This window comes from Schistocerca piceifrons, chromosome X (assembly GCF_021461385.2).
Source record: "Schistocerca piceifrons isolate TAMUIC-IGC-003096 chromosome X, iqSchPice1.1, whole genome shotgun sequence".
Taxonomy (NCBI): Eukaryota; Metazoa; Arthropoda; class Insecta; order Orthoptera; family Acrididae; genus Schistocerca; species Schistocerca piceifrons.
This window is the reverse complement of record NC_060149.1, coordinates 518,380,330-518,452,418: the sequence shown is the minus strand read 5'-3', so window position 1 is coordinate 518,452,418 and position 72,089 is coordinate 518,380,330. Positions and strand designations below refer to the sequence as shown.

Below are 72,089 nucleotides of genomic sequence, written 5' to 3'. Positions count from 1 at the left end.
ACGTATAGTTGTGACGACCACGGCGGACAGAGCCATCACACCGACGTCATCTCTGACGCCGCCGCAATCTGTTCCACCGCGCGACCGTGGCGCGGGGCGCGGACGGCGGAGGGAGCACGCCGCGGGCGGAGGGTATTTAAATCGGCCGCCGCCGCGACCGAACCCATTCCGAGCTGCGATGTCTCTTGCGACTGTTGTGTGTTCTGAAGCTCAGGGTGTGGCGGATCGCCGCCTGGCGGAGCTAGCTTCGTCAGCGGCCCCATCCGGCCTCCCACCACCGACAACCCGGCCTCCTCACCCGGACTCTGAGATGGCTCGTTCTTTGGACTCAGCACCTTCACCTGAGAGTGCTGCCTCATCCGCTGGCGGCTTGCCGCCGACGCCGACCTCTTCTGCTGATTCTTCTGGGCGATGTGGCATCGATTCAGGAATCGATGCCGCCGCCCTTAGGCGGTTAGATAGGGCACATGGCGCGTCAGGGCCCCCTTCACGTGGGACCAGCCCGCGCGCGCCGAGGCAAAGGCAGGCTTCCACTTCCCTTCGTCCCTCGTCCGCCCTCGACATGCCGGACATTTCCGACGCTGTCAATGTGTCCGAGCATTCGGACTGCGACTCGCACTGCGGCGACATGGACGACAGCGACATCGCGGAGGGCCTGGAGGAACACCTCATCGCTCTCCGTGACGCTGCCGAGGAGGGCGAGTTCCCGTTTGACCCCGCTTTGGGTGCTCGGCGGTTTCTCTACCCTCACGCCGCTGCCGCCGACAATGCCGACGACGTCATGCAGGTCGAGCAGGAGCCTCGCAAGAGGAAGCCTGCTGCGGCCTCCTCCGACTCTGAAGCCACCCCCACCGCCGCTGCCCGGGGAAAGAAGCAGAAGGCAGCATCTGACGCGGAGGGATTCACCATCCCCCGCAAGACGGCGCCTCGCCGCCACCTTACCGTGGCGCCGACAGTCCCGGTGCACAACCAGTTCGCGCCGATTTCTGACGGCACGGCAAACACTCCTCCCCCCCCTCCCAGCCCCCCCCACGCCAAACCTCCGCCGCCCCCTCCCATTCTGGTGGAATATCCAAAACCTTACATAACTCTCCGCCAACTCCTGGACCACGTCACTACCTCTGACTACCGTGTGAAGCAGACAGGCGAAGACCTCTACCGCCTCTACCTCCAATCCCCCGACGACCTCAAGAAGGTCATTCATACTCTTGGAGAACAGAACATCGGCTGCTCCATCTCCCCACAGAGGTCGAGACGGCTCCGGGTTGTTGTCCGCGGCCTCCCTTTTAAATATGAGGCCGACGACCTCCGAGAGGCGCTGCTTGCCCTCAACATTACCCCTGCTGTCATCTCCCGTGTCGTCTCTCCCCGCACCAAACTCCCCACCCCCCTTTACTTTGTCTCTGCCGACGACACACCAGAAAATAGAGTCCTCCTGACTCTCCCTGCCATCGACCGATGTTCGGTCACCATCGAGAAGCCCCGTTCTCGGCGCCTCATTCTCATTTGCTACCGGTGCCAGGGCCTGGCGCACTATGCGAGTGATTGCACTCGTGCAGTGCGGTGTGTCAAGTGCGCCGGTGGACACGAATCCACCTCCTCCTCTAAACCTCGGGAAGTCCCCCCCACCTGTGCTCGCTGTGGTGGCGCCCACACAGGTAACTACCAGGGCTGTCCAAAAATTAAGTCGTTTCGCGCCCAGCAGCGACGCTCTGCGGCCCCTGCTTCCCTCGTGGAGCGCCGCGGGGTTGGCTCTGCAGGTCCCACTGCATGGTCATGTCCACCTGGCCCATCTTCCCTCCCGCCCTCCCGCACCCGACCGTCTCCCGCACCCTTCCCGTCCTTCCCCACCCCCCCCCTCGCCATCCCCATTCCCCCACCTGGCCTGCCCCCCCACTCCCCCTGCCCCCATCCAGCCCCATTCACCCCAGCTCCCGCCCAGCCCCCTCCCCTCCTTCCCCATGCCAATCCTGGTCCTTCCCCCCACCCTCTCCCCTCCTCCCCTGTCCCCCCGGTCTTTGGAGACCTTATCTCCAGTGTCGTGGACGCTTTGACGTCTGCGATCACTGGAGCCCTTGACGCCCTCCTACATTCCATTCCCCAACAAATTGCTGCCGCCCTTTCCCACTCCCTCTCCCCCATCACCGCCACCCTCCCCACCCCCCGTCATGGCTGTTAGACTCCATGGCCTCACCATCCTCGTCTGGAATGCCAATGGCATCCACCGCCAGCAAGGGGAATTCCGGCAGTTTCTGCTTGACGAAGGGGTCGATATCTGCCTCCTCACTGAGTCCCATCTTAAGCCGGGGGTCAGTGTCCGGGTCCCCAATTTCTGCTGCTACCGGACCGATCGACTAACCGCCTTTGGCGGAACTGCAGTGTATGTCCGCGCATCCCTCCGCCACCACCCGATTACTCTCCCCGCCCTTGCCACCCTTGAGGCCACCGGCGTCCTCGTGCACACTCTGCGAGGCCCTATAACATTTGTGGCCCTTTACCATCGGCCTCGTGGCCTCCTCCATGCCCCTGACTTCGCCACAGTCCTATTTTTAGGCGGCGATCTCTTCGTTGGGGGCGACTGCAACGCCAAGCATACTGCCTGGCACAGTCGCCTCACCAACACCCATGGCCGTCGCCTCCTTCGTGTGGTCGAGGCCCATGGTGCCCGCGTCGTCAGCCCATTCGACCCCACCATCTTCCCCCATCGTGGCCCTCCGGATGTCCTCGACATCGCCCTCGTCAAAGGTCTCCCCCTCCCTATCGACGCCACCACTCGAGCCGCCCTAGCCTCTGACCACGTCCCTGTCATCTACTCCATCGACCTTGTCGGATCTCTGGAGCCACCCCGTGCCTCCTTGGACTTGCGGGGCATAGACTGGGACTCCTATCGGCGGCGCGTCGAGGCGGCTCTGCCCACTATCCCCGACGTCGCTAGGGTGGGGGCTGACCTCACCCTCGCGCACTTCACGGATGCTGCCGTAGCTGCTGCTGTTGCTGCCACCCCTCCCCATCCCCCTCATCCTCCCTCCCACTTGCGTCCTCTACCCCCCGCCATCTGTGCCCTCATCACGACTAAGAACCGGGCCATCCGCGACTGGCAACGCACCCGCAACCCTGCCACCAAGCGGCATGTGAACCGAATGCAGCGCGAGATACGGGCCGCTATTCGAGCCCATCGCAATGCTGCTTGGGAAGCAAAGCTCTCTGCTCTCAATCTCCAAGACGCATCTGCCTGGCGCTTGGTCTCTCGGTTCCTCCGGACGCGTCCCCGTCTTCCCCCCCTCCGGGTCAGTGCTGAGGCTGTGTGCGATCCTGACGCTAAGGCCAACGCCTTGGCTGACGTTTTCGCGCGCAGCTTCACACCGGTCGATGATCCCATCGACCCCGCCCACGTCCGCCTGGTCACGGCTCATGTCCCCCGGTTCCTCGGCACCCATGACCCTGACGACTTCATCACCCCCGTCACCGATGAAGAGGTCGCCCGGGAGCTTCGGTACCTCCATCCTCGGAAAGCTGGTGGCCCTGACACCTTGACCAACCAGCTTCTCAAACGGCTTCCCCCGCCCTCCGTCCCCATCCTTACCTCCACCTTCAATTCCATCCTTTCCACCGGGCAATTCCCTTCCGCTTGGAAACATGCGGAAGTGATTGCCATCCCTAAACCTGGTAAAGACCCTCGCTCCCCTTCCAGCTATCGTCCCATCAGCCTCCTTCCCGCCCTCTCCAAGCTGTTTGAGCGGCTGTACCTCAAGCGAGTCCTAATACATGTCGCCCGGGAGCGCGTGCTCCCCGACGTTCAATTTGGCTTCCGCCGTGGCCATGCCACCACGCACCAGCTCCTCCGCCTCGTTGAGGAGGCACTGGACGCCATCGAGCGTCGGGAGTACTTCAGGGCCATCTTCCTCGACGTCTCCCGGGCCTTCGACTCAGTCTGGCATGAGGGACTGCTGTACAAGCTCTTTCAGCATGGCTTCTCCACCTCCCATGTCCGTCTCATCGCCACATACCTAGAAGGCCGTACTTTCCATGTTCGAATCCCGGGTGGTACCTCCACCAGGCGGCGCATCAGGGCAGGCGTTCCGCAGGGGAGTGTGCTTGGCCCTGTCCTGTACAGCCTTTTCACGGCCGACACGCCCGCCACTCCGCAGGTTCATCTCGCCCTGTATGCTGACGATACGGCTGTTTATGCTCGCTCCCGGAGCAAGGCCCTCCTCCGACAGCATCTTCAATCAGCAATCGACTCTCTCATGGAGTATGCCAAAAAATGGCGCCTGGCGTTTAACCCTGCTAAAACGCAGGCTCTCATCATGTGTCGGCGCCGTTGGCCCATCAACTATCCCCCCGTCACTGTCCTTGGCACCCCTGCCCCATGGGCTAGGACCGCCAAATATCTGGGGGTCACCCTGGACAGGGCCGTCACATGGCGTCCCCACATCGGGGACATACAGCGCAAGGATTTGGGGCGTCTCGGTCAGCTCTATCCCTTCATTAACCCGTCCTCCTCCCTTCCCCAGCATCTTGGCGTCCTCCTCTACACATCCCTGATCCGCCCCATCCTTGAGTATGCTTCCGTTGTGTGGGGCAATGCCGCCCCTACACATCTCCAAACGGTACAGAACCGTGCTCTCCGCCTTGCCCTCCGCCTCCCCTACCGTTTCCCCACCCGTGAACTTCATTTTCTTGCTGGAATCCCCCTCCTTCGCGAACGCGTCTGCTCCTCTGCCATTTCCTTCTGTCACCACTCCCGCCAGTCTGCCAATCCTCTTATCGTTTCTCTCGGCACTCGCCTCCACCGTCTGGCCACTACCCGATGGCCTGACCTTGCCGCCTGATCACTGGTCGCCCCCCCTTTTTTCCCTCCCCTCCTCACTCCCTGTGTCCCCTTCCTTTCTTCCTCCCCCTTCCCTGCCAACTGCTCCTTGCCTGCGACCCCTCCATCTACGAGTGTCTGCCTCACCGTCAGAGTCACCAACCGGCTCTGCTGGTCTTCATTTTTACAATCTTCATCTCTCATTCTCACTTCTGCTTCTTCTCTTCCATCTCATCAACGACCGGCTTGTCAACTGAGCCTTTCGTCTTCCTGCTTCTCTTACTGTCCCTTCTACTATCCTTTTCACTTCACAAACAAAAAAAAAAAAAAAAAAACCACACCAGGCCAGCCATATGAGGCCTTTCGATTTCCACCACTTCTACTGTCTCTCTCTCTCTCTCTCTCCTGTCTTCTTTGGGTTAAAAAAAAGCAACATGCACACCACCAAGCCATTCTCTACCACCACGACTCCACCCACCACACCGCCATGAGGAAGGCGAAGCGCCCCGGCGCTAGAACTTCCGTCTCAAGCCGAGGGTCAACCCTCACCAGTGCAGCGTCAGCGTCAGCGCGACCGAACCCAGTTCCCTCTGAGCAGCCATAGCGTACGGATCTCCGTGCCGGCACGTTCACAGGAGCTCAGTCCGTCAGTTCACCTGATGATGGCGACATGTTTGATCGCCGAAATATTGTGCCCGTTGGACACTATAGACCGGCAGCACACCCGTGGATATTTTGATAATATTCACATTATCTCCTTCTCTAAGCTGGTGGTTTTACTGCCCTTACTCGATCAGGTGCTACTAATGAATTCATTGACTTCCTTACCCCTCCTATTTGCTTTCCGAATTTGATGATACAGTATAAGTCCAACATCTCATATTTTTATTGATAGCCAGCATCATCCAAATTATGTATACATTCCATACACTTACGTCGATTACGTTGAAGAGAACCACCAGTGGTCAGTGCCTTGTTTTTTTCTTCACACTGTAGAATATCGTCTTCTGGTCCATGGTGTCAAATCCGCCCTCTGTGGCATTGTATCTCATTATAATTTCTGGCTTCTTTACTTGTGATGATGACACCATTGGATGTTCGTGAAGAGAGCTAATGACGCTAACAACATTGTTTTTCCTAGGAACATAAGAGACTATCATCACATTTTGTTGAAAAGCCAATAATGTAGAGTATACTTCACGTCCTTCAGGTGTAATAAAGTCGGCAGGCAGTTCACCTTTGTTTTTTCTGGTAGTCTCTACTAATGTCAGATCTTTTGAGAGCAAATAATGAGCTAAATCGAGAGTTGTAAAATAATTATCACAGGTGATAATACGTCCAAACTTTTAAAGACCAGACATCGGTGTTTTCACAACATTCCCACCAAGTCGAACAGCTCTGGTCTTTTCTTCCTTCCCCAATACACTTTCATCGTCCAGCAGTATTCTTCTTTATCACAGTTCCTTATCGAATATCTTGTCGGTCCCTGATCCTCTTCCAGTACATCCTTTTTGCTCCGCCTACCAGAAATTCCAGCTTGAGGAGCTGTAGCCCATTTTTCATTCCCAAGACGAGAAATCAACAAATCACACTCAACAGACTTTGTACTAAATTGTTCTTCTCCATCTTCATAAAGGGATCCTTCAGAATCATCATCTTCATGTAGTTCTGAGTTTTCAGCGACATCTACATCATAAGCATCATCACTTGAATATTCATATTCACTAGGTGTGTTTTCAGAATCAGAAGACTGCTCGAACAATTTCTACATCTACATCTACATGACTACTCTGCAATTCACATTTAAGTGCTTGGCAGAGGGTTCATCGAACCACAATCACACTATCTCTCTACCATTTCACTCCCGAACACCGCGCAGGAAAAACGAACACCTGAACCTTTCTGTTCGAGCTCTGATTTCTCTTATTTTATTTTGATGATCATTCCTACCTATGTAGGTTGGGATCAACAAAATATATTCGCGTTCGGAAGAGAAAGTTGATGACTGAAATTTCGTAAACAGATCTTGCCGCGACGAAAAACGTCTTTGCTTTAATGACTTCCATCCCAACTCGCGTATCATATCTGCCACACTCTCTCCCATATCACGTGATAATACAAAACGAGCTGCCCTTTTTTGCACCCTTTCGATGTCCTCCGTCAATCCCACCTGGTAGGGATCCCACACCGCGCAGCAATATTCTAACAGCGGACGAACGAGTGTAGTGTAAGCTGTCTCTTTAGTGCACTTGTTGCATCTTCTAAGTGTCCTGCCAATGAAACGCATCTTTTGGCTCCCCTTCCCCACAATATTATCTATGTGGTCTTTCCAACTGAAGTTGTTCGTAATTTTTACACCCAGGTACTTAGTTGAACTGACAGCCTTGAGAATTGTACTATTTATCGAGTAATCCAATTCGAACGGATTTCTTTTGGAACTCATGTGGATCACCTCACACTTTTCGTTATTTAGCGTCAACTGCCACCTTCCACACCATACAGCAATATTTTTTAAATCGCTTTGCAACTGACACTGGTCTTCGGATGACCTTACTAGACGATAAATTACAGCATCATCTGCGAACAACCTAAGAGAACAGCTCAGATTGTCACCCAGGTCATTTATATAGATCAGGAACAGCAGAGGTCCCAGGTCGCTTCCCTGGGGAACACATGATATCACTTCAGTTTTACTCGATGATTTGCCGTCTATTACTACGAACTGCGACCTTCCTGACAGGAAATCACGAATCCAGTCGCACAACTGAGACGATACCCCATAGGCCTGCAGCTTGATTAGAAGTCGCTTGTGAGGAACGGTGTCAAAAGCTTTCCGGAAATCTAGAAATACGGAATCAACTTGATATCCCCTGTCGAAGCGGCCATTACTTCGTGCGAACAAAGAGCTAGCTGCGTTGCACAAGAACTATGTTTTCTGAAACCATGCTGATTACGTATCAATAGATCGTTCCCTTCGAGGTGATTCATAATGTTTGAATTCAGTATGTGCTCCAAAACCCTACTGCAAACCGACGTCAATGATATAGGTCTATAGTTCGATGGATTACTCCAACTACCCTTCTTAAACACTGGTGAGGCGTGCGCAATTTTCCAGTCTGTAGGTACAGATCTATCGGTGAGCGAGCGGTTGTATATGATTGCTAAGTAGGGAGCTATTGTATCAGCGTAATCTGAAAGGAACCTAATCGGTATACAATCTGGACCTGAAGACTTGCCCGTATCAAGCGATTTGAGTTGCTTCGCAACCCCTAAGGTATCTACTTCTAAGAAACTCATGCTAGCAGCTGTTCGTGTTTCAAATTCTGGAATATTCCATTCGTCTTCCCTGGTGAAGGAATTTCGGAAAACTGTGTTCAATAACTCCGCTTTAGCGACACAGTAGCCGGTAACAGTACCATCGGCACTGCGCAGCGAGGGTATTGGCTGCGTCTTGCCGCTTGTGTACTTTACATACGACCACAATTTCTTCGGATTTTCTAGCAAATTTCGAGACAATGTTTCATTGTGGAACCTATTAAAGGCATCTCGCATTGAAGTCCGTGCCAAATTTCGCGTGTCTGTAAATTTTAGCCAATCTCCGGGATTTAGCGTTCTTCTGAACTTCATATGCTTTTTCCGTTGCCTCTGCAACAGCGTTTGGACCTGTTTTGTGTACCATAGGGGATCAGTTCCATCTCTTACCACTTTATGAGGTATGAATCTCTCAATTGCTGTTGCTACTGTATCTTTGAATTTGAGCCACATCTCGTCTACATTTGCATAGCCAGTTCGAAAGGAATGGAGATTGTCTCTTAGGAAGGCTTCTAGTGACACTTCATCCGCTTTTTTAAATAAAATTATTTTGCGTTTGTTTCTGGTGCATTTGGAAGAAACGGTATTGAGCCTAGCTACAACGATCTTGTGATCACTAATCCCAGTATTAGTCATGATGCTCTCTATTAGCTCTGGATTGTTTGTGGCTAAGAGGTCAAGTGTATTTTCGCAAGCATTTACAATTCGCGTGGGTTCGTGGACTAACTGCTCGAAATAATTTTCGGAGAAAGCATTTAGGACAATCTCGGAAGATGTTTTCTGCCTACCACCGGTTTTGAACGAGTATTTTTGCCAACATATCGAGGAAAGGTTGAAGTCCCCACAAACTATATTGGTATGAGTGGGGTATTTATTTGTTACGAGACTCAAATTTTCTCTGAACTGTTCACCAACTATATCATCGGAGTCTGGGGGTCGGTAGAAGGAGCCAATCATTAACTTAGTTCGGCTGTTAAGTATATCTTCCACCCATACCAATTCGCACGGAGTATCTACTTCGACTTCACTACAAGATAAACCACTACTGACAGACACAAACACTCCACCACCAATTCTGCCCAATCTATCTTTCCTGAACACCGTCTGAGACTTCGGAAAAATTTCTGCAGAACTTATTTCAGGCTTTAGCCAGCTTTCTGCACCTATAACGATTTCAGCTTCTGTGCTTTCTATTAGCGACTGAAGCTCAGGGACTGTCCCAGCACAACTACAATTTACAACTACAATTCCGACTGTTCCTTGATCCAAGCAACTCCTGTATTTGTCATGCACCCTTTGAGATTGCAGCCCACCCCGTTCTTTCCCGAGGCCTTCTAACCTAAAAAACCGCCCAGTCCACGCCACACAGCCTCCGCTACCCGTGTAGCCGCCAGCTGAGTGTAGTGAACTCCTGACCTATTCAGCGGAACCCGCAACCCCACCACCCTATGGCGAAGTCAAGGAATCTGCAGCCATCACGGTCGCAAAACCGTCTGAGCCTCTGATTCAGACCCTCCACCCGGCTCTGCACCAGAGGTCCGCAGTCGGTTCTATCAACGATGCTGCAGATGGTGAGCTCTGCCTTCATCTCGTAAGCAAGATCGGCAGCCTTCACCAAATCAGGTAGCCGCTGGAATCCAGAGAGAATTTCCTCACATCCATAGCGACACACGTCATTAGTGCGGACATGTGCCACCACCTGCAGCTGGCTGCACCCTGTGCTCTTCATGGCATCCGGAAGGACCCTTTCCACATCAGGAATGATTCCACCCTGAATGTACACGGAGTGCAGACTGGATTTCTTCCCCTCCTTAGCCGCCATATCCCTAAGGGGAGCTCCCAACTACCAATAAGCCCACCCTCTGCGATTGCCCGGACCTTGAAGGCTGAGAATCATCCTCTGAAACAGGGCAGGCAGCTGCATCTGGCTCAGCCAGAGACAGTACCTGAAACCTGTTTGTCAGACGCACCGGGGAGGCTTTCTGATCAGCCTGCGGGGACGTTATCTCCTCGTCTGATAGTCCTCTTCTCCGGAACATTTTCAGTTTGTATAACAGGCAACTGTTATGAAATAATGCACCAGAATAAACATGTGCTTATAACAAGGAGGACAGTTTAACACTGAAAGCTTAACAGCGTGAGTCAACAATGGCAAATGTAGCAGACACTGCGCGGAGGCATCCGGTTGTTGAAAAATTGTTTCCAATCGCACGGCCTGCGAGGTCCGTACGGTAGGAATCATGCACCAACACTTCAGCACGAAGCCATAGATAAAGTTTTATAATTTTTTCCAAAATTGCGACTAAATCGGCAAATTAGGAAAAGTCATACAATTTCATTGAAATGAAATTTATAGTTATAACAGAGAAGATACTAAACCTCAGGAATGGACCACTGATACCCGATGGTAAGTGAAGAGCTAATACCCGAAACTTTTCTTAATCTGTTGACACACAGACATAACTACAATTTTTTGCAATGGAAAGATGTAGTTCTGTTAACAGTATTTTATATCTCGTCAGAAATAGTATTGTGGGATCGCACCCTTTGATATTCACAATATTCTGTGTGGGATACTTCGCTTTAATCGAAACTTGTTTGATGTTATGTCCCACGATGTAACCGGTAAGTAACTTAATGTTTTAATTATTTCAGTTTCCAGCGAGAACTTTTATTTATTTACAGCCTTTAGAATGCATTATATCAGCTTGACAACTAGTATCTCCAGTGGAACTTTTGCAACGGTTTTTATTTGTGGGTGTCTTATACTCTACTACAATTTCTTTTAACCTGTGATGTCAAGTACCAGGTGTAATGGTTTGTCACCATCTTCATGGATTCTTCACTGTAGAACCACAATGTCGTGTTATTTTCTCAGTCAAAACGAAGATGAAAACGGCAACAGAAATAAAATCATAGCAGCAAACGCACAAGAAATGAAACGAAATGATCGTACGGCATTGATGGCTGGGAGTTCCGGCCTGAGAAACCAGGCCACTGAGGTGCTAGTGCTTCCAGTTGACGCCATATGGGGCGATTTGCTTGGAAATGATGGTAAAATAATGGTGAGAACGACACAACTCCCAGTCCTCGAGTGGAGGAAATCTTCTACTCGGTCCAGAATCGAACCCAGGCCCACTGCATGGCAGTCAGACGCGCTGGCCACTCAACTAAGGGGGCGGACAGATATAAAGCTGCTGAGCACGCAGGATGGAAATCCGGCTACCTGGCCGCTAAGTTCCTCGTGCGATAACGCGTCCGGATCGCACAGAGACCCGAGAGGCTGGCCGTGTTAACACATCAAGAGCACCAAGGCACGGAAAGGTGGCGCACCTACACACGTCTAGACCACTTGACAGAAGGACAGTAACAGGGACGCCTGTAAACATGTCTAGTGCAGTCAAAGGACTGAATTTAAACATGTGCAATAAAATTATTCTGCTGCACAACAATGTATAGGCTACTGAATAGTCCGTAGCAGCTCCTCTGCTTCACCAGCAGATGGCAAAACGGAGATGTTACAGTATTCCGTTTATGATTTCTATCTGGCAGAAAAATAAGATGGTGATGATTCTCTGTACGCTCTAAAACAATAATAAATAAATAACTATTGAGACTACTGGTAGAAATTTCATTAACACTTACGTTTTTAAGTGAAAAATGGATACATCCAAAATCTCTTGATGAAATATGTATAGAGAACAATAAAAACATCAATAACTTGCTACGATTAGCAGTTTCACTTTTAATATCAGTCTTTCTGCTTAATCAGCAAATGGTGATGTCCGCACATGCACATGGTTTTAGTCTCCAAGCATATTGTATTCCATCTAGTCGAAATAAATGCGTGTGTACTTTTTCACAGAAGTCAGGGTTTGTTTCAACAAACAGAAGTTATTATTCAGCAAGATGCGACTTGTCGTAACAAATCCTGACTTGTCGATGTCTACACATGTGCGTACAAATAATCTTCCTATATCAGTGAACCGACTCAAATGCACATGCCAGAAATATTTGTCTCCTCAGCCCTAACCTGGATAATAAATACATCCGTCAACTGCTGCTTGGCATGTGAAGGCAAGACGAAACTGATGACACACGGGCCGCGCAGGGTAGCCGCACGGTCTTGGGCGTCTTGTCGCAGTCCCCGCGGCTGCCCCCGTCGGCGATTCGAGTTCTGCCTCGGGAATAGGTGTGTGTGTGTCGTCCTTAGCGTAAGTTAGTTTAAGTTAGATTAAGTAGTGTATAAGCTTAGGGACCGTTGACCTCAGCAATTTGGTCCCATAAGACCTTACCACAAATTGATGACACACGAGCCGCCTTTCAGTTATCAAACAAAGACCTATGTAATCCATTGTCTGCTGCCCTTGAAGCTGGTACACTGCGTGGGGAGTACGTACTGCTGTTCATATACTAGAAAGGCAAACACGGATCGTTCTGTATATGCCAATATACGTTTCGGGCAATAAAATCATGTCAGTTCTCGAATTTTCTTTCTTCCATTTCCATAATACAAGTACGTTGATTACTCCTAAATATTCACGGTCTCCTACACATCCCTATAATTCTCTGAGGTTCACCATTCAACTTACCTTGTTTGTTCGTCCCATTTCTAACTTTATGTATGGATATTTCACTGACATGACTGTGTCCCCACTACTACTGTATTGATTGTTTTCACACTCTTAACTACAATTTGTTACATAATTTCATAGATATTAACTGGTATTTGAAGCAGTTCAGTCTGTGTTTACCAACTGTATATGAGATATATCAGTAACATAAGGTGCATTGTGAATCCGCTATATAAATCAAAGCAAGCAACTTGACATGTCTTTTGTTCCTATTATGCATACAGTCTTCTTACGTTTTGCATTTCCATGCAGTAATATTGTGTGTACGTACCACTAAAACATGATAATGTATTCTGTAATGTGTAATTTCTCTGAGGAAAATGTCAAACAGTTATCAGATTTTTTATATGATGCCCACTGCTTAGTGTTTACCAACTGTATATGAGATATATCAGTAAGATTAGGTGCATTGTGAATGCGCTATATAAATTATAGCAAGCAACTTGAGATGTCTTTTGTTCCTATTATGCATACAGTCTTCTTACATTTTGCATTTACATGCGGCAATATTGTGTGTACGTACCAGTAAAACATGGTAATGTATTCTGTAATGTGTAATTTCTCTGAGAAAAGTTGTCAAACAGTTATCAGATTTTTATCTGATGCCCACTGCTTCTACTTTTTAGTATGACAATAGGTTACTGATTTTTGCTGTGGAAATGATAGTAATTTCAAATGAAAAAGTTAAAATACAACCATATGTGACTCCTGCAAGGCCAACATACGTATCTAAATGTGCTGATGTTGACAATGTGTATCTCAGCCATTTGCAGAGTACGTAAATTGACATTTAACGGGCATTCATCTGCAATTTAAAGTTGTCTACAGAAATTTCAGTAGAAAATGACAGTATTTATGACTTTGCAGCTATATTTCCATGACGAAGGGTCAGTTCTGATAAGGCAGCTGTGTTTGGGGAAAATAAAACCGGTTTGAATATAAAATTGGGTCAATTTTTTTTATGCATATCTGTAACCGAATGTAAAGTGGCTACAAATGCAGCTGCTAGTTACAATTTTATTGGGGCTATATTTTAATAAATAATAAAAACCTTTTTGTTTCTTTAGGTCAGGTTCTCGCACATACGCTGTATGGAGTTTGAGACTTGAATACCTGTTTGTGTCTGTCAACTTTCACTGCCTTACCTACTTAGTATATTATTTTGTTTCAGTTTTCCAGATGTAAGTGGATACGGGAAAGAAAAGAACTGTGTAACAAATATGTTGTAGCGGAATTCCAATTGGTTTATAGCAATTTTTTGTTTCATCAAGCAACGGAAATTTACATGACCTACATCCACAGCGAAGTAGTATAATTTTACAATGTTGTTGGCTGTGATGAATAATGCATCATTTTAAAACACTGAGCACCACCTATTGTATATCTCCAACAAATGCTTTCCACTTGAATATGTTTATCAAAATTATTTAATCTCTTGGCCCAACGTAAGTAAAAGTGAAAGATTTTATCACTGAAACTCACAACTGCACAATGTGACACTAAGCCCGTGAATCAATGTATAATTGAACACTTATACCAAATTTGGTGTTTCTAGCATTAATCGTGTAATGGATGCCAATTTTACTGAAACCACAATAAAATGCCAATAACTCCCAAACTAATCGCTGAAAAAGAAAAAAACATAGGCCCTTTGGGTGTTATGCATCCTAAACACAAATCCGTAATCAAAGTGATAGCGTATTGTAGAATTCACTTTCAACGCTAAGCTCATTGGCTTCTCTGTCGACAACAGCCCCTGTGTCTGTTATCTCGCACTGCAGCATGTCTACATCTACATCTGCATTTACATGGATACTCTAGAAATCACATTTAAGTGCCTGGCAGAGGGTACATGAAACCACTTTTACAATACTTCTCTATTATTCCAACCTCGTAGAACGCGCAGAAAAAACACACACCTATATCTTTACGTGCGAGCTCTGATTTCCCTTATATTACTACGATGATCGTTCCGCCCTATGTTGGTCGGCGTCAACAAAATATTTTCACGTTTATTGAAATTTCCTGAGACTATTTTGCCACAACGTAAAACGCCTTTGGTTTTATGACGTCCATCCCAAATCCTGTAACATTTCAGTGACACTCTCTCCCCTATTTCGCGATAATACAAAACATGCCACCCTTCTTTAAACTTTCTCGATTTACACTGTCAATCCTACCTTGTAAGGATCCCACACCGCGCAGCAGTATTCTAAAAGAGGACGGACAAGCGTAGTGTGGGGAGTCTCTTCAGTAGATCTGTTACATTCTCTAAGTGCCCTGCCAATAAAACGTAGTCTTTGGTTAGACTTCACCACAACATTTTCTATGTGAACCTTCCAGTTTAAGTCGTTCGCAATTGTAATTCCTAAGTATTTAGTTATATTTACGACCTTTAGATTTGACTGATTTATCGTGTAACCGAAGTTTAACAGAGCAACAGATTCCTTTTAGCACTCATGTGGATGACTTCACACTTTTAGTTATTTACTGTCAATTTTTACACCATATAGATATCTTTTCCAAATAGTTTGGTTTGATCTTCTGATGACTTTACTAGTCGATAAACGACAGCATCATCTGCAAACAACCTAAATCGGCTGCTCACATTGTCTCCTAAATCGTTTATATAGGTATGGAACAGCAAAGGGCCTATAACACTATCTTGGAGAATGCCATAAATCATTTCTGTTTTACTAGATAACTTAATATCAATTACTACAAACTGTGGCCTCTCTGACAGGAAATCACAAATCCAGTAACAGACCTGAAACGATATTCCGTAAGCGCACAATTTCATTACAAGCCGCTTGTGTGGTACAGTGTGAAAAGCCTTCTGGAAATCTAGAAACAAGGAATCAATTTGAATTCCCTTATCAATAGCATTCAACACTTCATGTGAGTAAACAGCTAGTTGTGTTTCAGAAGAACGATGTTTTCTAAATCCGTGTTGACTGTGTTTAAACAGACCGCTCTCTTCGAGGTAATTCATTATGTTCGAACACAACATATGTTCCAACATTCGTGCAGCTCTGGCTGTTTTGATGTTATGTGGCCGTTTTTACCAAACTGTCCCATAACTTGTGAAAATCCTGGAAGGGTGAGTTAAACTAAATGGAATAGATTAGCCCGCACCAGATAATGAAATGTCCATGAGCACTAGTAACTACCAACAATTAACATTTCGGAAAGAACAGACACCATTCTGACCCAGCAGCCACTATGAATTAAGACACAAAGGAATTTCAGACGTTGGCTGTGTGTGGACATTGATTTGGATCTGATGGGAGGCGTGCTAGAGTAGTTCGTGCTGTTGTAATGAACACTGTGCCCAGATGGCTCAATGATCAGAGCGTCTGCCTAGTAAGCAGGACAACTTGGTACGAACAGCAGTCCAGCACAGATTTTCAATTTCTCCCAGATTTAAATCAATGCGCACAAGCAGCCAATGTCTGTTATTTCTTTGTGTCTCAACACGTAATTACTTAGATATTGACGTCCTATAGCCACTGTGGAACGAGGATTAACACCGAAAAAGACTAGAGACACGCTTTAAGGTCATGAAACCCCAGGCGGCTCACCCTAGTGCTATTCGCAGAATAGTCACTCGCCTCCCCATATGATGAGAAAAGCGAGGCAGTTATAAATCAGCCCTAGCTGTGTTTTTTTTTTTTTTTATTGGAGTGACAGTATGAAAACAAAGCCACATTGGCACTGAACGTCTGAAGTCAGACAAAGCAGATTGCGTCGCCATGATGAGCCGGAAACACTGTTTGGTTTTCACGAGAAGTATCATCACTGTCAGAATACCAGAAGAACTGCTATTGTGGAGGGAAACAGTGCAGTGGGGAGCAAACTTCGCTGAAGAACATCTGCCCAGGTAACATCAAACCAAACAATTAAAGAAACGTAATAACAGCGAATGTTGTTTCACTAAATGATTTATGAGTGGCAGTAGGGAGTGTGATTGTGCTTACAGAGGTTCTACCACACAAGGCAACACACGACAGAAGGCAAAGAGGAGTAAATTGGACACATTTTGAAGTACCACGACCAACAAATTTTTTAACTGGTTAATCAACTGAACTGCAAGAAAGAAAGAGAGGACAGCATCTTGTAAGACAGCATCTTACTGTTCAGCATTCACAAGAATTAGTATTCAGCTTATTACATTTACTCAACGCTAAAAAACTCAGGTCTTATAGTTTTCCTCGGTGGATGTGCTCTGCAGATAGTTACTTCCGTTAAAGATATCTTCACGTCCAGACTCTCTGACCAGATGTCTCCACTGTCAGATTGTAACTTCTGTGCTGGCGGTATGAGAGGTTCTCAACTGGCTGAGCTGAACGTAGATGCAGACAAAAATGGTTCAAATGGCTCTGTGCGCTATGAGACTTAACATCTGTGGTCATCAGTTCCCTACAACTTAGAACTACTTAAACCTAACTAACCTAAGGACATCATACACATCTATGCCCGAGGCAGGATTCGAACCTGCGACCGTAGCGGTCGCGCGGCTCCAGACTGTAGCGCCTAGATGCAGACAGAGATGAGCTGTAGGTATTGGGCCAATGATAGAGTTTGTTGCCACGTCTGCCGCCACTTGCAGATTTTGAATATGGTGAGATCCAGCGGCAACAGTGATGCGAACTGTAGGGGAAACTGTAGTTTTCGTAACGATGTTTGATGATTTTTATCTTTGTTGAAAAGGCTTATTTGCACTTAGAAGTTCAACGTGAGTTCAACTCTGGTAATAGATGCACCCGTATATGGTTCTGAAGCATTTTGTACGAGGGTTGGAACTTTAAAGAGTGCCAACTGTTTATTTACAGCTCGTACAAAATAGATACGTGTTTCAAAGTTTTACTGACCTTCAAAGTAGTCACCACCATTGTGCATAACCCGTTGCCAGCGATGTGGAATTCGTAATATACTCTTAGCAGTACCAGTTGTGTTGACAGTTCGAGCGGCACGGTCTGTCACCCGATGAATTTGTAGCAGTTCTGAAGCGAATGCCGTGAAGTGTTTCCTTCAGTTTAGAAATCGAGCTGAACTCACGAGGGCTTAAGTCAGGGGAGTGCAGTAGGTGGTATAGCACTTAGCAGCCCCAACAGTCAGAAAAATCAGTAACAGCTTGCACTGTACGTGCTTGAGCATTGTCCTGCAAAATGGTGGTCAGGTCCTGCAGAAAGTGTCATCACTTCCGTCTCTATGTTGCTAATTTTTGTAACACAACCTACGACCATAATCATGCTTTTCTGCATGTGGTAGTGCTGGCTTTCCTCTTTCTCATTGTGGGGCGATGGTTGTATCCAGATGTCATAGGCTAGTGTTTTAATATACTGATACTTTATTTTGAAGATCCATTCTTGTAACACAACGAGAGATCGTATAAAATAATTTCACACTAAACAATAGAAAATTTTGTGATATCTTATTTGTTAAGAGAGCTCTCTCCTTGAATGGTCATGCAAAATGTTATTCACAACTATTCGTTACACCTGGCTGATAGGTAACACATCATACGTTAGTGTATTGCTGGTACCATAAGTGTTAGAGTTGGGTGTGAGCCACCGGTAGTACACGCCGCCCAATGGGAAGGTCTAGCATGACCCACCGGTAGTATATGCTGACATGAAAATGTTAAATGTATTGTTATTTGTTTTCTTATCATCATTTACTCATTGGGCCAACTTAGATCACATTAAGCCTTTTTGAATTAGGCATTCCGGGTACAAAATTCCTTCATTCATTTTAAGTGGGATTTTTGCCGTCTTTTCTCCTGTGGTTGTTAATTTTGATCCATCCAGTTGGTTAGTCTCTTCTTTGATCTTTGCTGAACGCGACGTCAGTTTTAATTTCTGACTTTTGGAGGTGCTGTTTGCTGTAGGCATTGCAGTTTTGGGTTTTGTGTTGAAAAATCAAAACATCATTTTAGTCCACATATTTCTATCCATTTGTGTCCATAGAATCATGCCTGATTTTGGCGAGTCACGTGATTTACTACATTACTGCAAACCCGTTTGTTGGATTATTTTTATGAATGCCATTCTTGTAGTTGGGTCTCAGTATTCTCCTAACGATTTAGCATCAATTCTTCTTAAGTACCTCAAAGAGTTCTTTATCGTCACTAAATAGCGGATTGCCGACTGCTTACAAAACTACTCGTTTCAGAGCTATTGTACAGTGACATACACTGATCTCGGGAAAACTTTTTTGTTATAAAATGTTCGTGATGGTCGAAGGCTATTTCAAGTTGACATAAGTACATTTTTACTCAAAATGTTTCTCGTGGTGATCTCGATTATGTACTTACATTTTTATGTTTTATTCATGTCTCCGTACTTTATCTGTAGTTTTCTTGGGGCATTTTTAATTAGTTACGTTTTCTTTAAAGGATATCTGTAAATCAGTTTATTCATCGAGTTCCTTCAGCAGTTTGATTTGTATCCTTATGGTTCTATATATACTACTGACCATTAAAATTGCAACAGCATGAAGAGGGCATGCAAGAAACGTCCAATTAGCTTGAAATATACTACATGGTTGGATACACAAAGTATTGCATTTCAGCGCAGCCACGCAAAGCACATAAGTGCAATACCATCTACCTTCAGTATGGAAGGAAAGATTACACACTGGGTTTCGAATCAAGAAATCGCATTTCAATGTTGGTTGTTTGTAAGAACATTATGTTATGCCTCTTGTACGGAGACACCTCTCCCACAACGTATCGGTATTGATCAGCGGCAGATTCGTAGCCTATTGATATTGCAGCGTATCGTTCGGACTACGGCCGCTCACATTGATCAGGATCCCATGAGTGTAATGCCAACGTGGAATTGAGTTCAGGAGAGCCATATTCAACGTCATGTAGGATGTCGATGGTCCCACGAAACTAACACCCGAGAGGGAAGACATATTGTTTGCAGAGCCATGCATAATCAGAGAATCACGTCACGTACATTGACCTAATAAATCGGATTGTTAGCAGCAGGACAAATATTCATATTGACAGTGCAGTGACATCTGGAACACCACGAACTGTCATCATGGCAACCACTGTTTCATCTTCAATTGACGCGGCAGGAAAGAGAGGCGCACCGAATTTGGTACACGCAGAGACAGCACTGGACACAGGAGAGACACCAAATCGTGTTTTCAGACCAGTCTCATTTCTGAATTCAGAATTACGATGGATGTATCCACGTGTGAAAGATGCGGTTAGAATGAACTTATCATATTGCAATCGTCATGATTATATGACGGTACAGGGTGCCATTAGGATCATCTCTCGTTCATATGACAGGCAATTTGGACAACAGGCGTTACAATTCTCATGTGTGAAGGCTGACAACTGTGTCCTACCTTCGAAGTGTCCGTGTTTCTATCTTCCAATAGGCTAACGAAAGACCGAATGTTCTCCGTTCTGTGCTAACCTATGTTGATACAGCAGGTAATCGCCTGTTGCCTTGTCAGCAAATTCTCCACACCTTTCACCAACTGAAAACATGCTGTCATAGGTTGCCGGGAGACTGGAACGCCAACACTCGCAATCCACTTGAGAGAGTTGATGTAGCACGGTTTACGTCTGTCATCCAATCTCAGTTCTATTCGATGCACACCTGTGTGAGAGCTTTTGTTGCTGCCAGAGGTCGCAGCTCTGTGCACTAAATTTCACACCCTGTACGCTTCCTATTATACTTTACTATCACAATAATTAAAATTTAACTACTCGTATTTTCTATCCCTTCTGGTGTTATAATTTTAGAGGCCAGCCCCATAGTTTAAAATGATGCCGATATCACCGGCTAACCTCAAATATTCTTGGCATTAAATATCATTTATTTCCTTTTCTCTTACATTTTTTGTTACGTTATTGGTCTGTTGGGCAATTGCCTATCGTAGTTACGAAACAAAACTGAAAATCCTTTGAAGCTTACACACAGACGTTGAACGTAATTGTGACTAGTACCAGCAGTGCAGACGTAGCAGCAGCCCAAGTTCATTGACACTTAGTAGTACAAGTTATGTGTTCGTGAACCGTAAAATTTTATATTTACTAAGCTGTAGGTTTTCACGTAGAAACTCGATTATAGGTACATCTAAGCCTCCTACGTTCATCGCTACTATACTTGTAAGAGTTAGTAGTAGGTTAACAACTGTTATTATTGCCATTGCAACAGCAAATGGCGTCGTAAGATACAACTTGCCATGATCGAAATTTTCTGAACTATGTAATTCGGGGAAACTACAGTACTGGCCATTAAAATTGCTATACCAAGAAGAAATGCAGATGATAAACGGGTATTCATTGGACAAATATATTATACTAGAACTGACATGTCATTACATTTTCACGCAATTTGGGTGAATAGATCCTGGGAAATCAGTACCCAGAACACCCACCTCTGGCCGTAATAACGGCCTTCATACGCCTGGGCATTGAGTCAAAGGGAGCCTGGATGGCGTGTACAGGTACAGCTGCCCACGCAGCTTCAACACGATACCACAGTTCATCAAGAGTAGTGACTGGCGTATTGTGACCATCCAGTTGCTGGCCACCATTGACCAGACGTTTTCAATTGGTGAGACACCTGGAGAATGTGCGGGCCATGGGCAGCACTCGAACATTTTCTGTATCCAGAAAGGCCCATTCAGGACCTGCGACATGCGGTCGTGAATTATCCTTCTGAAATGTAGGGTTTCGCAGGGATCGAATGAGGGGTGGAGCCAAGGGGCGTAACACATCTGAAATGTAACGTCCACTGTTCAACGTGCCGTCAATGCGAACAACAGGTGACCGAGATGTGTAACCAATGGCACCCCATACCATCACGCCGGGTGATACGCCAGTACGGCGATGACGAATACACGCTTCCAATGTGCGTTCACCACGATGTCGCCAAACACGGATGCGACCATGACGTTCTGCCATTCGTGCGCCCAGGTTCGTCGTTGAGTACACCATCGCAGGCGCTCCTGTCTGTGATGCAGCGTCAAGGGTAACCTCAGCCATGGTGTCCGAGCTGTCAGTCCATGCTGCTGCAAACGTCGTCGAACTGTTCGTGTAGATGGTTGTTTGTTTTGCAAACGTCCCCATCTGTTGACTCAGGGATCAAGACGTGGCTGCACGATCCGTTACAGCCATGCGGATAAGATGCCTGTCATCTCGACTTATAGTGATACGTAGCCGTTGGGATCCAGCACGGCGTTCCGTATTACCCGACTGAACCCACCGATTCCATATTCTGCTAACATTCATTGGATCTCGACCAACGCGAGCAGCAATGTCGCGATACGATAAACCGCAATCGCGATAGGCTTCAATCCGACCTTTATCAAAGTCAGAAACGTCTCCTCCTTACACGAGGCATCACAACAACGTTTCACCAGGCAACGCCGGTCAACTGCTGTTTGTGTATGAGAAATCGGTTGGAAAGTTTCCTCATGTCAGCACGTTGTAGGTGTCGCCACCGGCGCCAACCTTGTGTGAATGCTCTGAAAAGTAATCATTTGCATATCACAGAATCTTCTTCCTCTCGCTTAAATTTCACTTCTGTATCACGTCATCTTCGTGGTGTAGCAATTTTAATGGCCAGTAGTGTAAAACCATAATTATTCCTACGAAACATCAGAAATATATATTTTGATCTTTTCTAATTTTTCTTCAGAATGATGTCATCAATTGACAACAACGTAGGAGGTCTAAAATAATTCTTTTGAATTTAGGGCAGAAACCGACATTTTTCCTAAACAGTCCATGCTTCAGTTTTATTTATGCTTCAAGCAACCGAACGAAGGAAGGATTTACTTCATTAATGACCGATAATTTCAAAAAGCTTATCTCACATAATGCACAGACCGGCACAAATATTTTGAAGAGTGTTTAATCGGCTAATTGATAAACACAAGCTAAAACGAGGATTAAGCTCTTGTATACCAATATTTCAATTTTATTTGAGCAGCTGTATTTAATTTAACTGTATGGTGAATTGAGTGAGTGTCGTGAGCAGTGCTTACGGAGTAAATAAATATATCAGTGGCGAAATACCATTTTCAAAATCGGATTAAGTGTGACGGCGAACGCCGCGCAGCCTATATCCTCCTGGCACGCTCGTCTGTTCTGGAATTTCTTTTTCTGTTTCTCTCACACTTTGTGCTGTAGCCGCCGATTATGTGGTGTTTCCTGTAAGCTGTGCTTCAAGGAAACGATCGTCGAAACTGATGTGAGGCGAAACAGAGATAATAACGCTTCTACCTGTATTTAAATACATTCGGTGCAAATTTTAACGACGTAGTGCTGTTAGCCTGTTATTTAGTATTATTAACAAGGCAGTTTTTCTGTCAATAATTACGCACTAACCAGCCACCGTCCTGCTTTGCACGGGTATCACAAGATATCTACTACCGGACGACGTGTCTGGGGTTAAGGTAACAAATTATATAGACAAATTTTCCTCTTAAGTCACTATATCTATTAGTGAAAACCGTATCAAAATCGCTGTAGTAGTTCCTGAGATTAGCGTTCACACAAAGAGATAATTTGGACTAGATACTTTTTATTTGTACACAGAAACCTTCCTCGTGAATCAGCCTATCTATTACTGAAAACCGTATCAAAATCCCCTGGGTTAAGTCCGGAAATTAGCCTTCAAATGCAGACAGAAAAACGCGGCAGGCAACTTCAATTAATAATACACACACACAGAAAATTTTTGCATGCCCCTTTATTTCTAAGTTCATGGGGCAGAAAACTAAGATTGGCTCTGAAGCATGCGTATACATTCATTTTCAATTTGTCCACATCACCAAATAAAAAAATAAAAAAATAAAAAAAAAATTGTCTAAAAACAAAAACTTCAGTTTCCCATGTGGTAAGTCACGCCTGAGCAACGTTAATACGTTGTGGAGCGTCCCCTTACTCGGTTTCAGGCTTGAATCCATCGTGGCAAACCATCGATTAGATCATCAAGACGGCTCTGGTAAAAATTTCCCCACTCCTCAGTCTTGGTTCTGTGTAAGTCGCGCAGGGTCCGTGGTCCTTGTTGGCATCCTAAAACAGCTTGTTTCAATCGTTCTCACACATTTTCGTTTGGGTTAATGTCCGCAGAAGGCGTAGGCTACTCTATTCTGGTGACCCTAGCATACTGCAGGAACGCTTTCACGAGAACTGCACGAATGTGCACATGAATTTCATTCATCAAGATGAAACTGTCACCAAAATCTCGGGAATACGGTCCCATTATTCGTTGTAGAATCTCGTCCTTGTACCGCATATCAGTGAGATTGCGCTCAACTGTCACAAGAGCTGTACGGTGGTCTCCCCTGAAAATCGCTCCACCACGATCATGTTGCACATGTGGCACATACTGCTTGAGGCGTTCGATATTACAGGGTTGTCTCCGTACCCATTGTCTGCTATTATCTGGGAACGAACAGCTCCAAGTTTCATCCGTAAATAACACCTAAAGCCAATTTTGGGGCGTTCATCCTTCATTATTTTATGTACATCTGTAACGGAGTTTGTGGCGCTGTGGTGTACGGCGCGGGGCGTGCCATGGTCTTGGGAATGGAGATGGCATTATATACTCGTCTGCTAACAGTTATGCGATGAACGATGTCCTGTAGCCTCTTCGAACGGCGAATTCAGTTCTGGAGCACTCCGTCCCCGTTTCATTTGACTGGTATGCAGAATATATCGCTCAATCCTTGCACCTGTCGAACATGGACGGCCTGTGCTGTGTAAGTCAGTAATGTTACCTTGTAACCGATTCCATTTCCGCACCACATAAATTTGAGTGCGGTGCACGGGTCGAGCAATTGGCCTGGTTGACAAGCCTTCCGCACTTATCGTGATGATGCGGATCGGATCATTGGCTGTGACTGTCCTTCGTGGCATGGTGGATGTACATTCACTTTTCCAGAGACATCTCTAATGTGTTTCTACTGGTGCTCTACTTTCAACTGAAATGCTACAATACATTCGAGTGCGTCATTCTACCCTTATGTAGCGCTGATGGTGGCTGTGTATATGTTTACAAACAACGTTAGGAATGAATTTCGGATCGATACAGGAGCAGTCAAAAGAGCGACACACCTGCACGACATATCGGGTTGAAGCAAAACTTTTGTTAGTGTGTATATGTAGAGATGAAATAAAACATAATGACCACCGCATACTGCGGTAGTGAATGCGACTATGTGGCTTAGCAGGCGCATAACGTCGTAGGAAAAATACGTAAGCGGAGCAGAGGAGAGTGAGTAATCATTCTATCAACGACACTGAATGCATATGGTGAAATCCAGTGACATAAACGACTTTAAGAAAGGGAAAATTTTTATGACTCGGCGCCTAGGAACGAGCATCTAGGCATTTTCACGAGGCTGACGTGTCGTTGTCGCAAGCATCTACGGAAAGTAGATGAAGGACGGTTAACGCATGAGTAGGCGACAGGTTGTTGGACGTCTACGCCTCGTCGCAGACCGAGGATGGTTGGTTGACTTGGAGAGGGGGGGAGGGGAGGGAGGGGATGAAACAGCGAGGTCATTGTTCCCGAACGAGGATATCGGAGGCTTGAAACTTCCTGGCAGATTAAAACTGTGTGCCGGACCGAGACTCGAACTCGGGACCTTTGCCTTTCGCGGGCAAGTGCTCTACCAACTGAGCTACCCAAGCACGACTCACATCCCGTCCTCACAGCTTTACTTCTGCCAGTACCTCGTCTCCTACCTTCCAAACTTTACAGAAGCTCTTTTGCGAACCTAGCAGAACTAGCACTTCTGAAAGAAAGGACATTGCGGAGACATGGCTTGGTCACAGCCTGGGGGATGTTTCCAGAATGAGATTTTCACTCTGCAGCGGAGTGTGCGGTGATATGAAACTTCCTGGCAGATTAAAACTGTGTGCCGGACCGAGACTCGAACTCGGGACCTTTGCCTTACGCGGGCAAGTGCTCTACCAACTGAGCTACCCAAGCACGACTCACACTTGCCCGCGAAAGGCAAAGGTCCCGAGTTCGAGTCTCGGTCCGACACACAGTTTTAATCTGCCAGGAAGTTTCATATCAGCGTACACTCCGCTGCAGAGTGAAAATCTCATTCTTGAAATATCGGAGGCTTGTCCGCTTCGTAAAGCAGGATAGGCTTCAGTCTGGGCACATCTAATAACAAAGTGCTGCAAGCACAAGTGTTTTCGAGCACACCGGTCAGTGCAAGTTTTGGAGCATGGAGCTCTGTAGCACTCAAAGCTTACGTGTTCCCACGCTGCCCCAGTGAAAGCAACAGTTATAATTGCAGTCGGAACATGAATATCGTTATTCCACCGTGGTTCAGTGGAAATGTGTCGTCTCATTGGATGAATTAGTTTCTTCCTGCACGAGGGCGATGGTCTTGTCCGGATTCGTCATCATCCTGGTGAACAGTGGCTCGAAACCTACAGTGCGCCACCGACGCAGGTGGCTATCGGCAATATAATGTCTTCAGCGGGACTCGTCGTAACCGAAGGCATCATGACAAGCTGTAAACTTCGTGAACGTTATTTCGCACCACTTGCCTCCCTACATGCCTGAAGGCTTCGCCGGCGGGGTTGTCACCCTCCAGCGCGATAAGTGCACGCGTTACAAGTCCAGAAACGTATTAAAGTGATTTGAGGAGCATGGTAATGGACTCAAGTTGACGTCCTCGCCAGGAAGTCCGCCTGACATGCCTGGATGCAACACATCTGGGACGTTACCGGGAGCCAGCACCACGCTCACAAGCCACTGTCTCGTAATTTGCGTGAAGCACGTGATGTATGCTACATATCTGCGGAAATCTGCGAAGTACATGTTGAATGTATGCGTTCCAGAGGTAGACCAACACGGTATTACGCTTTCCATTCCCTCGTAATGAAGCTTCCGCGGCACTGTTAGTAAAAGAGCTGTCATAAAGTTTGACTCAGTAGTATACGTGGCGTACGGACAGTGGCCTGTCAGAAAATGGGTTCCGTGCTGTAGTTGGTGCTTTTACTGCAAGAGGTTCAGGGTACACTTTTATTTTTCAGCGTCATCCCAGAGTTATTGCCAAAGGGAAATGATCAGTTTTCTCATCTATTTTCGGCCAGTTGACTGCGACCCTTTGGCATTTTGAGCTTGGTAACAGTAATTCCTCTTAGATCAGTACATAGCTACTTTCTTCAAGCGAATATTTTCCATCAGTACTAAAGTGACTTTACAGGACAGTGCTGAAAAGCCATGACAATCTGAAGGGTACTCCTCGTTATGGTCTGCTTCTAACTTCTGCCTCGGTTACCAGAAGCAGTCTGTAAGCCCAGACAAATCGCAGTAACACTTGAAACAACCTCATGATATAATCTTATTGTTATTGTTGGCAGCTTACAATGGTGTATGGCCAAGATTATTATTTTTTGTATTACTTAAGCAACTGTCAAAAGGTGTGACAGTATACAAACTAGTGAGTAGTTAAAATCTAAAGATAATCACATCACGAAGACTCATAAGTAATAACATATGGAAAACTGCATTCATAACTAGGCAAGAGATTAGTAGCTGAAGTTACTACCGTATATATGTATTACCACATTTCAGATATGCAGCAGCAAGGGAAAAAGGCGTGTATGGAGATCTCAACACAAAATTCGATACTACAGATGACTTCATTTAATCCACAATGAACGTAACTCTCCAGTGCCATTCATAATTAATGAGAAATATTACGTAAAGCTGACAGCGCAAAACTTATACTGGATGGCATAAAGATTTATATATGGTTCTCAAAATTATGTAAGATACACTGCAATCGGTGCATTCCATTCCCTTGCAATGACGCTTCCGCGGCACTGTTAGTACACGAGCTATAGAAAATACTGAAAGATGGAAAACGAAAAATTGTAAGAAAATTCCTCTGACCGAAATGCTTAGTGGATCAATTCATATTAAGAAATAACTACGATATCAAATATTACACAGACACTCCCAGCGACAATAGAAAGAGCAGATTAAAATTTTACTTCCATGTCAAGAAAATGAGAGGCGATTAAAAGATGTAAAGACAAAAAAGAAGTTCAAATGTGTGTGAAATCTTATGGGACTTAACTGCTAAGGTTATCAGTCCCTATGCTTACACACTACTTAACCTAAATTATCCTAAGGACAGACACACACACCCATGCCCGAGGGAGGACTCGAACCTCCGCCGGGACCAGCCGCACAGTCCATGACTGCAGCGCCTGAGACCGCTCGGCTAATCCCGCGCGGCGAAAAGACAGATAGCTGAATTTTATGAATGTAGGTCTAAATGAATTAGACCACGAAACGGAGTGGAGGGTAAAATTGCCAGTAATCACACAAGAAGATGTCCAGAACAGGGAAAATATTTGATATATGGTCCAACAACGGAGCGTTTAACATGAAGGAATACGGTAGAAGAAGAAAACCAGTGCAACTTGGTCTGAAGATACGAAGCAAGTTCACAGAAAATGAATGACATAAATATGGTTACAGACAAAGATCAGCTAATGTTCCTAAATACTTTGTGCAGTCCAAAATTTGCTCGTCGCATAAAAAAATTGTTTGAGATAAAACTAAACATTTCTCAATTCCGTTCTGAACACAAACTCCACTGCCCTCTTGTCCTATATCAGCCTCGATAAAACTCAAGTCTCACCACCCTCTGTACATTCTGTTATGGATTACCATTCTCTAAAGGAGATCCAATAGTCTTATTTGACTCTATAGAGATCACCGTGTCCCTTGTAGATTGCAGTATGAACGAAAATCATGAATTCTGCACCAATTACTGCATAGCAGTTGAGTGTGTCTACGCAAAAGTAAATAACATATACCAATTCTAACTGAGCAATATATTGAAAGAGAATGGAAACATACGTTAAATATATGTGTTCAATATACAAGATGTACTATAACTAATAGCGAAAACTGACAAGGTTGGTAGTATATGGCGACACGAGTAAAAATGTTCCAGTAAACATGCTTCTACAAACGAATCGTTGCCAAGATAATCGCGAAAGTATGTTTAAGAGGTACAACTGAATTCAGTATGAAATATTGTCCTGATTAATACAAGTACATTGACGGAAAAAATAGCAACACCAAAAAATAATTAACGTACAATGATGAAATTTCGGGAATATACTTTTTTAGATAACATATTTTAAGTGATGAACACGGCAAGATCACAGGTTAATGTAATTGCGAGATAAGTCATTGTAAATGTGAAACGCTGGTACATTAATAACTGGTGTAACTGCCAGAATGTTGAATGCATGCACACAAACGTGAATTCATGGTATTGTACAGAAGCCGGATGTCAATTTGTGGGATAGAGTTCCATACCTGTTGTACTTGGTCAGTCAATACGAGGACGGTTAACGCAGGTTGTGGATGTCGCTGGTGACATCGTCCCATGATGTCCCATAAGTGCTCCATTGGAGACAGATCTGGAGAGCGAGCAAGCCAAGACAACATGTCGAGACTATGTAGAGCATGTTGGGTTACAACAGTGGTATGCCGGCCAGCGTTTTCGTCTTGGGAAACATCCCCTGAAGTGCTATTCATGTATGGCAGCGTAACAGGTCGAATCACGAGCCTGAAGAACAAATTTGCACTCACGGTGCGTGGCATAACCATGTCAGCGCTCCTTTTGTCATACGAAATCGCGCCCCAGACAATAACAGCACGTGTAGGTCCAGTATGTCTAACACGCAGGCAGGTTGGTTGCAGGCCCTCGTGCCGAGGCAGAAACAGCATAAAGCACAACAGACCTCCACTCCGCTCTCCAATTAGGCCTTGCTTGACACCACTGAAGTCGCAGATGGCGGTGGCTTGGGGTCAGCGGAGCGCACGCATCAGGGCGTCTGGGTCGGAGCTGTCCTTGAAGTAACAGATTTGTAACTGTTCGTTGTGTCATTGTGGTGCCAAGTGCTGCACTAATTGCTGCTGCAGATGAAGTACGATTTGCCAGAGCCATACGCCGAACACGATGGTGTTCCCTCTCGGTAGTGCCACGTGGTCGTCCGGAGCATGGTCTTATTGCGGCCGTTCATTCACGTGACCATCAACGCCAGGAACCATGTAAAGCGGCTACATTCCTGGCAGGTCTTTCTGCAGTATTGCAGAAAGAACATCCAGCGTCTCGTATCCCTATTACAAGACCTCATTCTAAATCCGTGAGGTGTTGACAATGGCGTTTTTGTTGCCTTAAAGGCAATCTTGACTAACATCAACTCACCACGTCCAATCTCGAAGGCAACTAACGATCACGGCCTTTACAGCGCATATTTCAAGCAAACTTGATTTGCACCCTCATTGGAGATCTACTATCGACCTTCTTATTCGACTGGCGAGAAAACTGAATAGAAATTGTCTTTCAGGTGTAGAAACACGCCTACTGACCTTCGTTTACGTCGCACAACTCGTTCGTGGTGTTACGATTTTTATTCAGTGAGTGTAGTTTTGAAATACAAACGTTTCGACTCAAATTCCACCAACAATCCATGATGGTACACCAGCCCATTATGCTGCTTATGTAAGACGACATCTAGAGTCAGTATTGCCCAAGATGAATAGGTCCAGCAGGGTCTGTACTTTTCCTCCAATGTCATGAAGCCTCAGGCTTCCTAAAATTTCTTTCTGGGATTATCTCATGGGTGAACTGTATAGCACTCCATATCCATACGATTGAAGAACTGGAGCAGCGAACTCTACGGCCTTACTAAGATTTGCGCGAATCAATTACGGGAAATAATTCGCAACACTCTACAGAGCCGAGTGAAGTATCCCATCAAAACGCAAAAATGTCATGAGGAATGTCTCCCTAAACAGGTAGGAGCCTACAGTAAATTATCACATCTAACGTGCTGAAGGAGCACTATGTTCTCTGTTCAGGTAGACATCGCATAAAATTACAGTGGGACTGAATTTAAAAGTTTACATTTCATACATACTTGTACTAACTAGCACAATATTTAATAGCTAAATCAGTGGCACACCGGGATCTGTCTCGCTAACAGCTCATCTGTGGACCCATGTTCAGTTTAGCTTCTGTTGCCGTGTCCTTTCACACGCGTCATTTTTCTGTATGAATAATGACAAAATCTATAATGTGTAGCAACAATCATATTTAATTTTGCCTGAAAATGCAACTGAGTTAACCTGAGACGTGCTTCATGCTTCAGATATTTGTATTCCTTAGCGCCATGAACGTTATCACTACCATGTAGGTTGGAAATGCTGCACAAGAATAAGGTTTTGTTAATGCATAGCGCGAGACTACTTCAGCAGCGTTGTGCCTGTAACCAGACACGGGCGAGCGTTGTCAGAAGACATAAATTTATGTCCATTTGGTGGCTGTCGTCATAAGTGTTCGCTGAGGGTGCTCTCTGCGCTCGCCATCAAATCCCATTTCTTAAAGAAGGGCCCAGTACAAGGGTTCAAAGAGTTTCTGCGAGTTAAGCAATTCTGCACTTTCGTGTAATGATTCTTTATGAAATGTTGTCGGCGTCAACCTATGTGCTACTACTACATCTGGTCGCGTCATTTCTCCGTAAGCTTTCCATCAGCTGTCCTGCCAGGAGTATGCATAAATTCTGATTCTCAGTTTCTGGAGGAAAGTGTGGCCTAGTCACCTACTTACGTGGTATTTTCGGGTGCCCGGGCTGACGGATGTAGGCCAGTTACTCGCCGGGGCAAGCAAGTCGTTAGCGGCGCTCCTTCCCTTTCATTAGGCGGCCTCCTGCCACGCGCCTTGATGAACTCCATCGATCGCCACTTCCCGCCGTCATACCACGAGACTCTCCCGCTCGCTGACATGAGATTCCCAAAAATCCTCTCTGACACTTTCTCACGTTCCGCTCCAAACTGCACTGTGCAGCTGTTAATTTAATATACTGAGTGTCTAAGGAAAGGAGTCTGTACTGTGCAAAACTACGCAGGCGGAAACTGAAAGTGTTGCACCACGAGTCAACAGTTCCATATTTATAAAATTTTGTGGATATGTTCTTCTCATAACGAATATTAAATGAACAAACTATATAATAGGAGAATCATACTTTCTGCCGAAATGTAATAATATTGATTTGTTTTCATAAATGTTTTCGATATTTTGTGGTCGATTGATTATGTAACTGTAAGCAGATGGGAAGCAGATACCATTGTAGCTTTGGAAAGTAACATGTTTACGAATATGTGTTAGTTAACAGGGAGAAAGTACTGTTACAATTAATTTTAAAATTTAATTTATTGCCGTTATCCAAAGGTGTTTAAAACAGCTACTTGAATTTAAAAGCCGGCTGGCGTGGCCGAGCAGTTCTAGGCGCTTCAGTCTAGAACCACGCGACCGCTAAGGTCGCAGGTTCGAATCCTGCCTCGAGCATGGATGTATGTTCTGTCCTTAGGTTAGTTAGTTTTAAGTAGTTTTAAGTTCTAGGCGACTGATGACCTCAGACGTTAAGTCCCATAGCGCTCAGAGCCATTTGAACCATTTTTTAAAATTTAAAAGTCATTATAACAAGAGTCTCTCGATTGGCTGCACAGCTGGGGTGCATTAGCATGGAGGAGAGGATAGCGAGATTCTGAACTGAGCATTTGTGTTGTCTATGATTGGTGCCGTAAAATTTTTTTGGGGGGAAAAAACTGTTTTTGAACTACTATAAAGTGGTGTGCCGTTAAGTTGCAGGCTATTAAGTCGTCTCTGATAATTGCAAAGCGCGGATGTAAGCATTTTCACGTTTTATGTAAGTCTGCAGGCTCTTGTGGCCGTTGTGACTAAAGTTAAAATCTTCTGGATTGTTAGGCCGCGTCATATTTCCTCTAAAATAATCGTCGTTTCGAACCCTTTGCTGGGATCTTCAGGATCTTCCGGTGTCCAATACTGCCAGAACAGTAGAGTATTGGTTAAAATTCTTCTGGCTAGCATTGTTGGGCCATCGTCATAGGCTAATATTCCCGAGCTGATGCAGAAGAAGGGGCGTTATTGGCTAAACTCTTGTGAATAGTGTTGGTGGCCCATCGTCGTCGGATAGAAAGGCACTATCCCACACTTGCGTAACCTTCATCATGCCGATGAGAGGGCGTGAATCCGTCGTCTACCAGGGAGCAGCTCCTTGACACATGTACTGCGAGGCGGAGACAAGCTGGCGGCGGCTCCATTATGCTTTGGGAAATATTCACCTGGGCATCCATGGGTCCAGTGGAGATGGTGCAAGGCATCATGACGGCCAAGGGGTATCGTACACTTGTTGCAGACCACATACACTCTTTCATGACCATCATGTTTCCCGACGGCAGTGGCATTTTTGAAGAAGATAATGCGCCAAGCCACAAGGCCAGGAAAGTGATGGAGTGGTTCGAGGAACACAGTGGCAAGTTCCAGTTGATGTGCTGGACCCAAATTTTTCAAATTCCGAACCCGTTCGAACAGATCTGGCATGTGATTGAACGTGGCGTCAGTGTTCATCGCCCCCTTCCCGGAATTTACGAGAGTTAGCTGACTTGTGTGTGCAGATGTGGAGCTAACTCCCTCCAGCGACATACTCTGGCCTCGTTTCTACCATGCCATGGCACGTCGCTGCTGTTGTCCGTACCAAAGGTGGCTATTAGGTAAGTGGTTATAATGTTCTGGCTGATCAGTGGCAGTCCTTTTGATCGACGATCAACAGTCATTGTAGAACTGTTAAGATATAAGTTTGACGGGACTTTTTACGTAATTTTTCGATGAATAAAAAATGTTAATTGAATTAAAGGAAAAAGATCATGAGAGTTTGGTAGCAACTTCCATTCCATTCGTTGCTGATGTGCATCATCATCATCATCATCATCATCATCACCATTATCATCATCACTATGAGATGCCATTCGTTGCTGATGTGCATCATCATCATCATCATCACCATTATCATCATCACTATGAGATGCCACCCCCAAGAAGCATGCATTTTGGCATGGAACCCTAAGGGAGACTCAGACTATGACACAGAAATCGATACTGACAGCGCAATAACTGGCATACACTGGCCTTCGCTAGGAGACTCACCCGAGACAATGTGGACCCAACTATTAGGTTCTTGCAACACGTCGATGGTGCCCTCAAGTGTGATGAGTGGCCCGTGGTTAGTCAAAGATACGGATATATCGGGAGGAATACATGCTCGAACATAAATGCAAATGCCATCGAAGATTACAGATTTTACTGTTGTATTTGACTACGAACGGCAACTGTGCAATGTTCTAAACACGTTGCAAGTGTCAGTCGTGGTCAGAACAGTGTTCTGTGTAGTTGTGAGTGTATTATGCCAGAGATCTATAAAATTGAATGTGGGCAAATTGTTGGTGCTCGTACGGTGGGTACTTCCGTAGCCAGGTAGCGGAAGTGTTTGGTGTTCCATGACGCACCGCATCGTAGATTTATACCACAGGCAGAGAATGAGGAAAAACATCGTCCGATAAACTAGAAACGGACAAAAGTATGTATTACACGAACGTGACGGACGGTCATTGAAGAGGACTGATACGAAAACTAAGAAGGTAGTTACAGAACAGAATGTCACACTCGCTAAGCCTCTAGCACCAAAGCAGCTCCAGCAGGAATTTCATAAGCAGGTAACTTCAGAGCTAACTGGAGTTCGAAAACCACTTAGCAGTGATTCAAATGACAATAACAGGAAACCTGGTAACGAAGCCATGGAGCAATGGAAAAATATCATTTCGTTAGCTGAGTCTTGTTTCACACTATTTCTGGCCGCGTTTACGTACAAAGGGTGAAATATGGAGGGTGTTCTGTGATGATATGGACAGCCATACGAGTATCGTCGTATTCCATGGGACCATGGTTGCAGTCTAGGTCACATTACTATCAAGTGTTATGTGACCACTGTGGCACATCAGATCCATCCCATGGTCCAACGGTGCTGCTGTGTTCCAAGATAGCAGTGTCCCTGTCCATACTGCCCCCATCGTCCACGACTGGTCTTCTGAGCACAAGGATGATGTTTCACATATCCCCTGGTCACCACAGACATCATATCTCAATATTATTTAGCATTTGTCGTCTACTTTGGAGAGAGGATGCGTGATTGCTACCCACCTCCATCATAATTACGTGACCTTGACACTATTTTACTGGAAAAATAGTATAAGACTCGCTTGAAGATCATACAGGTCCTGTATTTGTCCATTCCAAGACAACGAATCTGGTAATGTGTTGTGTTTTTCGTGTTTCCATATTTTTTTCTACCGACAGCAGAAACCCATCGGTCTTGCAACGGCATTTCAGATCTTCGAGTAGCCAGTGACAGCCTGAACCGGTCGTCGTAACCTGCCATTGCCTGTGGACGTTTATACGTACTGGATCACTGCAATGTACGACTTCGCTATTGCGCACAGTTACTTGGCTTTAGATCCCTGGATATTCTGATTTAAATGTTGTTCTGTTTTGGGCTCTAGTGGAATTTTAATCAACATGGGCAGCTTACGAAGTAATTCAATTACGGTATTGTAACTGCCACTTTAATGTTCGTTTAAATCAGTTTATTTGTCAAGTTCATCATCGAATAGTTCAGCCTCCGAAAGTCATCCTGGGGAATTTCTTGCCGTGCCTGAAGCACACGCTCCGTAATTTCGTGAAGAATAATTGGAGGCTTGCATGAAAAAATACATCTGCCAACTGCACCCCACTCTATGGGTGACTAATTCGGAGACTGGATCCGTAGATTCCTCAACGGGTTTACGGTGAGAACTACAGTATGGGGTCTTCTTTTATCCAGCTGGAATATGTCATTTAGTAGCTTGCTAGTGAAGTGCATGACAATAGAGCTTTACCATTCCTGCCACATACTGGCGAGTACCTCCCTTCCACAATAACGAAATCCGTCTTGTATTCTTGCAGAATAGCTCCTCACCAATGTTTTCAAGAGTTGGAGAGTTATGAGTCTCCAAGATCACTACTTCATGGACACGTTGGCGTCGTTCTGTCACCAACATAAGCGAAACCCGTTGATGAAAACTACAGTATGCCACCTAGTGTCCCTATCAACTCTGGCTCTGCACCATGCAAGTCTTTGCTGTCTGTTACAGACGGTTTCTGGTAACACTCTGCCCGTAGTCTCTGGACGGATTTCAGATATTGTCTATTCACCACCAAGGTTCTGTGCACTTTCGGTATGATGGTCTCACAAGAACCATTCGACCTTCCTTATGGTCCCAAATATGATGATAAGCTGCACATACATGTGTTCTGGGCGCGCTTTATTGGGATTTGCACCAGAGAACTTATAGTAGTGTTAGACACATCCAGTAGCCATCATATACTCACACCATTTTTTATTTTTAGGAATGGAATTTTTCTGTACTTGTCACAGGAAATACTGGAGTATCCATTTTGTGACGTCCAAACAAGTCGTTCATGTCGTAAAACTATCCATTTCCATCAGTGTACAAAGATAGCGTGTTAGGAAACAAATATTTATTGAGAAAAGGGCCATTTAACTATTGCCAAGAATGGTTAGCACTCAGCGGCCTAGATTGTCTTGATGTTGACATTCATTGCTCATTTCTTATTGGTTGTGTTTCTCTGTGTACTTACTCCTCTGACTGTTATGCTATTGTCAGACATAACATGTAATTGTCTCCTTCATCAGCCAAATCCTGTGTACCGTTTTGAGATTCTGCTGGTATCAAACCAACATTAGTAATTCACCAGAGTGTGAACAACGTAAACATTTTGTTAGTTCTATTATTCCACACAGGAAAAGACAGAGCTCTTCTGTTACAGATTAGTCAAAGGTTTAAATCAACAGACACATGTTGTGTACACTCTTTGACATAAAAAGGGCCGGTGACCAAGCACCAAAGAGTAGAAGTGTGCGCTGATAGTGACGTGGGCACCTCGCAGCTAGTGATCGTTTACTCACTTGCGGGATTGGTGCTGAGTGCTCTTCCTAAATTTTCGTAATATTCTCTTTGCATACTGATGAAGTAATCTGAATAGTCGTTGCGTTTATATGACATCGATATCGTAAATTTAATTTTTCAATGCTAGGAAGGTCATTCCGCGCTATAATTTCAATTGGCTTTGTATTTCATTATTGAGAACTGCCTGGGTGAACTACCACCAGAACAATGACAAGAGGTAAACGAAACAGTGTCATGTTTGCTCTGTGTCGAGATGCTTGCCTCGTGATCTAAGGCAAGGGTAATTGCTGATACACATGTCGTTGGACTATCAGTGTGTATCGCTTCAGTTTTTTCCTTATTTTCTCTACAAGCAGCCAGAACCTAAATCAGTAACAAACTGCTATGAAAACCTTCGCAATGTGCCGATCGAACGATCAGCGTATTTTTATTTATTTTCATTTTTAATCGTCAGCCTTCTTCTATAATGCAATAAACTTCATTCATTATTGGTTTTTAATCGATACAGTTATTTTTTATTCGTTCACTCGAAAGAACTTCCCTATCCCTGTTTGGTACCGATGCACATGACCCGTGATTTTGAAGAATGGGGTGTAGGATGCTCCGCAACACAGAATACACACATTTACTTCGACGTCTCGTTTGCAGGGCAAGAGGAAAAGCTCAGTAAGAAAAGAGACCACGCCAGGCCGGTGATGCAGGCCGATCTTTGCAATAATTCCTGCTGACTTAACAACGTGACGACAGATAAATTCGTGTCACAGTATATTACTCAACAATCGAATGTGTAGTATGGCCTCCGTCACTGCTACAGATAGCTATGAATTTGTGACCACGACTACAGTTTACCAACGGATCAGCAGCTCATTATGCTGTCAGGTGACACAAGTTATGAGATATCTCCTAATATCGTGTCGAAGCTGCTTTTTCGGGTGGTAGTGCAGCAAGTCGATGCGGCATGGACTCAACAAGTTGTCTAAGTCCTCTGCAGAAATATTGAGCCATGTTGCTCTCTATAGCCGTGAAGGTGCAGGATTTCGTGCACGAATTGACCTCTCAATTACGTCCCATAAATGTTCGATGGGATTCATGTCGGGCGATCTGGGTGGCCAAAACATTCACCCGAATTGTCCAGAATGTTCTTCAAACCAGTTCCGATCAATTGTGGCTCGGTGACATGGTGAATTGTTACCCATAAAAATTCTATGGTACTTTTGGGAACATGATGTCTATTAGTGTCTGCAAACGGTATCCAAATAGCCGAATATTACCATTTCCAGTAAATGATAGGTTTAGTTGGACGAGAGGACCCTGTCTATTCCATGTAAGCATAGCCCATTATGTAGCCACCACCAACTTGCACAGTGCCGTCTTGATAACTTGAGTCCATGGCTTCTTGGGGTCTGCGCCACACTCGAACCCTACCATCAGCTCTTACTAACTGCAATCGGGACTCATCTCACCAGGCCACGGTTCTCCAGACGTCTATGGTTGAACCGATCTGGTCACAAGCCTAGGAAATGGGCTGCAGACGACGTCGTGCTGTTAGCAAAGACACTCGCATCGGTCGTCTGCTACCATAGCCCATTAACGCCAAATTTCGCCGCAGTCCCCTAACGGATACGTTCGTCGTACGTCCCACATTGATCACTGCTGTTATATCACGCAGTGTTGCTTGTATGTTAGCACTGACAACTCTACGCAAACGCCACTGCTCTCGGTCATTAAGAGAAGTTCCTCGGCCATTGAAATGTCCGTGGTGAGAGGTAATGCCGAAATGTGTTAATCTCCGCACACTCTTGACACCGTGGATCTCGGAATATTGATTTCCCTAACGATTTCCGAAATGGGGTGAACCACGCCTTTAGCTCCAACTACCATTCCGCGTTGAAGGCCCGTTAATTCCCATCGTGTGGCCGTAATCACGTCGGAAACCTTTTCACCCGAATCGTCTGAGTACAAATGACAGTTCCACCTATGCACTGCCCATTTACGTATGCGATACTGGTGCTATCTGTATATACGCACGTCGCTATCCCATGACTTTTGCCGCTTCAGTGTAGTGTTGCAACTAAAAATGGAAGACCACATTTAATAATTTTGTTCTGCTGCTGTCCGAGTCAGTTATGTCAATAGATATACACCGAAACGGCAAGCAAACTGGTATAGCCTAGGCGTGCGTATTCAAATACAGAAATATGTTAACAGGCAGAATACGGCGCTGCGGTCGACAACGCCTACATATGACAAGTGTCTGGCGCAGTTGTTAGATCAGTTAATTATGCTAAAATGACAGATTATCAAGATTTAAGTGAGTTTGAACTTGGTGTTATAGTCGGTGCACGAGCGATGGGACACAGCATCTCCGAGGTAGCGATGAAGAACGGATCTTCCCCGTACGACCATTTCACTTGTGTCCCGTGAATATAAAAAATCCGGTAAAACAACAGATGTCCGACATCAAGCCGAAAATAGTTCCTGCAAGGACGGGACTAACGACAACTGAAGAGAATCGTTCAGTGTGACAGAAGTGCAACCCTTCCTCAAATTTTCAATGCTACGTCATCAAAAAGTGTCAACGTGCGAACCATTCAACGAAACATAATCGATATGGGCTTTCGGAGCCGAAGACCCACTCGTGTACACTTGATAACTGCACGACTCAAAGCTTTACACCTCGCCTGGGCCCGCCAACACCGACATTGGACTGTTGATGACTGGTAACATGTTGTCTGGTCGGACGAGTCTCGTTTCAAATTGTATCGAGCGGATGGACGTGTACGGGTATGGAGACAACGTCAACCTATCATGGACCCTGCATGTCAGCAGGGGACCTTTGACGCTGGTGGAGGCTCTGTAATGGTGAGCGGCGTGTGAAGTTGGAGTGATATTGAACTCCTGATACATCTAGATACAACTCTGACAGGTGGCACATACGTAAACATCCTGTCTGATCACCTGCATCCATTCATGTCCATTTTGCGTTCCGACGAACTTGAGCAGTTCCAGCAGGACACTGTGATACTCCTCACGTCCAGAATTGGTACAGAGTGGCTCCAGGAACACTCTACTCAGTTTAAACACTTTCGCTGGCCACCAAATCTCCCAGACATAAACATTATTGAGCATACCTGGGATGCTCTGCAGAAGAGACCACCCCCCCTCGTGCTCTTATGGATTTATGGACAGTCCTGCAGGATTCATGTGTCAGTTCCATCCAGCACTACTACAGATATTAGTCGAGTCCATGCCACGTCGTGTTCGGCACTTCTGCGTGCTCACGGGGGCTCTACACAATATTAGTCAGGTGTACCACTTTCTTTGGTTCTTCAGTGTACACGGACTTGTTCTTGGTTTTATATACACAGCTCTGCAAACTAGCTAGGAAATTCTGGATAACAAGTGCGTGTTTCACTTGGGTCATTCGATTTCGAATACAGTTTGTAATCCTTTTCACAACCCCGATCAAATACCTAGATGGAATAGGCATAGTGGTCTACTTTGAGTACCAAACAACAAAACGCGAGAAACGTCGCTGTAAAAATTCGAAGGAACCACCTGTGGATTTGGATTTTTTCGTTGTTTAGGGGCCAAGCTAGAGGGAAACATTACACGTCGCCGAGCACGAAGGTGACGTCGCAGGGCCCCACTCTTTTGCACCATTACAAAGGAAGGTTGCAGGCACCTTTGAGCCAAGTTTCCAACTTCTCCATGGCAAAATTGTTTGAAGGAGAGACAGAACAACTGGCCACAGAAAGGGATAATAACGCTGTCGATTTAAACATAACGATTACAAACCATCAGTCACAGATAGCAAGTGTGTTTAATAATTACTTCTGAACTGTGGAAGCAAAAAACTGGGACTAGCAGTTCACGAGAAAAACCTGAATAGTGTGTTGAACAAACAACTTTCATAAAATCACTCGTATAGACATCTCACCTATTTTTGGTTTTCAAGTTAAGAAAATTATATAAGTTCTAAAAAATAAAATCGTCGGTGGTTCGTGTTCTCCCTAGGGCACGGGTGTGTGTGTTGTCCATAGCGTAAGTTAGTTTGTGTTAGATTAAGTAGTGCATAGGCTAAGGGAGCGATGACCTCAGCACTTTGGCCCCATAAGACCTTACCATATATTTCCAAAATTTCCAAAAATAAAATCTCATTTTAATTAGATGGTCCTTCCGACACAATACTAAAAAGTTGCTCCTGCTTAAGAAATACTGTATTTATGGAATGTGTAATGCATCAATAACTTATCCCATTTTTCTAGAAAGAGTGAAATGGGCCTTTCTGAAACACCTCTGTACGAAAGTTGACAGTAGAGATGTAAGTATCTATCGACCTGTTTTACAACTGATATCATTGTCCATAATTTTTCAGGTGATGTGCTGCTGAATAACATCTGTCCTGAGAAACAATAATATACACAGTAAGTCACAGTTCGAATTTCAGAAGAGTTACACAACTAGGAATGCCATTTACACTTTCACCCACGAAGCTTTGCAATCGTTAAAAAACGAAATGTGGGAATCACAGTATCCTCCTACATAAATGGGTAATGACGTATCTAACACAAAGAATACTGAAGCTTGTCCTTAACCACTGATAAATATAACAATTGTAACAGCAATAGTGAAAATTTCAAAAATATTAGGTATCCATATTGAGCAGAATTTAAAATGGAAAGATACAAAGTTGAACTACTAAAACAACTTATTTCAGCTACATTTGCACCTCGATTTATTATAAATCTTGGAGAGAGGTAAATTAGTTTGTTTACATGTTTTGTATAGTTTCATTCAGTAACATCTCACGGAATAATGTTCCGAGGTAATTTGTTTTCAAGAAAGGAATTTATCATTGTTAAAATCGTCTTGTGAGAATAATATGTGGCGAACACCCACGATCGTCTTGTAGACAACTACTTAAGGAGTTAGGCATTTTGGCTACTACTCCTCAGCATATATGTTCCCTCTTGAAGTTCACTGTTAATACCTCACCACTGTCAAAAGGAACAAACATGTACACAATTACTATACCAGAGGAAGGAATGATTAATCCGTAGGCAGACGGGGCTGAAAGATCAGTGAGTCACACTATTCGAAGAAAGAGCTTGGTCATTTAAGAATTACTTTCAGAAAAAATGACCACTCTGCAACAGAAATAAACTGGGCACTATATCTTGACAATATCTGGAGCTCCTAGCGAAAAAGAACCAACTAATGGGAAAGTTTCCCTCTCATTTATAAAAATAGTCACGGATTGTATCAGTAGAATACTAAGAATAGACGATATTGTCAGTGTTTAAGACAACAAGAATATTTCAATACTGCAAAAGACCTACGCCCGCCGTTAGCTACAGCGAAAGTATGCAAAATCCCCTTCATATGCCGTCAAGTGAACACAGGAACAATTACAGAAGGATTTACATCTCTCTTAAAGACCAAAGACATTTGCCGTTCAGAAGACACTGATAAATCTTCGGTAGCAGATCACACAGTGAAACTAGGGAACTAAAAAGTTCGTTTCTCCAAGACCATAGTTCTATCAAGGTTCAACCATTACTATGCCAGAACGTTAAGAGAGATCATAAAAATTTAGAAGCACAAAAGCGACTTTAAAAGAAAGGAAGAACGATTAAAATAGACGATTTGTGTACCTTAGTGCTCAACAACGCACTGTAAGCTCCAAAATACGTGAAGATTTCGGCTTGCTAAGCTTGTTTGAATCAGAAGACACTATATGAATTTTTATAGCCCCTGATGATGTCTCCGGCATTAGGCACAAAATCATGTCTTAGACTATGTTATACTGCCCACGGAACAGAAGTCTACTTACAGTGCAGTTATTGATTTTTTTATTTTTTATTTTTTATTTTATTTTATTTTATTTTTTTGGGAGTGTCTTATTCACTGCTACCTTTCAAATAAACTCATCCACGTTCGTTGATATGCAGGTGGCCAGAAAACTTATTTGATTTAGATGCCTGAGAGAACATATATGTCCAAACTAGATTGGTGTTATGGAATTATGGTGCCTATTACTTTCTGAAAGTAGGGGCCATTCGTAAAGTGGGCTGCGCGCAGTGTGCAGCAGTTCTCGAGCAACCAGTCTCTGGCGGCGCAGGAATCTCATTTCCGGGCGGCTGCTGTGCGCGCCAACCCAATCGCTCCCTTAATGACGCACAAGCTCTCCGCTTCTTCCCTCTTTGACATTAACTTCCTCTTTTGCCATTAATCACATGGATGGAACTCGCGGTCAAAGCCTTGTGCGCTGTGGGCCAGAAACGTTAATTACTGGTCTGCCCTCAGGAAAGCCGCTTAAAACTACCACACTAGTTGCTCCACGAAACAAGCGACACTCGCCAGTTCCAGATGTATTTCTAAAGAACGGATTTTCTTTGCATCCTAGCGACGCACCACAAGGTGAGCAACTGATACACAAGAGACCGTGCACGTAATTCTGTTATGAGAAGAGCAAATGCCAGCTGTAGATACAATTGGGAGCGGAATTCCCAATCGGTTCATAACTCTCTACAAATAGAAAGCCACTAGACCTGACTGCTCGATATATTCTTTACTGCTAGAACACTGTAAGACAAACAAATGACGCACCACGAAGCAATTATCCGAATGGGATCCAAATCAGCAGATGTGATGTACACATACAGCCGAGCAAATGATTACAAATTCAGAAAAACTGTACGATTAATTCAATAGGAATAACTTCAGAAATTGAGCAAGTCAATAACACGTTGGTCTACCTCCGACCCTTATGCAAGCAGTTATTCGGGTTGGCATTAATTGACAGAGTTGCTCCTTCTGAAGGAGACCAAGGTAAGGAGCAAGCACGACAAGCGGTGGAAACTCTCGCCCTGTGCAGGCGGGCATGGCTTGCTGTGAAGAGCAACAAAACAGCGCATAGAGTATGTCGACGTACCACTGTGCTGTAAGGGTGCTGCTATGAAATGAAATGGCACCCCAGATCATCACACGGCTGTCGGGCCGTAGGGCGGGCGAGAGTCAGGTTGGTATCCCACCGTTGTCGGCAAGAGGCGTAGGGTTCTGGAGACAGGATTATCAAGTGAGTAAATAATTTGTATTTTGAATGTAAATTTTCGTGTGTATGTTAAAATAGCCTTATTAATTTCGTCTCCTCGTTATAGTACAACTCCAGGATTTTATCTTGGCGTGTGAGGGAGACGGGAGGGGAGAGGACCACGGCAGACTCTCGAAGTCCAGCCTCCTGTGATGGGTTCACGGCCAGGATTGCCACGTGAGTATAATTTTCATTGTAATTTGTTCTTGCATAGTAGCGATTCAAAATTTTCTTGTCTCATACTTGTTTTTTCGGTTTATATATCTTGTTTGTTTTTGTTGTTGTTGTTTTAGACAAGACAGACCAACTGCCAGATGCCGATTCTGACTGGGACGATGATATGCCTGACTAGGTCAGACAAAGGGCCACTGAACTAGAGGAGGAGGAAAGACGAAGTGATCTGACCCTGTTAGATGATGATGATGATGATCACTTCTTTGAGGATGTGGTGGAGTCGCCCGGTGAAGTGTTAATGCCTTGGAGCCAGACCGAAAAAGGTAATTACTCACTCTGATTAAAACCTTGTGATCGTCGGAATTCTTTCATTGCGCCAGCAGTGGTAAGGAATATACTTAACTTTTTTTTTCTCTCTTCTTCTACTGCGGTTGCGACTCCACAGCCGCAACACAGTGTGGTGCGCATACCGGTGGTCGCTAAACTGTCTTCCTCCCCAAAGTGGCGTCTGGTAAGGTACGCATCGCCTACAAGGGCTCCGCGCGAGATGCCACCGCCGCCGCTGCCCCGGCACTGCCGCTCTGGCGTCCGTGGGACGAGCAACGAACCACCATCCCTTTAGTTACCGGGTCGGGTATGCAGCAGCAGCAGCAACAGCATCGAGAACCATCACCGCAGCCTGGCTGTTCCCATCCGTCTGACGCGGTAGCACCGCAGTATTCTCTCATCATATCAGCCTCATCAGAATCAACTTAAACACAAGGTATGTATACCTCGGCTCATACCGACTTGTCCCTCCCCAAAACCACCATCATCAACTGGGTGGGCTCGAAATAGCATTAATAGTAATAGACATAGACCTGTGGCCAGTCACAGTTCTCTCTCCTATCCTTTTATTGAAGGACATCAGGTCAGTGATACCATATCGCAGTTACTCGGTGACTTCAGACGCCTTTGAGGAGCGAATCTCGTTCACGAGGTTCGAGAACGCGGCAGGAGGGTAACTCGACCCTGTTGGCTTTCTAAGGGCATGCCTTCCTGTCGTTGAAACGGAGCTTCTCAAAGTAGTCAATCATCCGCGGTATCTGCCATTAAATGCAGTGCAGTGCTCTGCATCGAACTATCTCGCAACCCCCCCCCCCCCCCCCCAAAAAAAAAAAAGTTGGTTCTGATGTTGAAGAGACAACTCTTCATTATCTTTGGGGGGAAAATGGCGTGATAACGTGAAGCACGTCAGTCGTCGAGTGGTTTCGTAAAAGTATGTTGAGCGCTATACTGGCCCTGTTTTCCGAGCTGGAGGTCAGATGGTGAGCTAAAGAACTCAGCCTAATACTGCACCTAGACATCCATGCACATATCTATGACCCGGTAAATGGAGGGTCAATCTATATCAAGCTCCCTAAAGATATAGCTAACAAGAGGGCAAGCATTACTGCCGCAAATAGAAACGATCAGGCTTGTTTTGCGTGATAGACCCTGGCTTACGAAAGAAATTACGATCGTAGGGATTATCCTGAGCGTCCCAGTACATACCATGTAGATGATAATATTCGTGAGTGTTATAGCATTGATGGTATCGAGTTCCCCATCAAGATCCAGGAGAAAACTACATTTGACGTGCAGAATACCGGAATATCGGTTCATGTTTGTGGTCTGCAGGAGAGAAGCAAATCAGATGAGTGAGACAAGCATACTGTCGTCGGACCCCTCCATTTCTCAAAATCTGCCGGTGAGTGTGAGCTGCTTGTAAACATGCTGTCTTCTCTGGGGGTGATAATTATCACTATGTTTGGATCAAAGACATGTCCCGACTCCTTTCCGCCCAACTATGAACTAATCATAGTGTAAAACATATTAGCTTAAGGTGCCTGAATTATTTGTCCTCAGACAAGATATTGACGGTGCATCTAGTAGATTGTGCTTCCAAGGACCCGGTACATGTTACTACGTCTACTGAGGAAAACAAATTCATAAAGTTTAAGAATGCTCACCACCAGGAACGATGTACGTTTGTAGTGTACGCCGACTTTGAATGCCTCCTCGCACCTGTGAGCCACTCTAAAGGCGACACAGCGGCCTCACATACCACCTATACAGAAAAACACGTACCATATGCTGTAGAGTACCAAACTGTATCGTCCTATGGTTCCAGTCTTAGCCGCTAAAAATCTAATGTCTGGGATAATCCTGCGGTTTGCCTGCTCACTGAACTCGAAAAACTTTCATGGGAAGTTGATAAGCTTTACAGCGACAATGTTCCCATGAACAAATAGAAGGAGAATGAAGATTTGTACAATAACGTGGTTGATTGCAATTTCTGTGGTATGCCGTTAGACAGAAAAGCGGAAACTCCTCATAGGGACCATTGCCATCTTACGGCGAATTTCCGGGGTGCAGCTCACAATGCGCGCAATTTGAAATACCAGCTACTAAGCACATACCCGTCTTCTTCCATAATATAAGCGGGTATGACACTCACTTTCCAGTTGAGCACTTGGCTGATTTCGGTTGGGAGAAAAATCAGGTCAGTGTCCTACCTGAGAGCATCAAGAAATACATTTCATTCTCCAAACGAATGACGCCAAGAATTACGCTCCGCTTCCTTGATATGCTATGTTTTATGCAGGCGCCACTCCAGAAGTTCTTTGAAACTCTACCTCGGGAGGATACGCATATTACTCGAGCTGCAGTTCCCGACGAGGAAAAGTTTCAACTTGTGACTAGGAAGGGGGTTTTCCCATACGAATATATGGATAATATGGCGAAACTCAACGAAACCAGGCTACTCGACATAATCACATTCTCCAGCAACCTTACAGGCGATGCCATAATGATTGCAGACTATGAGCATGCCGTGAATGTCTGGCCGGAATTCAACATGTCCACTTTAGGAGAGTACGCATGGCTTTACATGGACACAGACGTGCACTTGCTTGCGGACGTCTTCGAGGAATTCCGGAGTCTATGCATGGTCACATATTCTCTGGAACCCTCCTTTTATTACACAGTACCTGGGTTGTCTTGGGGCGCAATGCTCAATAAATTGAATTATTGACCGAAGCTTACATGCTTCTTTCCTTTGAGCGTGGAGGACTTTGCCAATGTGTCCATACGCACACAAAGGCAAATAACCCGCGAATGGGTGACAGGTTCAACGCATTCCTTGATTTGAGTTGCACAATGTACCTGGACGTAAATAACTTATACGGGCATGCTATGCAGCGATCACTGCCTATTGGTGAGTTTTGATGGCTGCCTGAAGACGAATGCTAGGGATTAGGTGGAAAAATCATGGCGGGTATGGCAGCTGTCTCTGATGTAGGATATGTGGTGGAGGCAGAACTCACCTACCCTGTTAATTTGCATGATGCCCATGCCGATTTGTCGTTGTGGCCAGAGCAACTAGTTCCGCGAGGTGGCTCCACGCCAAAACTGATGACAACGCTGGGGGATAAGCGGAGATACATTATTCATCATCGTAATCTCCAGTTATGTCTCAGCTTGGGTATGGAACTGGTTACAATCACCCGAGGTATTTCCTTCAAACAATCTCCCTGGTTGAAGGAGAATATTTATTTGAATGCGAGACAGAGAGCTTCTGCGATTGTGACTTTGAGAAAGATTTTTATAAATTAATAAATAATTCAATTTTCTGTAAAACAGTGGAGAACTTGAGGGAACGACGTGAAATTTTGATTAGAACTGAACAGGATGAGCGTTATGGCGTGAGAAAATGCACTACCAAACTGAATTTTAAGCGGGTCACCATATTCAAGAACTTTGTTGCTGTGGAGATAGCGAAGAATGTAGTAGAGTTTACATGTGCGGATGAGCATACTAGACCTATCCAAACTTCACATGTACCGTTTTCATTATGCGGTTGCGAAAACTCATTTCGTAGATCCTAAATTACCTTATATGGATACAGATAGCTTCATCTGCTGGGTGAAGAACTGCGATCCATATGAAGTAATGAGGTACCACGGTAATGAATTTGACACGTCCTCATACACGGCCGATAATCCTTATGGCATTATTCCACAGAACAAGAAGGTTATCGGTCTTATGAAGGACAAGGCGAATGGACTGCCAAGCGTGGAGTTTGTAGGTCTACGCTCAAAGTTGTAAGCATATCGCACATTGGAAGGTGCCACCTAGAGGCTGGCTAAGGGTGTACGTCGTATTGCATCGAGAGCCCTCTCTATCGATGACTATTTGCGGTGCCTGAACAGCGGTGTTCGCGGTGCTACACCGCAGCCGCCGCATATGGTACGGCAGACCTTGCATTCCATCGAGAGGACACGAGGTGTACACTGTGCTGCAGTCTAAAATCGGCCTGTCACCTCATGACGATAAAAGGGTCATTTGTGATGACGGGATTATAGCTCTACCGTACTCACACTCCTCAGTTGTAGCGAGTGAAGGTGTGGGGGACTCTGAGTGAGAGTTGGAGAGAATGTGTGTGTGTGTGTGTGTGTGTGTGTGTGTGTGAGAGAGAGAGAGAGAGAGAGAGAGAGAGAGAGAGAGAGTGTCTGCAGAGTGGTAGTATGATCCTTTTATCATAGTGTAAGTAATCTGTGTGTGTGTGCTGTGTAAATATTTATGTGCACTATGTACGCGTGTATATACATAGATAAAGAGCACGTGCGGAAAAAATGATAAAAAACAGAAATATTAAAAAGCATAAAAGAGAGAAATATTTGTCTATTTATTGATTTGTTCATACGCAATGTATGTATATACGCAACATGTACGTCTTGTAAATAAAATTGTTTTTAAGTTCTTCACCTGCCGCTAGCCATCTAAGTCAGAATTGTTTGGAAATGTATATATATATATCTACATAGCTCGCAGTCCATCAGACTTGCTATTGTAAAAACCATTGCTATTGTGGTTGATGAAATTGGATTCAAAGCGTGTATAGCAAATGAGAAAGCTATGCTACTTGGGCTGTGTAATTTAGTTGTAATAAAGAAAGTATCTACGCATTAGTTTTTAACGTAGATTTATTAAAAAAATTCTGACCGTTGTTACTGTTGTATGGTGTAAGTGAAAACGTATTTCTGCATTGGAATAGCAGAGTCAATCTATACCTCAAGAATACTATATTGTACCTCAAAACTACATTGTACCTCAATAATTATATTGTGTCTCAAGAACTATATTGTATTTGTGTGAACTGAATAAACGAAGGAAAAAATCATCACTATACGTCTTTTGTTGTTATTATTTACAAAAAAACATGTGTTTACATGGATATAAAGGCCGTGCAGAACACAAATGACATCATTTTTGCTTAAGATGAGTGCTATTAAGGAGGTGAAGTTTAAGATGGAACATAACAATATATATAGAATGATTGCATGGAATTACACCTATCGTGCAGCACAGATTGGGTTATCAGAGCAAGAGGCAAGTAACTGTGTCCGCTTCCAAAATTATATCGCAGACATGTCTAAAATTATATCTACTGTGCTTGAAGGAAAGCACAGACATAGCATGTGGTTAAAACTGTACACTGTCAAAGCGGGAACAGGGTTGAAGAAAAGAACACAGAGGTTGTGAGGTAAAAATTCATTTATTTCTCATCCAACTTAAAAGTAATTTTACATTTTCGTAACCAGACACAGCAACACTATTTTCACACTTCTTCATCTTCTTCTTCTTCCTCTTTTTGAGTCGATGGAGAGAAGGACACCTGTAGAACTCCAGGTCTTGGACAGCAGCAAACTTACAGATTCGACAACTCCATGAGTTCTTCCCCTTCCCCTTCACCTAGACGATGGTATACGTGTGGTTGAATAATTGAAGCGACGTCACCATATCTTTATAGGGTATGCCAAGATAATCCCAGTGAATTCCATGGTAGAAATGTGTTAACCACTTTGCGCTCTCCCATGTCTTAGAACACTTCACATAATTGTAAGACCTCGGTGATGCTATGTTTGCTGAGAATGTCTCTGTTATTCCCGCATCTTCTACGTATGCTACGAATGCAACATCTTTACATGTGAGCTGTCTACGCTCACCAGACCCTGAGCGTCTGCAGTGATGTTCACGCCTTGAAATGTCATTATGGAATGCTCTAGGTATCGTGCACCACCTGTTTATTTATACAGCTCGTTGCACAACACCGGTGAGCGGGCAGTAGTTGATCACACGGTCATGTAGAACTAGAGCATATGCAGCAGTGTGTTCTCGGAAATTTGTCAAAGATTCAAATTCAATTCGCACATCTATAGGTCCAGACTTAATTATCTCGTTCTGTTTCGAGCGGTCTATTGCGATGACGGGGATAGCTCCTTGAACTTCCGTGGACTGAGTAGACACCCTCCTCCTTCTGCTTCAGCACTTTCATAGTAAGAAGCACGAAACCTTGCATACATGTCATATGCTAGACTGCATACATTTTCATTCCACTGAAGGTGTAAATTGTTATAGGGGTAGAATTCTGACTTTAGGTAGACTTTGGCATTAGTTAACTTGCAGTTGAAGAACACAGCGGAATCATTTGCTATATTCTCTCTTCTATCAGTCTGATATGCAAGTAAGATGAATCTAGGTGTCTCTAGCTGCGAAGAGGATTCAATAGCCCATGTTTGTCCGCTCCCAGTCGGTAACTCTGCGTACTCGAAAACCTCCCACGAGTGAAATGTCAGTGACAGCAATGTGCGGGAATTCAGGACTTTTAAAAGCTTCAAACGCTCCTTGTCTGATACACTGGTGTGAGGCTTTTTCCATATTATCTTGCTGATTGTTATCATATTGTCCTCTTGAGCTCCTTGAGTGTATGAATTATTATCTGTCGCGCTCTGTACGAGAATGAGTTCCTGTTTAGCGTTTATAATAATCTTCATCATGTCCTCAAAGTAGCCCAAAGCATTTTTAGAGGTACGCAGGCAGTAAATCGCTTGTACTTTTCTATCCTCTGGATCGTCTATGAAGCATCCCGCCTTTTTTTAAACTGTGCAGATCCGTAGGTGACGCAGAGACTTATGTTTTAAGGGTTGATGTTATGCCAACATTGCGTGTATCGCCGATCTCAGACGCATTGAGTTCATAGCGTATCTCATGGAACAGGAATGCTAAATCGTTATGTGTAAGCTTGGATTCCACTGCCATCGGTTTTCTTGAATGACCCCTCTAGATATATGAAACTCTTGTATGAAAGTGTTAGTGCGTCTTGGTGTTGGATGACAATCCTAATTTCATCGTTCTTTTTTAAATGTGGTTGAAGCCTAAGGATTATGCGAGAAGCATTCCCTTCATACTCTACTGTACTGGTTATATTGGGTGAGGACGTCATTGCGAGGTTTCGAGCCAACAAGTTTAAGAAACTCGTAGTTCGCACGTGTTATTTCTTTGCGGTTCGACAGCGAAGTTACCTGCTGTGGATTGTGTACACTGTTTTTATACCGTACGCCCATCCTGCCTTAAATGTGCAATGTACAATGATTTCCTCCCATGAAAGTCAACAAGTTGATTGTTCTGGTCCACAATACGCAGCTCCAAATAGTCCAGTGTCTGAGCTGCCTCTGGAAGGTATATTGAATTGGCAGGAGTCTTAACAATGTTATACCCCGTTGCATCTGAGGGGAAGAATCCGTAAATAGTATGAATCGGACTGTCGTTGAGGTAGGAGTTCATTGCAGCGTTACACTCCACTCGGATTGTGCTGACGGGCGGTATGTCCACGGTCTGATCTGCCTTGTAAAATTTACTAGGATCCTTCTATTGGTTAAAGTCAGTTGTTGCATTTACAGTTCTTACTTCAGATACCGATGTGTACTGGTGTTTGCACGTAGATCAATACATTTTCCAAACAGTTTTAAGACTTCGTTTCAATCATCGATATCGTATGCACCTGGTTTCTATTTCCACAATTTCTTTTTCACCATTAATAACCAGATGCAATTTGTTGTTAGTCTCGGTGATATTTGGGATGCTGTTGTTCATCTGCAGTCCAATCAGTGCAATACTCCATTCACCAATGTTCAAATCAATCGGTGAGAAGTAATTTACACCCAATACGGATTATCGTTCTTTTAACGTCAAAGTGTACGACACTGCATCTGAACCTCAAATGATGAAGGAATGTTTGAAGCTCCTCCTTATATAGTCCTGCCCACTCGTCGCTTATAGGGTGCCTAAGGGATGCTGCATTCTCGGATAGCTATACAATTAAAGCAAATCACATTAATAGTTTTTATTAAAATAAAGAATTTACAACGCTTTCGCAAGAGATGGGCGACATGCAAACAGTCAATGTCTTTCGCTATAAACAATGTTCATACGAGTAATGGATATGGCTCTCTAATAACTGCTATCGTAGCATTCTCTGCTAGGCCGTGCTAATACCGTGCGGCCGAGGCTAGCAGGAGTGGTGCTTATATCCTCTTCTGGCAGTACCGTAGGTGCAACCACAACGGAGGGGTATCTGTTGAGAGACTAGACAAACATGTGGTTCCTGAAGAGGGGCAGCAGCCTTTTCAGTAGTTGCAGGGGCAACAGTCTGGATGATTGACTGATCTGGCCTTGTAACATTAACCAAAACGGCCTTGCTGTGCTGGTACTGCGAACGGCTGAAAGCAAAGGGAAACTACAGCCGTAATTTTTCCCGAGGACATGCGGCTTTACTGTATGATTAAATGATGATGGCGTTCTCTTGGGTAAAATATTCCGGAGGTAAAATAGTCCCCCATTCGGATCTCCGGGAGGGGACTACTCAAGAGGACGTCGTTATCAGGAGAAAGAAAACTGGCGTTCTACGGATCGGAGCGTGGAATGTCAGATCCCTTAATCGGGCAGGTAGGTTAGAAAATTTAAAAAGGGAAATGGATAGGTTAAAGTTAGATATAGTGGGAATTAGTGAAGTTCGGTGGCAGGAGGAACAAGAGTTTTGGTCAGGTGATTACAGGGTTATAAATACAAAATCAAATAGAGGTAATGCAGGAGTAGGTTTAATAATGAATAAAAAAATAGGAGTGCGGGTTAGCTACTACAAACAGCATAGTGAACGCATTATTGTGGCCAAGATAGACACAAAGCCCATGCCTACTACAGTAGTACAAGTTTATATGCCAACTAGCTCTGCAGATGATGAAGAAATTGATGAAATGTATGACGAGATAAAAGAAATTATTCAGGTAGTGAAGGGAGACGAAAATTTAATAGTCATGGGTGAGTGGAATTCGTCAGTAGGAAAAGGGAGAGAAGGAAACATAGTAGGTGAATATGGATTGGGGGGAAGAAATGAAAGAGGAAGCCGCCTTGTAGAATTTTGCACAGAGCATAACTTAATCATAGCTAACACTTGGTTCAAGAATCATAAAAGAAGGTTCTATACCTGGAAGAATCCTGCAGATACTAAAAGTTATCAGATAGATTATATAATGGTAAGACAGAGATTTATGAACCAGGTTTTACATTGTAAGACATTTCCAGGGGCAGATATGGATTCTGACCACAATCTCTTGGTTATGAACTGCAGATTGAAACTGAAGAAACTGCAAAAAGGTGGGAATTTAAGGAGATGGGACCTGGATAAACTGAAAGAATGAGAGGTTGTAGAGAGTTTCAGGGAGAGCATTAGGGAACAATTGACAGGAATGGGGGAAAGAAATACAGTAGAAGAAGAATGGGTAGCTCTGAGGGATGAAGTAGTGAAAGCAGCAGACGATCAAGTAGGTAAAAAGACGAGGGCTAATAGAAATCCTTGGGTAACAGAAGAAATATTGAATTTAATTGATGAAAGGAGAAAATATAAAAATGCAGTAAATGAAACAGGCAAAAAGGAATACAAACGTCTCAAAAATGAGATCGACAGGAAGTGCAAAATGGCTAAGCAGGGATGGCTAGAGGACAAATGTAAGGATGTAGAGGCTTGTCTCACTGGGGGTAAGATAGATACTGCCTACAGGAAAATTAAAGAGACCTTTGGAGAACAGAGTACCACTTGTATGAATATCAAGAGCTCAGATGGTAACCCAGTTCTAAGCAAAGATGGGAAGGCAGCAAGGTGGAAAGAGTATATAGAGGGTTTATACAAGGGCGATGTACTTGAGGACAATATTATGGAAATGGAAGAGGATGTAGATGAAGATGAAATCGGAGATACGATACTGCGTGAAGAGTTTGACAGAGCACTGAAAGACCTGAGTCGAAACAAGGCCCCGGGAGTAGACAACATTCCATTAGAACTACTGACGGCCTTGGGAGAGCCAGTCCTGACAAACTTCTACCATCTGGTGAGCAAGATGTATGAGACAGGTGAAATACCCTCAGACTTCAAGAAGAATATATTAATTCCAATCCCAAAGAAAGCAGGTGTTGACAGATGTGAAAATTACCGAACTATCAGTTTAATAAGTCACAGCTGCATAATACTAACGCGAATGCTTTACAGACGAACGGAAAAACTAGTAGAAGCGGACCTCGGGGAAGATCAGTTTGGATTCCGTAGAAATGTTGGAACACGTGAGGCAATACTAACCTTACGACTTATCTTAGAAGAAAGATTAAGAAAAGGCAAACCTACGTTTCTAGCATTTGTAGACTTAGAGAAAGCTTTTGACAATGTTGACTGGAATACTCTCTTTCACATTCTAAAGGTGGCAGGGGTAAAATACAGGGAGCGAAAGGCTATTTACAATTTGTACAGAAACCAGATGGCAGTTATAAGAGTCGAGGGACATGAAAGGGAAGCAGTGGCTGGGAAAGGAATGAGACAGGGTTGTAGCCTCTCCCCGATGTTATTCAATCTGTATATTGAGCAAGCAGTAAAGGAAACAAAAGAAAAATTCGGAGTAGGTATTAAAATTCATGGAGAAGAAGTAAAAACTTTGAGGTTCGCCGATGACATTGTAATTCTGTCAGAGACAGCAAAGGACTTGGAAGAGCAGTTGAACGGAATGGACATCAACAAAAGCAAAACGAGGATAATGAAATGTAGTCAAATTAAATCGGGTGATGCTGAGGGAATTAGGTTAGGAAATGAGACACTTAAAGTAGTAAAGGAGTTCTACTATTTGGGGAGCAAAATAACTGATGATGGTCGAAGTAGAAGGGATATAAAATGTAGAATGGAAATGGCAAGGAAATCGTTTCTGAAGAAGAAAAATTTGTTAACATCGAGTATAGATTTAAGTGTCAGGAAGTCGTTTCTGAAAGTATTTGTATGGAGTGTAGCCATGTATGGAAGTGAAACATGGACGATAACTAGTATGGACAAGAAGAGAATAGAAGCTTTCGAAATGTGGTGCTACAGAAGAATGCTGAAGATAAGGTGGGTAGATCACGTAACTAATGAGGAGGTATTGAATAGGATAGGGGAGAAGAGAAGTTTGTGGCACAACTTGACTAGAAGAAGGGATCGGTTGGTAGGACATGTTTTGAGTCATCAAGGGATCGCAAATTTAGCATTGGAGGGCAGCGTGGAGGGTAAAAATCGTAGAGGGAGACCAAGAGATGAATACACTAGGCAGATTCAGGAGGATGTAGGTTGCAGTAGGTACTGGGAGATGAAGAAGCTTGCACAGGATAGAGTAGCATGGAGAGCTGCATCAAACCAGTCTCAGGACTGAAGACCACAGTAGCAGCAGCAGTGCTCAGAGTCATTTGAACCATTTTTAAACACAATAGCCAATGCCTCTTTCTCAATTTGTGACTAGTTAAACTGAGCTTTGGACAACACTTTTGCTACGAAAGCAATAGGTCTGCCTTTATCACCAATTCTGTGCGAAAGCACTGCACCGATTCCGTAAGAGGAAGCGTCAACCTACAATATAACTGGTTTGCTCGGATCAAAGTGAACTAAGCATCGATCACTGAGCATGGCATCTTTAAGTTTTTGGTCAGCTACTTGGCACTCACCTTGCCAAACAAAGGGGACATTCTTGGGACGCAAGCGATCAATGGAGCCACTGTTTGCGCATCATTCGGGATGAACTGAATGTAATAGTTTATTTTCCCTAACACAGACTACAATTCTGTGACATTGCAAGGAACTGGCAAATCTCGTAGACTAACAAATGCAGCTCCAGAGGATGTACACCAACGTTGTTTATGACATGACCAAGATACTGCAGCTCAGGTTTAAAAAAATCACACTTGTCCAGTCTACACTTTAGTCCTGCATCAGTTAACACACGAAACAAAGCACATGAATTTGCAATATGTTCTTCAGTTGTACGACCTGCTACTACAATATCGTCCAAATAGTTTGAACAGTTTTGCACTTGCGCAGTCAGCTGTTCTAAATATCGTGGGAAAATGGCGGGTGCAGAAGCATTGCGAAAAGACAAATGAAAATATGTAAACAAGACCAAATGAGAATTCACAACACACCCTTTTTGAGAGTCTTCATCCAGTGGTATCTGAAGATACGCGTCGCGCACATTAGTTTTAGGAAAGTAGCGTCCAGCGCCTAATTTGCCCATGAGATCCTCTGGGCGTGGCAAGGGATAAGTATCAATCACAGTTTGTTGGTTGACTGTAGATTTAAAGTCAACACAGAGGCGAATGCGACCTGAAGGTTTGGAGAGCAAAACCAGTGGACTTGCCCATTGACTAGGTGGTAGCCGGCCCCTGTGGCCGAGCGGTTCTAGGCGCTTCAGTCCGGAACCGCACTGCTGCTATGGTCGCAGGTTCGAATCCTCCCTCGGGCATGGACGTTTGTGATGTCCTTAGGTAAGTTAGGTTTAAGTAGTTCTAAGTCTAGGGGACTGATGGTGGTCTTCAGATGTTAAGTCCCATAGCGCTTAGAGACAGTTGAACCATTTTGAACTAGCTGATAAGGACGCAATAACTCGACTAATGCAATTCTTTAAGTTCAGCAGCGACTTTGTTCTGTAATACAATGGGAACAATCCTAGTCTGGCAAAATTTTGGCTGAGCATTGTCTTTCAGAGTAATATTTGCAAGAAAATTGTTAGCTTTGCCTAAACATTTACAAAAGACTTCCGGGAATTCGTTTAGCATGGAATGCAGACACTGACAACACATTGTCCTGAATATTAAAGCCAAACAAATCAACAGAATCAAGATCAAATATGTTCTCACAATCGCGTGATTCTAGCAATGTAAAAGTCAACGTTCGCGTGTACGAGCGATACATGGCAGGCGAAGTACATGTTCTGAAAACAGGAATGTCTAATCCATTAAAAGCCGTCAATTTCGTGCTAGTTTTAGACAGCTGTGGGGAGCCAAACAGTTCATAAATGTGACGATTTAGTAATGTGACAGAGGCACCCGTGTCCAACTGAAATTTCACATATTTCCCACAAAGAAGTAATTGAACAAAAAGTTTGTTCGACTGGTGTATCACTGAAAAAACTGCTAGCGTGCCAGTTCTGCGAATGCCTGTTGCAGACTTTGAATATACTGCATTAATGACATGGGTCCAGTGACTAGAGCTTTGTGAGTGGACCTAATTATTATGTTTACTTCTTATATGGATTGTACATGTCCTCTCTTACCACAAGCGTAACACTGAGCTTGTCGGGAGTGACAGTCTTGGCGTTTGTGCTGTGAATAGCACCAAGGGCAAGACTTAATTCTGTTCGCCTGTGTAGCCTCCTGTTTAGCGAATTGCTTATGCGGTGTGGAAGGTTGTTTACTTGGCATGGTGGGCGGCTGCCGCCGCTGAATGGGCCGATCGGTAGCAAGGGACTCAACCCGTCAAATACCTGGCTGTCCAAATGTATGAGCTGACAAGGCACCGGAATCGTACCGATCTAGTATTAGCACTACCTGCTGAAATGATGGATTGGACTGTTGCAAAATCTGTTCTCTGAGTTTGACATCAGGTACACTGTACACGATCGCAACACGCAACGTAACATCTGAATATAAAGCACCACAAGCATGCTTGAATTTGAATTTCCTTTTCATACCCTGCAAATCTGTTACCCACTCGCGATAAGTTTGTTCTGACAGTTTTTTGCAATTAAAGAATTGATACCAAGCTGCTACCACATTCACTTGTTGCTCATGATAAAACTGCAGCTCTACCAGCGAGGGAGCCTACCGCCGAGAGTTCGGAGAGGGCTGGGATGAGAAATGGAAGAAAACCACAAGACGTCTTGGCTATTGGAAGGACTCGAGGTGCTTTAAGCGAACCTCCTCTTCTTCTACCTGCACCTTTCTGCATATATCGCTGCCAGAACACAGTTCTTCAAACAGCTCTGCCTCCCGCCCTTCTCCTTCTTCTTGTTTAGTGCGCAACGTGCAGCATTCATAACTCGCTTGAAATTCATCACTCCTAACCGCAACTTAATTTTTCCAAGGATAATTTTATCAACTGCATTGCTGCGATGCGTTGACCTGTTCAAAAAAATTTGTGTAAAATCTTATGGGACTTAACTGCTAAGGTCATCAGTCCCTAAGCTTACACACTACTTAACCTAAATTATCCTAAGGACAAACACACACACCCATGCCCGAGGGAGGACTCGAACCTCCGCCGGGACCAGATGCACAGTCCATGACTGCAGCGCCTTAGACCGCTCGGCTAATCCCGGGCCGTTGACCTGTACCAATATCCTTTCTTCTCCATATCGCCTAAGTCTTGTCGGTTAAAATCCTACCTGCAATGTGACGATTTGAGAGATCAATATTTGCAGCGTATGCAATGTCAAGTTCCACGCACGCTCGTCGAGCAGATTAACCCCCTTATCACCTCGTGCCAAGAGTTTCTGAAGCTTTGTTCCAGGTCTACAGTAGTTATACCCCGGTATGTGTAATTCCACTGGCAGTTTTGTAGAATACTACCACCTCCTCTAATGATTCTCCTAGCACGAATGTTATGCTACTGCGGTGGTTGTGGACTGTGCGCCCCCATACTATAGCAAATCGTTGGCATCAATCCAACGGTTTTGTGCTGCAGGAAAACCAAGCCATTTGACTAGTGCTCTATTTCCCCGAAGTTTCAACACTCTCTTAACGAGAAACACATCCGATTCTGAGATTTTCTGCAACTCCTCGGTGTAGAAGCAGCCTGCAGTTTCTTCGCCTTTACTATCCTTCGGTATATAAGTTCTAGGATTCATTCTTTGCACCTTAGAGCCGGCCTCTGTGGCCGAGCAGTTCTAGGCGCTTCAGACCGGAACAGCACTACTGCTACAGTCGCAGGTTCGAATCCTGCCTCGGACATGGATGTGAGTGATGTCCTTAGGTTAGTTAGATTTAAGTAGTTCTAAGTCTAGGGGACTGATGACTTCAGATGTTAAGTCCTATAGTGCTTACAGCCAGCCAGCACGTTAGAAACTGTAAATATCTCTGTTGACCAGTTCGGTAAGTATGATTTCTCAGATGCTGTCTTGTGTTTTGAGATATATACCAAATTACTTACATTAAACTTCTGTCTGCGATAGTACACCGTACCCATGAGCCCATTATCATGTAGGTCGATTGGTCTCATTTTTATTGTGATATGTCTTGTTCGATTATACTGAGCAATTATTTCTGGGAGGATATCTCTCCATTTGTATGAGCCGCGAAGACTGAAACGCATCCACATTCGACCTTTTATTGTTCGATTCAGATAAACGTGTTCAAATCGGACTCCATCTACATTGTCAGCAGCATCATGAGGATATTAGTCTTTCCACAATTGGATGGACCTGCAGTAATTGCTCGTATATTATCAGGAAGGACTAGTCACCGACAACAAAGTCCTTGTGATGAAGATGTTTCACCCTCCCTGCCATGATACTAGCTAAGCCAGGTACCGACGTGTAGTTGGCATATATAGAAAGATACACTTTAATGGACGGTAATACTATGTGTAGCCACTATATCTCTATCACTTAACCTGCTGAACCATATTATCTACACAGAGAAATCAGCTATATATATATTTTACCACATTGTACCTATGAAGAGTAACTTGACCATTCATTTGTCAATGACTGGTGAGGCGATGTTTGGGGTAATTGTCTGCTGCTGCAGCATTGTAGGTGCAGCATTAAAAAATAGTGATCTTAATAAGCGTAATACTTGGACTATAATGAGAGAGGTATGAAATAAGACACAAACATAGTTTGAGATTATATATACATACATTATTTATTTAAATATCATACTAGGGCTATTCGAAAAGTAAGTTCCGATTGATCGCGAAATGGAAATCACTGTGATAATCAGAAATTACTTTATCTGCAACAGTTAGCTACAGCTTCCAGCCACTGCTCTACATAGTCACGACTCTGACTTAGACATTCGTCGTAGCGTTGTACGAACTTTCTAATACCCTCGTCATAGAAGGCAGCCGCCTGTGCTTCTCGCCAAATCTCTACGTTCATCTATAGCTCGTTGTCTGGGTGAAAGTATTGTAGTCATAGCCAGTAGTGAATTGAGCAGAGATGAAGCACAGAGGGAGCCAATTACGGGCTGTAGTGGGGGTGATCAAATACTTCCCATCGAAAACGCTGCAGGAGCATTTTCATTGCCCCTGGAGATTGCGACCGAGAATTGTCACTACTAGGAAACCTATGACAGAATGAGATTTTCACACTGCAGAGGAGTGTGCGCTGATATGAAACTTCCTGGCAGATTAAAACTGTGTGCCGGACCAAGACTCGAACTCGAGACCTTTGCCTTTCGCGGGCAAGTGCTCTACCAACTGAGCTACCCAAGAACGACTCACGCCCCGTCCTCACACCTTTACTTCTGCCAGTACCTCGTCACCTACCTTCCAAACTTTACAGAAGCTCTTCTGCGAACCTTGCAGAACTAGCACTCCTGAAACAAAGGATATTGCGGATACATGGCTTAGCCACAACCTGGGGGATGTTTACAGAACGAGATTTTCACTCTGCAGCGGAATGTGCGCTGATATGAAACTTCCTGGCAGATTAAAACGATGTGTCGGACCGAGACTCGAACTCGGGACTTTTGCCTTTCGGGGGCAAGTGCTCTACCAACTGAGCTACCCAAGCACGACTGCGAGGATGTTTCATATCAGCACACACTCCGCTGCAGAGTGAAAATCTCATTCTGGAAACATCCCCTAGGCTGTGGCTAAGCCATGTCTCCGCAATATCCTTTCTTTCAGGAGTGCTAGTTCTGCAAGGTTCGCAGGAGAGCTTCTGTAAAGTTTGGAAGGTAGGAGACGAGGTACTGGCAGAAGTAAAGGTATGAGGAGGGGGCGTGGGTCGTGCTTGGGTAGCTCAGTTGACAGCCGGCACGGTAGCTCAGCGTGTTCGGTCAGAGATCTGGTTGGTCTCTGTAATAAAAAACTGAGTAAAAGGATCAACAACGAAGTCGAACGGATGCCATGTGACGTCCGCAACGACCAAACACAACGATCAACAACGAACAAAAATGAAAAAAAAAGTTGGTAGAGCACTTGCCCACGAAAGGCAAAGGTCCCGAGTTCGAGTCTCGGTCCGGCACGCAATTTTAATCTGCCAGGAAGTTTCATAACCCTATGACAGTTATGTAATGTGGGCTTCATAACATCAGGCGAAATTTCTCACCAGGATCTCATACTTGGCGGGTGACATTATTTTCTACGCGTCTTTATGTGCTCACCATGCGCTCAGAACTGAAAAGAGCGAAGTGATGCATCCGACAGGCATAATAGAGACGCTATCGAACACATTTGTGCAAATCTTCGGTAGATTTTCACAGTGGTTTCCATTTGTTGACCGATCGGAACTTAAAAATCATCAGACTGTTTCTTTATCTTCTTCTTCGCAACTGTACAGTACTTCCCAAACAAAGCTTTTTGATATGCAACAAATTCGATGCGTATCTCCCTCAAGCCAATGGATACTTCGTAGTACCCTGGGTTTTTCACACACACATTTAATCTGTTTCTATTTTGGTTCAGCGTTCATGTGAAAACAAAAATACTCCTCAAAATCATCAACAGGTACACTATGCACACGTAAGATGTTTACTACATCATTGTATGGAGAGTCAATGCACGGCAACCAATGATTCAATCTCTCTAATGCAAGGCATAGCACAGTATCCAGGTCGTATAAATTTATAACTGTGGCGTGCCATAGATATACACATTTGTCACCCGTTTTCACACATAGTGCAGAGTCATCTACCCTGTTGTAATAAATAGTGTCACACCAGTAAGGCGAATGTCTGTGGGGGAGGGAGGGGGGGGGGGATACGAGTTAGATAATACTCTGTAGTCATCTACTAATTGATGTAGCGCTCTGCACGACACATTTAGTCCCAGTCGAACTCAGAAATTGGCACCTTAACACCATTAGATGCGTTTTGAATTTCTATTCTCGCATGCAAGCCCCAGTCATGATGTGCTTCTGTACCAATGATTAAACGTTTCGTTCCGCTGGGAGTTAAATAGCATGTAGAACTGAAAAGCATGGGTACACTTGATGCCTTCTTATCCACTGCATCTAGACTCTTTGCCTGCACTAGCACAGGGATGTTCCGCTATGTTGGTGACCAGTTCTGTCCTACGTCTTGCTGTTGTTTAGGACCACCAGCATCGTTCGATGTGTTGTTAGCAGATTACGTGTCCTCAACCAAAAAATCGATGAGTGGGACGGACAATAACAGCTCCTTGTCCTGCTCCAGAAAGTGGCCTATGTGTGCTACAGGATCCCACGTGGTCGCTATAGGTTCAGACATGATGGAGGTTGTTGCTGCCGCAGGGCCAGAGATCAGTGTATGTCTTGACAAGATGCCAGCTGAGGTTGCTGCAGGTCCGAGGGCAGCAGACGTCGACATGTTGGCGCTTGTCACTGCAGGATTGGATGTGTCGAGGGCTAGTGCTGAACAAAGAGGAGGAAGCGTTACACAGCGACCAAGATGCAAAAACAACCAATAGTGATAACAATGCTAACCACAGGCAAAGATGTGATATGGAATATTTACTTTTCTGTTTCTTCCTATTCTGCAGGGCTGTGCTGGATTGCGACTGCTGTTGAAGCTTCATGGTTCTTCTTCTTCTTCTTCTTCTTCTGGTGCTGCTGCTGTTGCTGCAAGTTGACTGAGCGATACTGAAGTCCCAGAGATTCTGAGCCTGCCCTATATCCCTCCCATGACGTTACCGTATACTGCCATCATATTGGCTGAAGTCTAACACGTGACTGGATTAAGGGTTCCTATTGGTTCACGCCATTATTCCCCCAGGCCGTCATCGAGGATTACATCATTGGAGGGATGACAGTGACCTCTGGTGGCTGTACTGTGTACTAGGTCTGTTGGACTCCAGACCTCATGGTGAACACACTGGATGGAGCTACTGCCTATGACAGCTCAAATTCGTTAAATAAACACTGCATGCAAAATAAAGACATACATACATCCTACCCAGCAGCCCAGCACAGGGTGAGTTCTTCCAAGGAAGAGATGATGGTCCGATGATTTAGGTTAGTGGAGGTAGCTCAAGTGAACTATTTTCCCACCATTTTCTTAGGTTAGTGGAGGTGGCCCAATTGACGTTTTTCTCCTGCCAAAATTTGAACTTGTCGCCATTTTCTTGTGGAGTGATGGGCTGAAGAGGAGGGGGTTAGGTTAATGAACGTAGCCCAATTGACCTAGTTTCACGTCAAAATTTGAACTTCCCACCATGACGCTATTGTGACATTGCCATATCTATCGCCGCCATATTGGATCCGCCATCTTGAAAAAATTTTGCAACGATGCAGAGTGGGACCACATAAACTTTGTCCTTCTACTGACCAAACAGGGCTGACCCCTATTCCCCTGGGCTGCATTCCTGAGAGATACGTCAGTATCTACTGATTCCACTTTCCTTAGGACTAGCTTAAAGCGTCAGGTAAACCCTGTAGTCGTCTCTAATGACTGAGAAGTCACTGGAGGTTGCAGTCCATGTGTTTTCTCGCCCACATTCTTTGAGGACCATTGTGTTGAGGCCTTCGATATTTTATTCGTAATGGGCTCTAAAAAGCCAAACAATCCTTTTGAGACAGTCGCTTACTGTCTGACTCGTCACAGCCAGCGCAGTTGCCTCCAAAAAGACAATATTGAGTTCTGTTGCAGTGTTCTCAAGATTCCTAGAAACCCTAATCTGTTGAAAGCGGTTGATGACTGCGATGTACCACTATGAGGTAGTTCTTGAGAGACACAGTGTGCTCTACTGAACCCCACTTACAATAAAGGGTTACTTTTATCTTCATTGGACATGTGGTTTTACGTAGCAATTTCCTGTGGTCACATTATGAGAAGAGGTTTCGAGTAAAAAAACTTACAGACTGAGCAACCTAAGAAATTCTAATTTATCTTTGATCTGGATACTAAGATTTCAGTCAGTTCATGTGATCTGCAGCATTACAAATGCCTTTTGAAAGTAACTTATTCCCTTCCTGCAGATCTACTCTACCTGGAGGCCAGAATCAATGGTAATCATCAGACATGTTTCCAGGGGCCTCTAAACTTCCGGCTGTCCTCGAAATATCACATAGTGCTGCCCACTTACCTCCAGCAGAGCAGATCCTGGATTGGCTGTCGACAGTCCCTGTAATTAATAATAATTTTTTTGTGTTAGTGGCAGGCATATCGGATGCACTAGCCTTTCGTTAGATACCTGATTTACGTTCCATTTGAGTTTCAGTGACCAGAAAACGTTCTGGTACTGGTACAGAATGAAGCTGGACAGCACAGACAATTTCCTAGTTTTGTTGTTCAAAGTCAGAGCCGCTACATCTCAGTCTCATCTGGAGTCACATTTCTGACCTCATTTCGAATCGCTGAAGCGAACGGTGGAAGGAGTGGAGTGTCTGTTTGGGCTTATAAAGATTCCGACACGTATATTTTTCCAAAAACCACGCACCGTAGTTTCCCTGTAGTGCACTGTAGTGATTGTGCTGTGGTAGCTGTTGTAGCTGTGAAGATATGAGCAAGTCATCGCCAACATATCATAGTGGTCGCTATGACATCTAATGTCTCTTTCGCAGTAATGCATATTCCAAGCGAACATTCACAAGCTTTCACCAATATTCTCGAAAGTTAATGAATGTTCTGGAATATTTTGTAATAAAACAGCACATATTGCATTACTTGTATACGCTTAGAGAGAGAAACTACGTAAATAAAGAAAGGCTGTTTGAGTGAACTGTTTTACCAATGGAACGTGACGTAGTTCAACAAACAAATCAGTGAATACAGAATATAATTCTAGAGGGAGAGAGAATATTTAAGTTCATTGATACAATGGTGAATCAGCACTAGAACGAAAACTTCCCAACAGAATTACTAAGTTCGTTAAGTGTTCCCTTTGCGTCCTCAAAAAGAGCTTGAAAATTACGTCATACAAGCGGAAATATTAACAACAAAAGAAACAACAAAGTCAGTATACAAACAACGAATTCCACTCACTGAGCAAGGTAGCGCAGTAGTTAGTACACGGGACTCACATTCGGGAGGACGACGGTTCAAACCCGTGTCAGGCCATGTTGATTTAGTTATTCTGTGATTTACCTAAATGGCTTCATGCAAATGCCGGGATAGTTCCTTCGAAAGAGAGCTGCCGATTTCCTTCCCCATCCTCTCCTAATCTGATGGGACCAATGGCCTCACTGTTTGGTGCCTTCCCCCAAGTCAACCAACCACCCACTTCCACCCATTTCAATAACTTACCATTCAGCTTAAAGAAGTTCTGATTTCCAGTAAGATTGGTGTACAATATGATAATAGATAAAGTACAAGGCCAAGAGAATCCTATTTCGAGCACGAACAGCAACACATACACTATGTGATCAAAAGTATGCGGACACCTGGCTGAAGAGACTTACAAGTTCGTGGTACCCTCCATCGGCAATGTTAGAATTCAATATTGTGTCGGCGCACCCTTAGCCTTGATGACAGTTTCCACTCTCGCAGGCATACTTTCAGTCAGGTGCTCGGAGGTTTCTTAGGGAAAGGCAGCCCATTCTTCACGGAATGCTGCACTGAGGAGACCTATCGACGTCGGTCGGTGAGGCCTGGCACGAAGTCGGCGTTCTGAAACATCCCAGAGGTGTTCTATAGGATTCAGGTCAGGACTCTGTGCAGGCCAGTCCATTACATGGATATTATTGTTGTGTAACCCCTCCGTTACAAGCCATGCATTATGAACAGGTGCTCGATCGTGTTGAAAGATGCAGTCGCCATCCCCGAATTGCTCTTCAACAGTGGGAAGCAAGAAGGTGCTTAAAACATCAACGTTGGTCTGTGCTGTGATAGTGCCACGCAGAAAAACAATGGGTGCAAGCCCCCTCCATGAAAAACACGACTACACCATAACACCACCGCCTCCGATTTTACTGTTGGCACGACACACGCTGGCAGATGGAATTCACCAGGCATTCGCCATACCCACACCCTGTCATCGGATCGCCACATTGTGTACCATTATTCGTCACTCAACACAACGTTTTTCCAGTGTTCAATCGTCCAATGTTTACTCTCCTTACACCAAGCGAGGCGTCGTTTGGCATTTACCGGCGGCATGTGTGCCCTCTGAGCAGCCGCTCGACCATGAAATCCAAGTTTTCTCACCACCCTCCTAACTGTCATAGCACTTGCAGTGGATCCTGATGCAGTTTGGAATTCCTGTTCGATGGTCTGGATAGATGTCTGCCTATTACATAGTGCGACCCTCTTCAACTGTCGGCGGTCTGTGTCAGTCAACAGACGAAGTCGGCCTGTACGCTTTTGTGCTGTACGTGTCCCTCCACGTTTCCACTTCACTATTACATCGGAAACGGTGGACCTAGGGATATTTAGGAGTGTGGAAATCTTGCGTACAGACGTATGACACAAGTGACGCCCAATCACCTGACCACGTTCGAAGTCCGCGAGGTCCGCGAAGCGCTCCATTCTGTTCTCTCACGAAGCCTAATGACTACTGAGGTCACTGTATGGAATACCTGGCAGTAGTCGGCAGCACAGTGCACCTAATATGAAAAACGTATGTTTTTGGGGTTGTCCGTATACTTTTGATCAAATAGTCTAGCATGTTTGTATGCTGGGCAAGTACAAAACTTATTCGTCTTTGCTCTCGAAAGCAAAACACCAAATGTAGCTCATAACATTGTACGTTGAATAAGTTAGATTCTCTACAGTTTATTTTCCACTTCAGGAAACAAATGGAAAGAAAGACCAAACTTGGTAAATCGTTAACTGCTAATTCAAAACAGTCTGGTGGATAATGTCGTAAGCTTGATGAGACAGTATGTGAGCGATGCTGCTGCATGTAGGAAAGTCACAGCCAAAACGCCACGTAATTGTACTTAAATGCTTGGAGCCCTGCTGGAAGACATCATTACACGTAAATACGGATTGTAATGGGTGTAAGTGTGGAAATTTTGACAGTGGTGCAAAATTCTATCCATTATGCGAAAGGCATGTTATATGCTTTGTAACCGTCTTGCTAGAGTGCAATAGAAAACAGTGGCACCACCGAGCGAGAATTTCACGAAAAATTAGAAAACGTAAATGCTCAAAACATGTTCCATTATCTTTGGTGTCTAATAATTTCCGTACTTGTTGATGGACTCTGCGAAATCAAGTGCGTTATTAGCATGTATTTTGCCTGAGTCTTACTGAGTTTATTTTTCATGAGAATAACTGTAGGATTTCACGAGTCTGAAAACAGCATAACACGAATTCAGTGTGCAGTTTGTTATACAGAACCTCAGAAAATGAACGTAGGTTGAAAGTGAAGGAACTTGGTGTTCTCAGATCCGATTTAAACAACAATGAGGAACCGAAAGAGTGAAAATCCAGGCAACGGTAAATGTTTCATTTCAACGGTGCAGTGTGACTGTATTGTAACACCTTCAGCTATCAACTTCATATTTTCTGACGCTTTCGCACAACAAACAGCACTAAAAATTACACGTTTTAGATAGTTCTTTAGGATGGTGTACCACGTAAAGTGTATATTTTCGTAATTAGTATAACGTACAAACAAGGCATGTTCCCTTTGCAATCACTCAAACCAGAATGGAAACTGCTCGGTTTGTTTCTGTCAACAAATCACAACAGAGAACGTGTGACGCCACGGGACATCACTATATCGTTGCCTGATTTCATAAAAGCTGCGGGTCGAGCTCGCACTAAAAACGTTAAGTATGCAGCGAAGCTAACGTAGACCGCATTAAAAAATCTCTCGAAAACGCGTCATTTTTAGTTCTGTTTGCTATGTTAAAGGAAAGAAGATACAGTCCGTCTTTTTAGACAGCCATGGCATCATAGTTCTGATCGGTAAATGTCGCATCCTGCCCCAGCTTGGAAAGCACGAGCATCTACTTTGCCGGGTGAAACACAGAAATTTTAATTCAGCAGGATACTAACACAAGTCTTTTCCCGCCAACCATTCGTGAATGGAACTGGATAGAGGGCAAGTCATAGCCATTTCAGAATTACCCTTCACTTCTATATAGGTGTATGCGTAACCTGTTCACTGTTTCTTCATGTTCGTAGCCTTTCGTATATCAAATCTGCCACATGAAATACCGAAGCGACCTGCCAGAAAGTGGGCACAGTAAAAGCCGATGCCCATTTCCGCCAGCTTCTTTTAGCTCGGCCTGTTTTTCCACATTAGGTGTATGGCAGAGTGTTCGCTAAGTAAATGCTGCCAACTGCTCGCTTGCCAGGGGCTGTTAGCTCGGGCTTTAATGGCCAAAGTTTCGCAGGCAGTTAAACTCCAAACACCACGCACCAGTTCCCTGTTTCAGCCGTCTGCGTAACGTCATAGGGCGTAGGCGGTGTGCCCTTTGAGAGCACATCCAGGCCGCACGTTGTGGCATTTACGTCTCGCTTCAGTCCACGTTTTATAATATTTTATCATTCAGTGTATAAAGGCTCAAGCTGCCGCAAGTTGGCGATCAGGTAAGTAGAATACCACACCCCACAAACGGCATACGAAGCCGAGTCGTGTTGAAGCGTGCGTAGCAAACTGTGATTCACCCGTTACAGCTAAAGATTTCGTTTAATGTTACGTATCATTGATGAATTGAAAGGACCAATCATGAGCTCGCCCTGAGCGAGGAAGCGCGAAGCACTCAAGCTATGTCATTATGCAACGATCTAGGACAAGCTTTCACTCAGTCTATATTTCCCACCAGCAGTATGTATGTTCGTGAAACGAGTGGAGATTCTGCCTTATTCAAATTCAGTTAAAGTTTAAACCAGCCTCGGAAAGCTTTTGTAAACAGAATCTGTGACTAGTTTTTGGAGAGCCAATATGTGTGCTCTGAGGATGTTACATTATTTAGCGTAAAGGTGAGTTGTTCATTAAAATTGGCTCTGGAACATTTATGAGCGGTCTATACGTGAGCAAACTCGTGTGATAACATTTGTTAGATATTGTTATGGTTCTCGATAATTGATAATTAGTTTCCTCGATCTTTGATGCAAAAAGTAATAGCAGACTGGCTCTCGGAAATTGTCCATTATAACATATTGTTTACTGATTTTGACCTGCAGTACTCAAGCACACAACACATCAAATATAAATCAAGCTTAATTAGCTTAAGTAAGTCATAAGCAGTGCTCTTGCTGTAGGCAGTAAGCTAACAATCGTTTACACTATGCAACGATTATGACGCGCAGCTTACTTACCATATACTAGACCAAAGCTAAGCAGAAACAAACTTTTCAGCGAATGTGGGACGGTAGGTTGATTTAAGTAGTTATTAATTTTTTGTTACATCGTCGTAATATTTTATTATTGTCCACCCACGCAACAAGGGCTTGTGATCGAATAAGGTAGATAAATGAATTACCTGCAGTTTTCATTCCTCTTGTCGACATTTCCGACTCTCCATAGCTGATAAAGGGCACTTTCTTGATAATATTAGTTAACAGGGAAATAGCTCCTATAATTGTTTAACCACTGTTCCAATCAAAAATTCATATATCAAAATTTCGTTTGTTTCAGATGCACAAAATATTAACATCTCACGTAAATTGTGTGGTTTCCCCAGGGTCTAACGCTGTTCAAATTCTAAATCCTAGTCAATGTTGCACGTAATAAAATCTATACTATACATCAGCCGGTGTAGTCAGAGATAGTTTTGTTCACCTAAAAGTGGACAGTCCAATACTGAACTCCCCACGTAGATTCTGAGTATGGGCGGTACACATAAATTCACGGAAACAAAACTAATGAGGCAAATATTTGTCTAACGTTCACATTAAAGTTCAGTTACATACAGTGCGAATCAGGTCCGATCTAGTTTACGTTTCGATACATGCAGCCACTTGAGGCACGTGTTTATGGTTGCAGCTACCGTCACAAGTCAACACATCGCGATGCTCTAACAACTGATCGACTACCAACTGCAGACTGACTGCCACTGACTCTGAATGCTCTATCGGCGTTGCTTATATCCCCTCAGTGCGGGCGGGAAATGGAAAACTAGATCCTTGACGCCAGTGCGGCCAACTCTGTACTCGAGAAGTCCCATTCTGCCACAATGAATTTCTAATAACTCTCCCAATTGTAATTGTACCTACTGTTTGGTTGTTTCTACAGCTCATAAATGTTTTAAGAACATGTTATTTAAATTTTGATTCTCTGTTCCAGTAAATACGTCTAGTACAAAGTTTTAAATAAGACCATGAGTAGTCACTGTCGCCCAAAATACGCTTTCTTTCGTCGATGTACCATTTAATAATATATTAATTCCCTTGACATTTTGTAGATCGTTAACATTTTATAGCCCAAATATCATGAAATATCTAGATTCTAACTTATAACTAATCGGTAGATAATCTGTGGTATTTTAATTCATTCTAGGCCAAGATTTACAATATCTTGAATAATTTCAAAAATAATGAACGTAACGCTACAGAAACTTCCATACAATCACTTTAAACTAAGACACATTTACTATTAAAACTTCAACTTCGCAATTCTAAATTTTATCCTATCCATTTTTTTCTAAAACTGTCTGATTTCTTCAATATATCAAAAAGTGTCATACACGGTTGTGTACTATCTCCACAACTGCACATCTATGCCAAGCATATCGATAGGAAAGCTCTTAATAGTTGGACCAAAGGCATCTCAATGGGTGAAAGAGGTATTAATAACGCCCGCTTTACTAATGACACTGTGCTTTTAACCAGCAGCGAATATGAATTTGCTGAGCCACTAACAAAAGTAGAGAACGTCAGTCTATGACATGGTTTAGCAATTAATCTCAGGAAGTCCAAACGTATGATAATTGATTGAGAAGCATAGGTCCAACTTGTAACGCCGGAAATGCATATCCTCCTGTTTCCATCTATTGTACTATAAATTTTTTTCCTTATTTTGTTACCTGAAGATATGATATTTCTGTGTCTTTATATATTGTAATTGTTTTGCTATTTGTATGTATATATATATATATATATATATATATATATATATATATATATATACTATGCTATCGAACGATTACATTGATAGGTCGTGTGGAGAACCAAAGTGTTTAGGATCTTTGGGAGTGTTAACTCTGCCGCGTGGAGAGCGGGCAGAGAGAGTCTGGCTGGAGGAGGGCAGTGGAGCAGGTGCGTTGTGTGACGCTCCCACGAGTTGCTGCGCTTTCGGGGTTTGGCAGCATGTAATTGCGCTCGACTTGCGATGATAGTTTCTGACATGGTGTCGCGGACGGGAACGTTAGCTGGCACACATCAAGAGCCCGTTTCGGCAGGAGACCGTGTCGAGAAGATGGCGCGCCAACATCCAGCTTCTGCAACAGCGACGGCCAACAATGAGTGACTGACGCCACCTCCTCGATCGACGACTTCAAACCTTCAATCAACCAACAAGGAAGACTTGTAGCACGTAAAGCTTTAGAACTGTATGGCAGACGTCAGCTTTTCAAACTGCTAAATTTTTCTCACTAAATTACAGCAACGTAGCATGAACCTTTGTTGCTCATTGTCCCAATTGCATTACCAAGCAGGGTCTCTTCCTTTTCCGGAATGAACCCGAGTGTCGTTGAAATTCAAACGCCAGCATTAAAGTAATATCATTCGATTTCACTGCTTTAATTTCAAAGTTCAGTTAAGGTATTCATAGCTGGCTACAATATTTAAATTACACAAGCACAAATTAAGAGTGCGAGTTTTGTTACCGTATTTTAGCTTACCTGTGACTGCAGCTCAGCTTGATACGTACTAAATTTTACTATTGTTAATTGTTCAGA

General features: G+C 44.2%; 1 non-coding gene across 1 annotated transcript; it reads right to left on the bottom strand.

Annotated features, from left to right (window-relative positions):
- Positions 1-25,662: 25,662 nt before the first annotated feature.
- Trnat-cgu lies at positions 25,663-25,737 on the bottom strand. Its single transcript has one exon. It is a non-coding gene; the product is annotated as a tRNA-Thr (tRNA).
- Positions 25,738-72,089: the final 46,352 nt, after the last annotated feature.